The sequence below is a fragment of the Palaemon carinicauda genome, chromosome 7, assembly GCF_036898095.1.
Source record: "Palaemon carinicauda isolate YSFRI2023 chromosome 7, ASM3689809v2, whole genome shotgun sequence".
Lineage (NCBI taxonomy): Eukaryota > Metazoa > Arthropoda > Malacostraca > Decapoda > Palaemonidae > Palaemon > Palaemon carinicauda.
The window spans coordinates 61,431,917-61,502,810 of NC_090731.1; the positions used below are offsets into that span (position 1 = coordinate 61,431,917).

General features: G+C 41.7%; 3 protein-coding genes and 1 pseudogene across 4 annotated transcripts in view; 2 read left to right on the forward strand and 2 right to left on the reverse strand.

Annotated features, from left to right (window-relative positions):
• The window catches only part of LOC137643933 (pre-mRNA-splicing factor 38B-like), a 53,095-nt gene extending 52,615 nt beyond the window's left edge, over positions 1–480 (reverse strand). For both annotated transcript variants that reach the window (XM_068376701.1, XM_068376699.1), the window contains exon 1: positions 329–480. In XM_068376701.1, the coding sequence (XP_068232802.1) occupies positions 329–334 (6 nt within the window). In that variant the 5' untranslated portion in view covers positions 335–480. The remainder of the gene's footprint in view (positions 1–328) is intronic.
• A 5,214-nt stretch (positions 481–5,694) lies between these two features.
• On the forward strand, positions 5,695–25,334 carry Polr1H (RNA polymerase I subunit RpI12). Its single transcript, XM_068376702.1, has 4 exons — positions 5,695–5,805; positions 6,334–6,469; positions 23,595–23,805; positions 25,244–25,334. The coding sequence occupies exons 2-4, from the start codon at positions 6,340–6,342 to the stop codon at positions 25,266–25,268; spliced, it is 366 nt and encodes a 121-aa protein (XP_068232803.1). The 5' UTR covers positions 5,695–5,805; positions 6,334–6,339; the 3' UTR covers positions 25,269–25,334.
• A 4,467-nt stretch (positions 25,335–29,801) lies between these two features.
• On the forward strand, positions 29,802–60,658 carry Lamtor1 (Late endosomal/lysosomal adaptor, MAPK and MTOR activator 1). Its single transcript, XM_068376703.1, has 6 exons — positions 29,802–29,987; positions 33,344–33,414; positions 42,449–42,541; positions 57,665–57,773; positions 57,932–58,033; positions 58,700–60,658. Exons 1-6 carry the CDS (start codon positions 29,946–29,948, stop codon positions 58,790–58,792), a joined length of 510 nt encoding a protein of 169 aa, XP_068232804.1. The 5' UTR covers positions 29,802–29,945; the 3' UTR covers positions 58,793–60,658.
• An 8,285-nt stretch (positions 60,659–68,943) lies between these two features.
• The window catches only part of LOC137643588 (carbohydrate sulfotransferase 11-like), a 16,304-nt pseudogene continuing 14,353 nt past the window's right edge, over positions 68,944–70,894 (reverse strand).

A 70,894-nucleotide genomic window follows, 5' to 3' on the forward strand; every position in this document is an offset into this window, starting at 1 on the left:
GCCCAATGTCAAAACTATATTTGAAATAACGAGGGACGCTGACTAGCCAGTGTGGGGTGGTCTACCGTAAGCATTGTTAAAACTTTAGAAATATAGCGTTAGAGAACAATAAACTATCTTATTTCTTAAACTTTCAGTAAATAAAGATTATTATTGGCCAAGTGAGGTTTAGCATTCGGAGTCTAACGGTGAATGTCTAAAATTTTCGGCCATATCGAATCAAAATCCTGACTAAGCTGCCATCAGTCACCGATTAAACTCAAGCTCGTATCTCCTTTATTTAAGAACAAAATAACAAAAGAACGAAAATTTTCAGTAACTATCTTACCTTCATGTCGCAAAAAACTAGCTTTTCCAAACGAAATAAAAGTTATAATAATATAAATGCCGACGTCATATAAGAGAATTGGGTCGACGAGTGTCTTCTCTACCGAGAACACAACAAACAGGGTTGCCAGATTATTTCGACTGAATTATCGTACATGAGCCTTAAAATTGTCGTTTTTCAACCAAAATTATCGTACACAGTTTCAATATAATTATTAGGGTGTTACATGATTGACTTATTTCAAAAGATTTTAGTATAATTGTTTAATTAAACCCACACACACCTACATTGTTTATACCTTAGGTATGTATCGTACATCGTACCGGACCCAAAATAATCGTACACGTACTATAATTATCGTACGATTGGCAACCCTGACAACAAAGCAAATTGCCACCTTTTCTGGTCCATACCAGGAAGCACGACGTTTCTCTTTATTATTCCACCTTTTAAGGTGAAATGTTGATTCTATTTTTTTTTTTCAATATATAATTATTACTGAATGTTAATTAACGTAATAATAAAATAAAGATGAGAAATAAAGATTAAAACAATCTGAATGTCTTGGAATAGTATACAGTATACCACCTTTAGAAATGAAATGGTGCTGATTCATTTTTTTTTCCTTCAGTAATATATATTTTTTTACTGAATGTTAAGAAAACGTAATAATAAAATAAAGATGAGACATAAAGATTAAAACAATCTAAATTTATTGGAATAGTATACAGTATACCACCTTTAGAAATGAAATGGTGATGATTCGGTTTATATTTTTTTATATATAATTTTGTACAGATTGTGGTGAAAACGTGATCATAATTATAAAATGAAAGTACAAAATTAGAATAAACCGAATCTCTAAACATATGATATTTTCTCACAAGGAAATGGTCCTTTTTAATTATTAAAGATATTAATATATGATAAGAATATAAAAAAAATCACGAATTTATCTACCGGGCTGAATATTTTTTCATTATTTTTACGTAATCCTTTAATTACCCCATATTTCAAAAAATTAAATGAACGATTTTGAAGATAACGAATTATTATATAAAGATTGTATCCAAATATATAAAAAAAAAAACCAAATGATTGGCCTTCCCTATACTATTCTTTTAAGGAAAGAGTTTGAGAAATTCGACAAGAAAAAATAAAAGAGTTGAAAATTTATACAGATATTTTGGAACTTAAAAATGGATTCTCAGAAATTAATGTTTAGTCTCTGGTATCAATACAATATCTCTAAACGCAAGCAGACCTTTTAGTAAATTAGTGCTTTCTCTTTCTCTCTCTCTCTCTCTCTCTCTCTCTCTCTCTCTCTCTCTCTCTCTCTCTCTCTCTCTCTCTCTCTCTCTCTCTCTCTCTCTCTCTCTCTTTTTTTTTTTGGGGGGGGGAACAAGCTTAAATAGAAGATTATGCCTAGAGTTTATAGATACATATTAGGATTTTTATTCTGCGTTTGCAGCTTGACTTGTAATAATAATAATAATAATAATAATAATAATAATAATAATAATAATAATAATAATAATTAAAAGGATGAAAAATCATTGAAGCAGTGAACAGTGTAGGCATTGTTCATCTTGTTCCCCTTTCTTATACCATATATTACATTTTATAACTATGAATATTATTCAACAATGTTATAATAGAAAAATCAAAATCCTGTTTCCAGCTTATCATTTACTGAGTGAATTCTATCTCACACATATTTTCAAAATACAATTTGTAACGTTCGTCATCATCATTATCTCCTCCTACGCCTATTGACGCAAAGGGCCTCAGTTAGATTTCGATAGTCATCTCTATCTTGAGCTTTTAAATCAACACTTCGCCATTCATCATCTACTACTTCACGCTTCATATTCCTCAGCCATGTAGAGCTGGGTCTTCTAACTCTTCTAATACCTTGTAGAGTCCAGTTGAAAGTTTGGTGAACTAATCTCTCTTGGGGAATGTGAAGAGCATGCCCAAACCATCTCCATCTGCCTCTCACCATGACCTCATCCACACAAGGCACTCCTCACAGAAACTAATATCATTCTTGGATGTGACAAATATATAGTTCATAAAGAAGACATAGGATTTCATGTGACTGATTTTTTAATAATATGGTTATCGTAAAGTTATGTCTTGATGTGATAATCATATGATTTTTTAAACACGCTCATGCTCTTCTAATACGGCTAAATATATTCTATGACCTCGTCAATTGGTAAATCAGTAATGTTTCATATCATAGATGCAAGAAAATAAATATAATCAAGATATTCTCCCCATTTCTAGTAATTTGGAAAGTTTAGTAATGACTTCATTAATCAAGAACAAATTTGCATCATTGTCTCTTTGGGATCAAAATTTCATAAACTAAGTTCTAAATAATATGAAACATGCATAGATTTACTTGTTTTTTTTTTTTTCTTTTCTTTTCTTTTTCCCAATCCCCGGTCTTCTGTTTCGATGATGGAAGATTTTCTTAGATAAATAAATAATCCAATAACACTATGTTTGACCTAGGCAAATATATTGCTATTAAATTTAGTAATTATGATATATTTAGGCTATTGTTTTATTGTACTACAATTCTAGTGTTACCTAAAATCTATGTAGACAGGGATATAGTGATGGAACTAAATTTATAAAATGTACTAGTCACCCTAAAATGCGTTTTCTGTACTTGATGTTCAGTTTTCCTTGGTGTTTCGTACTGATTACGTAAGTGTGCGTCTTGGGAGAGTCGGGAGACGCTATCTACAAGATTAAACGTGACCAGATCAACGGTATAATTGCTTTGTGATGATTTTCCCCATTGACATTTAACATAAGCTTATTTATATGTACTATTTTACATATGCTAATTTACCTCTATGAAGAGAAAATATCCCAGTATGTAGATTATGAATATCCTCTTAAGTTCTTTCCTACCGTTATCCCTACATTAAGGGGGGTCGGTTGTCTGATGTACCCTCTCCCCTCTCAAATGACATCTATCAAAGGCATCCTCTTCCACCAAAACTCTTTTCTCCATATCATCCTTCATCTTATCTCGTCATCTATAATTCTCTTCCTACCTCTCTCCCACCTAAACAGGAACCACCCAAGCCATGCATGCTCCCTTCCCACCATCCATCCTTAACACGTGTCCACACCATCTCAGTCGTGACGCTCTTATCACTTCTGTAATCATTATTACACCTACCGTTCATCTTATTTGATCATTCCCAATCTTTCAAGTAATGAAATGCACATTTTTTCCGATCCATGCATTAACACTAGTCTTATTACTGAGCTATATATCTTGACTTTCAGCTCCATTGTCCCATATTATTATCACATACCACCCTTGCTACTTCCCTCCACTTACCCCAGGCTGAATTTATCCCATTCTCAACTTCTGTCTCACATCCTCCTTTCTGTCTTGTAATAGATCCAAAGTATCTTTGTTTCTCCTGTCAACCGAGCCATATTTTCATGCATGGCTATCCTGTCCCTACGTTCCTTTGCCTACAGTTACCCTCAAGGCTTAAACCACCCTCTGCCTCTGCAGAGTCTCTTTGCCACGGTGAAACCATTCTGTGTACTGTAAGGGTCCCTCATTTTCAGCGGTAATCACCAAATGATCTTCATAAAGTAACTCCAACTCTTTATTTATAATCTCAATGACACATCCAAGACCGGGACAAATAAAATCGGGTTTAATGCTGACCTCTGGTGTAATTCAATACTAATTTTAGAGGTTTCCGTTTCCCAACAGCTTTTTATTTTTATTATTATTATTATTATTATTATTATTATTATTATTATTATTATTATTATTATTATTATTATTATTATTATTATTATTATTATTATTATTATTATTATTATTATTATTATTATTATTATTATTATTATTATTAATTGCTAAGCTACAACCCTAGTTGGAAAAGCAGAATACTATAAGCCCAGGGGCTGTCATTACTTTAGTCCTTGTTCTTTTTTACTTCATCTCTACCGTTCTAACCTTTTCCAAGACTTTCCTCTACTTCAAGCATCAAAACATTAATTCTCTTGGTATTCTATCATACAAAAGTATCTAAGAGCTGGTTTCCCACTAGCCTCTTTTCCTGTAGCTGCCTCACTATAAAGATGGCACCCACAGTCCCTCTCCTCATGAATCCATACTGCTGTTTCCAAATCTCCACAATCTCTCATCTAGTACTATCTCAAAAACTTTTAAACCCTGCTCTATTGGTTTAATTCCCCTATTGGCCTAGTTACTGCACTCCATGACATCATCTTTCTGCTTAAATATAGATACCACAAGACTCTCCTCCCAGTCTTTAGGCATTATTTCCTCTTTCCATGTTGCTCTTATTAAATTCGGTATCTATTTTCCCCTTTATAGCTAGTGGAGAGTTAGCTTAGGTTGATGAAAATAAGAGATTGAATATGTTACTAGTGAAATAACATAAAGAAGTGCAGAAGGAAATAATTGTGTTGGAGGAGGAAGTTGAGCTACAAGATAGGTGCATTGGTCAATGCAATGCTAGTGTTTATAAGATTTGTAATGCAGCGGACTTGGCCTAGGATATTGATCTGAAATATACAGTATGTAAACCCTGGGGAAAAAATATTATCAAAAGCTGCCTTTGCGAATTGACAATAACATGGTAATTTCTAAGAGGAGAATGTATTTTCCCACGTAGAGAAGCTAACTTTATCTGATAAAGACAAGAAAAAGCTACCATTAATTAGGCCTTCCCAGGCTTCAAGTAAAATAACCGAAAAAGTGAAATTCCTAATACACTTAAAGATTCCCCAGTTAGTCATGAGAAATCTAGCCACAATTTCATCCTGTAAAAGATTGGGAACGTGGAACCAAAGTTTATTATGAGAATGACAGTGTGACTGACGAGTTAAATGACAGATATAAAGAGGATAGTAATGGAATGTTTTTACTAGTGAATATTTGCTTGTATAGAAAATGAATGTATATTAAAAAATGATAATAGTGTTTGTGGACATTGTGCTAGTTAAATGTATTAGTTGTATGAGGTTTGAGTGTGGAAACAAGGAATAAATACATAAAAAATTATGTTCTAAACTGTACTAGTTGGATGTAAACCACTGCAAATTTAACATAAAAATTAAATCTCTCTTTATATTACCACTGTGCGTGTATATTAAATTAGGATTACTTGTCAAGTGTTTTGATTACTTAATGACATTAAAATGAAAATAATATTCTTGCGTTATTATCACTTTGACGATTTATATGAATTATTCAGTGCCATTTAATAAATTTCAATACAAACATATATATAAGAAAATAAAAAGAAAATAAATTATCTGAAAGGAACCTTGAGTGAACAAACCAAAATAAAGGGAGCCGTTCCAAATTTCATATGTGCTATTACTACTACTATTGCTAACGTGATTCTAAATTTTATCCTGTTGCAAGCATTTTGAACAATTCACTTATTATACAGGTAAGAACATTTTTAATTATTAAGATAAATTTGTTTCTCGTCCTTGCAGGACAATTTACACATCCCTGATAACAAAAATAGGGTGATATAGTCTCAAAGCAGCCAGGTTAGGTTCAATTTTTCTTGTCTTTTTACACCATATCAAAAGGGGACGGGACAGCCTAATGGAACTGTCCTATATCAAGACAAATCGTCCGTCTTATATTATTATTTTTTTTATGCAAACATTCAGTGCACAGCAACTGACTTTAAAACATTTATTCACAGGATAAATCGGAATGATTTAGAAAGGGGAAATGAGAATTCACAATTTCACATACAAGAAGTGTTAAAAATTTGAAACTAGAATCAATCTATATGCAAATATAATCAGGGGGTCTATTTACAATGACATTTGTAGACTTTTTAACGTTATTTCTACAAAATTAAGCATATTTTCTTTCTCTAGAGGGTAAACTTGTTTTTCTTGTATTTGTCTTTTTCTAGTTTTTATTCAAACTTATCCTTATTATCTTATTTTTATTTCAGATTATCATGGAAAATATCAGGAAGGTTTGGGAAGCCGACTCGGATTTCTGCCCATGCTGCGGAGCAATACTAGACTTGACTGATGCAGATATGAAAATTACCTGTATTGTTTGCAAGAATGGAGTTAGTTTAAAAGGTAATTGTTCCCACATGGAAATAAATCTTCATCATTTAATAAAAGTACATGATTTCAGCAAAGTTGGAAACTTACCTATTTGTTTTCAGCCTCCATCACATACTGGCGTACTTTCGTCACCTTATCCCAAGCTTGGCTGAATTAATTTTCTTTGCTTTTTTTTCTCAAAGTTTCAGTGAAGTGTGAGTCATGGTAGAACAAAAAATAGATATGTGGACCTTCCCCCCCTGGAGTAATCGACTGTAGCTACAAAGCCTCATTTGGCAGGCATTTAGTTGATTCCTTGTATCCATCCTGCAGGGGGAATAATTGCTCATATGCTTTTCCCTGTGAGGAATGTAGGGAGTCGCCATTCTCCCAGTAATTGGTGTACAACTGGAAAAGGAAGGAGAAATCTGAGTGTGACTAATCCCCTTTGGGGTCTTTCTTCAAGTCTAGGAAGTCGGCTGGACCTCTTCTTATACCCTTGGTATTCTACCGTTGGGACCTTCCCTATAGGCCTCCTCAGGTGACAGTGCGAGGAGGGCTGATGATCTTTATCAAATTTAAGAACAAGCTCCTAAGGAGGAGGAAGTCCAACCCATTTTCCTTGGAGAATCTGGTGGAACTCCTTCTCAGAGTGAGTCCTTTAAATCCTTTCCAGATATTGATCGTGGTGATAATGCCAGGGTGGCGATATGGCTGTCTTTCCAAACAGAGATTGATGTCGGTTCTTGCCGGCTTGCATAAATATGTGGCCACTCTAGTTTCACCTGCATATGCTGCCCTTGTGTGTGGGGACCTTGATGCCCGTACACGACCATTCTTTGGAGCTTTTTGTCCTTTAGGACGTGAAAAGTATGTCCATCCTTCTGGCCAAAGTTCCAAGGAACTTAAAAAATAACATTGTTCTCCACTAGATCATTTGTCACCTGAGTGGATATGATGTAAATTGATGTCTTCTGATGACAAACATGATCGTCATTCAGCTCCTGTTGAGCATACCACCGTGCATACTCACGCTTCTTTTGGGGATTCCCTCCTCTGTGTGTGCGTACTAGTATTCACGAGAATTCACTTTTAGCAAATATTCACAAAACTTTGGTCTTTTTTCCTGGTACCGCTTGGAAATAACTCCCGTATTATCTAAAGTTTTTTAATATATTTTGGAAAAATTTCTAAATGGGTATGCTGAAGGTAATAATATTATCATTATTACTAGCTATGCTACAATCCTAGTTGGATAAACAAGATGCTATAAGCCCAAGGGCTCCAACAGGGAAAAATAGTCCAGTGAGGAAAGGAAATAAGGAAATAAATATGTTCCTTAGTTTGCATTTTGGCTTTCACAAAGGCCTTGGAGCATGTGGTGGCTTTCTTACAAGCTCCAGTGCTGTACAAAAATCCCTTGATTGTTGTCAGGAAGTTCATATGGTGGCCTTGATTTTAGTGCTGCCTTTGTTTTCAAACTTGTATGGTTGGAAGTAGATGGGTCTTTTCTTAACATCATTATTGAAATTTTAGGAGTGCCGCCTCACCTGTTCGCATCTGCCCACGCTCGTTGAAGCTTATGAACTCTTCAGTTGACCTGGTAGCTGTTGATGTTGAGTATTCATTTACTTGCATGCGAGCCACTGAAGGCATGTCTGTCTTCATTCTTATGAGCAATCACCTGTATGTACCTACACTCCTATGATAGTGTGAGATTTAAATTTTCCACACTTTCTTCAGACTCTTCTCTTGTTCCTGATTGTGCGCTCTCTTGCTGTTGATGTTTAGCATACACCTGTTTACATGCGTTCTTCGATGAGGGCATACTTTTTGGATACATGCGTTCTCCTCTTAGCACATTCATTGGTCATATTGGAGCAGTCATACGCTTACACGCGCCCAAAGAGGACACACACTCATTTGTTGGCTTGTGATCAACTAATCGCACACATCACGTTCACCTGAGGGCGATCAAGCAAGTACTACCCTTTTTTGCAGATGCCCCACATAGCGCACACTTATCAGATCTACAGCTGGCGTTAGATCTCCAAATTACGAGCGTATTACTGTACACGCTTGCTTCACATTTAGAGGGAATTCATCTGAGCTGGAAGACTATTATATACTATACTGTAGATAAACACCTTTCATATGTTTGTTTGTGCACTCTCCTATGGCTTCACTCTTGTCTTTTCAGGTACAATCTTTGGGGAAAAGTGCATTCTGATGTTTGATTGCTCCCATGTTCGAACACATTTGCCATTTAGTGCATACACTTCTATGTATGTAACCATGAAGAACAGTAAACATTGGGAACATATCTGTATGTACAGGGAACACAGAGTTATTTCGATACGTAATTGTTTCTAGTATGGTTCAGTCCTCTGTTCCTTACAAGACCAAATGCTTTCTCCTCTATCTAGACAGAGGGTGCCGCTCTCTTTCTGTTCTGTCGGTAAACTTCCAGGAAGCTTGTGGATAGACAACACCATAGATGACACCCAGTGAATAGCGAGCAAGACATTCTCGCCTCCTAGTTCTAGTCAACTAGTCTTTTGAGACTGTTCGATGGCTATACCACATCGAAAAAATTAACTTCTTGTCTGTACAGTGATGTTAGGCCTGGTTTTTACTGAGATCAGATGCTGCTTGAACTCCTAATGCCTCAGGGAATGAAATGTTCAAGTCGTGAGGTTCCTACCACATACTTCCGTTCAATGCTGTGCTGACATAGTGAATATTTTTCTAAGTGCTCAGTGCTATCCGGAGCTCCAGGGCCAATGTTTGGCATGAAAGTCTCACACTTTTCAGGACCGTGTTGTGACAAAACACCTTCCCACTTGTCCTTAGTTTTCAGTCAAAGCAGTTAACTTCTCTTGACTGCTCTGCATATGTTGAAGCTCATTTGACTGCTCTGAATGCGCCTTCAGTCATTTGACCGCTCTACATGGGCCCACAGTTATTGATACTTCCCCTTTGGGAAGAAGTTTTGCCTCTTCCTGTTTTTCCTAGACCGATCATTCCTACGGGCTATGGTGAGGAAGGGTAACGCCCTTTTTTTAAATATTTAACTTAGCCGGTGAATATATAATAGCTGCAACTCTGCGGCTCGACAGAAAACATACTAAAAAACTCGCGAGCGATCGCTATGAAGGTTGCGGGTGTGCCCACCAGCGCCAACTGTCGGCCAGATACCACTCTTGTATGTAAACAAAACCTTCAATTCTTCTCTGTCGACGTTGACGACAAGACGTATCAATACTCGCTGTAGAACCTGGAGTTTTCTCAACATTTTTGGTGAAGTACTTCATTTTGGTTTGAGCTTTCGCAGTGCAGGTGTTTTATCTTCATCTTAAATCTTGAACTCGTTTTTGGATAGATTTAATTTTTGATGACAAAGAGAGTATGGACTTTCTTTGACTTTTAAATGGCCGACCCTTCCCTTAGACGGAAGTGTGTTTAGGCTTTTAGCAATTATCTTATCACGTTATAAATTAATTATAGATTTTCCTCTATATATTTTATATCTCACCGCCTTTATTAGGCCTCTTCGATTAACTTTCCATTTATAATAAACATAAAAATAAATTTTAATGATTTGTTTATATGCGACCTTTCCTGAGAGTAGGCGGTCCTAACTTGGAAACCGAAGTTAAACAACGTTGAGCCCTTTCAATCGTAAATAGCTTTTAAAGAGCTAATGATTTAAAACTTTTTAAATGAATATGTTTTAATAGATATTTTATGAAAGATTTTCTTTGAATAGTCTTCGTACTGTTTCAAAGATGAACTAACGTTTAGTTTATTTATGCTACGCAGTTTGCGCTCTATCGTTACGATAGAGAGAGAGAGTATCACGGTTTCACTTTGCAGAAAGAGTAAATCGATTCTGACGTTTTGTTCATTCTTCTTTCAAAGCTTAAATGTTTTAAATTCTATTTTAAAGGAACTTTTTAATTTAAAAACCTTTCAGTTTTTTTCCTTTGGTCAAATAACATGTTTTTTTTGACGAAACGTAAGTGGGCTCTTCTCTTAGGTGCGTAATCAAGAGAGAGAGAGAGAGAGAGATAGAGATGGAGGGAGAGAGAGGGGAGAAAACGTTCCGTTCAAGCGGGTAACGTTGTTCTCGAGTTACTCTCGACCCTAGTCTCTGTACGGGGAGAAAGGATAAAACGTTTTTAGTTTTTTATTCTCGTCCCCAGGCAATGTACGGTGAGAGATTGAAAACGTAGTTTTGAATGAACTAGTGTTTAGTCTCTTCCCCAGCCACTGAATTTTTTTATCTTAAAATATGTTTACTGTTTTTTGCTGGTATTAATGTGCTTGCATTATACGACTGATTTCGCAATTACTACCTTTTGTTGAGGGTAGAATTGCGTGCTTCAGGTAGAAATCAGTAAAAGTTTCGATTTCAGTGAAATAAGTGCAAAACAGAAAATCATAGTGATAAAGTGATATTGCGCAAAGTGTTATCAGTGTTGCGACCGAGGGTTCGTCTGTTCGTGCCTGTCGTTCGCCTAGTCCGGGACCTCTTGCAAGCTCCCAAGCCCAGGGGAGAAGTAATGTCGTACGACTTATGGGTTCGAGAGGCCTTGATCAGCGAACAGACGTTCCCTCTATGGTATCGGGTGTATCTTACCAAGATCACCCCTACCATAAGGCGAGAGAGATGATTTTCTCCTCGTCATCCGAAGGCTTTTCGCATAAGAAACCTGAAACAAGGTTTCGAGGCCCTTAAGCGAAAGTCAGTCCTTTCAGGACAGGTCCAGCGTCCTGGTTGTAGCCATTAGGACAGCTCTGACCCTATGCAGTCATCGGAAGACTGCTCGCCGCCTAACAAAAGCGTAACACAGACTCCGAGAGTCTTTTTGTTGGCAAGGTTTTGCGGTCACAGACGTTACCCTCGTCTCTTACCGCAACCATTTCCGTTGATCCTAAATGGGTTGTACGGCAAGACTTGCAGAATAAGCTTGCCTCCCTTATGGAAGACTATTCTGCCGATAAGTCCGTTGAGCCTAGCCGTTTATCTCATCAAGATCCTGGCTTTCAGCCACCCTAACGTTCTTTTGTGCGTCCTGTTGACGTTGGCGTAGCTAAGTCACGTCAGTCAGGTTGTTTAGAACCACACTCGATGCGGTCTCGTGTGGATTTTCAGCCACATTTGGACGTTAGGCACTGATGCTCCTGTTGACGTTCAGGACGTTCGCTAACAATCGGAGTTGACTTGTTTTGACGCTGAGCGTCAACCTCCGCATTCTAGAGTTGTTTTGACTGCTCAGTCTAGGCGGTCAAAGCAGTCTCGAGTGGACGCTGTGCGTCCTCACGCACCTGTTGTTGTTGACAGTTCACAGACTGTCAACCAGTTACATGACGTTGCGTCCTGGTCTCTCGCACCTGTTGTTGTTGACAGTTCACAGACTGTCAAGCAGTTACATGACGTTGCGTCCTGGTCCGCTACTAATGCACCAGTGCGTGTGGACTCTGCTTGTAAAGCATTGCCACCATGGTAGGTCTCTCCCTTGCTTGAGACTCAGCTATTATCGGACAAGGTTCCTTCAGATGAGGAAGTTGCTGTTCCCCCTCCTACTGATATTCCCTTGAGGAATCTGTCAGACGGAGAGGAGCCTAAAGCTGCTTAGCCCTCTATGGACTTTAAATAAATCATGCTGATTTTTAAGGATCTTTGTCCGGATCTTTTTGTAAATGCTGCTCCTCGTTCTCCTAAACGTCAGAGCTTACACTAGGCCTAGCTACTTCGAAGCCGTTGTTTTATAAGCTAGTGCTCTCTCGCTCTCCTAGAGAGCTTTACGTTTGCTAGGCGACTGGTTTATCACCAGGAGTAGTTTGGGGGATACAGCCTTTGCTTTCCCTTCTTTTAAACTGGCTTATAGAGCGAGAGTCTGATATGACACGAGAGAAGTTCTCGGCTTGGGAGTTCCTGCCTCTGCCCAGATAGACTTCTCAAACCTCATAGACTCTCCCTGGCGCCTGGCCAGGAGACGCTCCAAGATTTTACAGGTCAACTTCACAGCTGTTTTTGAGCCTTTGAAGTTGTGCTGTACAATTATGTCATGCATAAACAAGGCTTTCAGGGATGGCTCCAATGATCTGACAGCCACGTTCTCTGCAGGAACAAGTCCCTCAGGGATGGCTCCATGATTTGGCAGCCATGTTCACTGCAGGAGTACGTAAGAGGCAAGTGCGCTCTATGTGTTCATTGTCAAGACAAACTTCACGATGAAGTCTACCAGGCTGTCTTGACAGCATTTATGGAAGGCGACTGGATGGTCTCTCTCGACCTTCAGGAGGCATACTTCCACATTCCTATACACCCGGATTCCCAACCGTTTCTGAGGTTTGTTTACAGGAATGTGGGGTACCAGTTTCGAGTTATCGGGGATCCGAGCCTCCCTGTACTTGGACGACTGGCTTCTCAGAGAATCGTCCAGCCTTCGCTGTCTGCAGGATCTACATTGGACGTTGAGTCTGGCCAGGGAGTTGGGACTTGTGGTCAACCTAATAGTCCCAACTGATCCTATCCCAGATTATTCTATTTTTGGGGATGGAGATTCGCAGTCAAGCCCTGCTCGAAGTCCAACTAATGCTGAAAAGAAACGTTTTTCAGTCAGGAGTTGGAACAGTCTCGTAGGGACTCTCTCATCCCTGGAGCAGTTTGTCTCACTAGGGAGACTACCCCTTCTGCCTCTCCGGTTCCATCTAGCCTCTCACTGGAACTAGGACAAGACATTAGAGACGGTATCATTCCCAGTCTCCGAACCAATAAAGGCATGCCTGAAATGGTGGGACAGCAATATCAGTCTGAGAGAGGGACTATCCCTAGCAGTCAAGAACCCAAACCACGTGTTGTCCTCAGACGCGTCGGGTTTGGGTTGGGTGCGACCCTGGACGGTCGGGAATGCGCGGGTCTGTGGACCTCAAGTCAGAAGAGCATGCACATCAACGGCAAGGAGCTATTAGCAGTCCACTTGGCCTTGATGATATTAGGAAGCGTCTTCGAAACTAAGTGGTAGAGGTCAACTCAGACAATACCACAACTTTGGCGTACATCTCCAAGCAAGGAGGCACACACTCCTTCACGCTGCTCGAGATCGCAAGGGACCTTCTCTTATGGTCTAGAATTCGAGGCATCTCCCTGTTGACGAGATTCATCCAGGGGGACTTGAACGTCTTGGCAGACTGTCTCAGTCGGAGGGGTCAGGTGATACCCACGGAATGGACCCTCCACAAGGACGTGGGCAAGAGTCTTTGGGCTTTTTGGGGTCTACCAACCATAGACCTCTTTGCCTCCTCGTTGACCAAAAGGTTACCAATCTATTGCTCTCCAGTCCTAGATACAGAAGCAATCTACATAGACGCGTTTCTACTGGATTGGTCTTTTATGGACTTATATGCATTCCCACCATTCAAGATAGTCAACAAGGTACTGCAGAAATTCGCCTCTCACGGAGGGACAAGGTTGACGTTTGGTTGCTACCCTCTGGCCCGCGAGAGAGTGGTTCACCGAGGTACTTCAATGGCTGGTAGACTTTCCAAGAAGTCTTCCTCTAAGGGTAGATCTGTTACGTCAGCCCCACGTAAAGAATGTCCATCAAAACCTCCCCGCTCTTCGTCTGACTTCCTTCACACTATCGAAAGACTCAAGAGCTAGAGGTTTTTCGAAGGAGGCAGTCAGTGCGATTGCAAGAGCTAGGAGAGCTTCTACCATTAGAGTATACCAGTCGAAGTGGGAAGTCTTACGAGACTGGTGCAAGTCAGCATCTGTGTCCTCGTCCAGTACCTCTGTAGCCCAAATCGCAGATTTTCTTTTACATCTGAGAAAGGTTCGCTCCCTTTCAGCTCCCACGATTAAGGGCTACAGGAACATGTTGGCTTCGGTCTTTCGACATAGAGGCTTAGATCTTTCCAACAATAAAGATCTCCAAGATCTCCTTAAGTCTTTTGAGACCTCTAAGGAACGTCGTTTGGCAACTCCTGGATGGAACTTAGACGTGGTCCTAAGGTTCCTCATGTCAGACAGGTTTGAGCCATTACATTCAGCCTCCCTGAAGGATCTCACCCTCAAGACACTTTTCCTAGTGTGCTTGGCTTCGGCTAAAAGGGTCAGTGAACTTCATGCCTTCAGTAAGAACATCGGCTTTTCTACAAAAAAAAAAAAAAAAAAAAGCCACTTGTTCACTTCAACTTGGTTTCCTGACCAAGAATGAACTGCCTTCTCATCCTTGGCCTAAATCTTTTGATATTCCCTGCTTATCAGAGATCGTAGGCAACGAACTGGAAAGAGTATTATGTCCTGTTAGAGCTCTTAAGTTCGATTTAGCTCGTACTAAGTCATTACGAGGGAAATCTGAGGCATTATGGTACTTAGTTAAGAAACCTTCATTGCCTATGTCAAAGAATTCTTTGTCATATTTTATCAGATTTTTTTAATACGAGAAGCTCATTCTCACTTGAAAGAGAAAGACCGATGTTTGCTTAAGGTTAAGACGCACGAAGTTAGAGATATAGCAACCTCCGTGGCCTTCAAGCAAAATAAATCTCTGCAAAGTATTATGGACGCGACTTTTTTGAGAAACAAGTCAGTGTTCGCGTCATTTTACTTAAAAGATGTCCAGACTCTTTACGAGGACTGCTACACACTGGGTCCATTCGTTGCAGCGAGTGCAGTAGTGGGTGAGGGTTCTACCACTACACTTCCCTAATTCCAATATCCTTTTAATCTGTCTCTTGAAATGTTTTTAATATTGTTTTATGGGTTGTTCGGAAGGCTAAGAAGCCTTTCGCATCCTGATTGATTTGGCGGGTGGTCAAAGTCATTTCTTGAGAGCGCCCAGATTAGGGGTTTGATGAGGTCCTGTTGTATGGGTTGCAGCCCTTGATACTTCAGCTCCTGGGAGTCTGTCAGCATCCTAAGAGGATCGCTGGGCTCCGTGAGGAAGACAGACTTACAAGGCAGAGTAATCGTCTTAAGTCAACTTCCTCACCAGGTACCTATTTATTTTGGTTTTGTTATATTGATAACTGCCAAAATGAAAAAACTCTTAGCTTATACGCTGTAAACATAATTAACTCTGGTCTCTACCCACCTCCTTGGGTGTGAATCAGCTATTATATATTCACCGGCTAAGTTAAATATTTAAAAATGATATTTTGATTATAAAATAAATTTTTGAATATACTTACCCGGTGAATATATAAATTAAATGACCCTCCCTTCCTCCCCAATAGAGACACAGCGGGACGAGAAGAATTGAAGGTTTTGTTTACATACAAGAGTGGTATCTGGCCGACAGTTGGCGCTGGTGGGCACACCCGCAACCTTCATAGCGATCGCTTGCGAGTTTTTTAGTATGTTTTCTGTCGAGCCGCAGAGTTGCAGCTATTATATATTCACCGGGTATGTACTGTATATTCAAAAATTTATTTTATAATTAAAATATCATTTTTCCCATTTCCCAGACAAAATACATGAGGAACGAAGGCATAAATACTTCCTTTACCCTGCCTTTTCAGTTGTTTCTATTTTTTATTGCTCACCTAAAGCTGTGCATTCCGATGTACTGCCTCAAAGAGGGAGAGCTATTAGTTACCAAAGGACTTATCAGACTAAGACTCAAGACATTGAGGTTGACAGGAGTCATCACCTTCACTCCTGTATAGGACCAGAGGGATTTGAAATTTCCCTGGATAGTATACCAGCCAATTTGGTTATAAGGACATCCTCTATCTTTAGGATAAATTTCTTATTAAAAGATGAAATTGTATTCGTGTGGGAACGAATCACAAAATTTTAAGCAATTTGTATTTTTCATAACTATACAAACCTTAGTCCTTTAAGTTTCACTTCCCATCTCAACTTCAACCTCTATTGCAAGTCCTATTATTACTATTATTATTATTATTATTATTAGCTAAGCTACAACCCTAGTTGGAAAAGCAGGATGCTATAAGCCTAAGGGCTCCAACAGAGAAAATAACCCAATGAGGAAAGGAAATAAATAAACTACAAGAGAAGTAATAAACAATTAAAGTAAAATATTTTAAGAACAATAACATCAAAATAAATTGTTCATATATAAACTAGGCTGAAGGCCAAAATGAGAGCTCAGTGGCCTGTTGGGTGGGTGGGACTTACCCGCCACTCAGCAGTAACTACCGCCACCTCTTCAAAGTTTTAAGAGTCATATCCAGCTTCGCTGAAAGAACATTTCTATTAAAGGACTCAGCTTTGCATAATTAGGAAAAATGTTATTTTCATTAGTAAAATAAATTTTTGAATATACTTACCCGATAATCATGTAGCTGTCAACTCTGTTGCCCGACAGAATTCTATGGAGGGATACGCCAGCTATCACAATACTAGAAGGGGGTGTTCTTACCAGCGCCACCTGTGGCCAGGTACTCAAGTACTTCTTGTTGACACCTCCTCAATTATTCCTCGGTCCCACTGGTTCTCTATGGGGAGGAAGGGAGGGTCAATTAAATCATGATTATCGGGTAAGTATATTCAAAAATTTATTTTACTAATGAAAATAACATTTTTCAATATTAAACTTACCCGATAATCATGTAGCTGATTCACACCCAGGGGGGTGGGTGAAAACCAGTGTACAAGATTAAAGGATAGCTAAGTATCCCATATTTCATATAACAGTTATCTCAAATAACAATGAAATAATAAGTACCTGGTAAGGAAGTCGAATTGAACCGTTACTCTGTCTCTTTTTTAAGTTCGTCTTCCTTACTGAGCGCAGCGTTCCTCTTGGAGGCTGAATCAACCCAAAGGTGCTAAAGTATACAGGGCTGCAACCCATACTAAAGGACCTCATCACAACCTTTAACCTCGGCGCTTCTCAAGAAAGAATTGACCACCCGCCAAATCAACAAGGATGTGGAAGGCTTCTTAGCCGACCGAACAACCCATAAAAAGTATTCAAGAGAAAGGTTAAAAAGTTATGGAATTATGGGAATGTAGTGGCTGAGCCCTCGCCTACTACTGCATTCGTTGCTACGAATGGACCCAGGGTGTAGCAGTACTCGTAAAGAGACTGGACATCTTTGAGATAGAATGATGCGAACACTGACTTGCTTCTCCAATAGGTTGCATCCATAACACTCTGCAGAGAACGGTTCTGTTTGAAGGCCACTGAAGTAGCCACAGCTCTCACTTCATGTGTCCTTACCTTCAGCAAAGCAAGGTCTTCTTCCTTCAGATGAGAATTTGCTTCTCTAATCAGAAGCCTGATGTAGTAAGAAACTGAGTTCTTAGACATTGGTAGAGAAGGCTTCTTGATAGCACACCATAAGGCTTCTGATTGTCCTCGTAATGGTTTTGACCTTCTTAAATAGTACTTAAGAGCTCTAACAGGGCAAAGTACTCTCTCTAGTTCGTTCCCCACCATGTTGGACAGGCTTGGGATCTCGAACGACTTAGGGCAAGGACGGGAAGGAAGCTCGTTTTAGCCAAAAAAAACCGAGCCGCAAGGAACATGTAGCCGTTTCAGATGTGAAACCTATGTTCCTGCTGAAGGCGTGGATCTCACTTACTCTTTTACCTGTTGCTAAGCACACGAGGAAAAGAGTTTCTAATGTGAGGTCCTTAAAAGAGGCTGATTGGAACGGTTCAAATCCTGATGACATTAGGAACCTTAGGACCACGTCTAGATTCCAGCCTGGAGTGGACAACCGACGTTCCTTTGAGGTCTCAAAAGACCTAAGGAGGTCCTGTAGATCTTTGTTGGAGGAAAGATCCAAGCCTCTGTGGCAGAAAACCGCTGCCAACATACTTCTGTAACCCTTGATCGTAGGAGCTGATAGGGATTTTACGTTCCTTAGATGTAACAGGAAGTCAGCAATCTGGGTTACAGTGGTACTGGTTGAGGAAAACTGCATTGGCCTTGCACCAGCTTCGGAAGACTTCCCATTAAGACTGATAGACTCTGAGAGTGGATGTCGTCCTTGCTCTGGCAATCGTTCTGGCTGCCTCCTTCGAAAAGCCTCTAGTTCTTGAGAGACTTTCGATAGTCTGAAGGCAGTCAGACGAAGAGCGTGGAGGTTTGGGTGTACCTTCTTTACGTGAGGTTGACGCAGAAGGTCCACTCTAGGAGGAAGAGTCCTGGGAAACGTCGACCAGCCATTGCAGTACCTCGGTGAACCCTTCTCTCGCGGGTCAGAGGGGAGCAACCAACGTCAACCGTGTCCCTTTGTGAGAGGCGAACTTCTGAAGTACCCTGTTGACAATCTTGAACGGCGGGAATGCATACAGGTTGAGATGGGACCAATCCAGCAGAAAGGCATCCACGCGAACTGCTGTTGGGTCTGGAATCGGAGAACAATACAAGAGGAGCTTCTTGGTCATCGAGGTAGCGAATAGAACTATGGTTGGCAGACCCCACAGGGCCCAAAGTCTGCTGCAAACATTCTTGTGAAGGGTCCACTCTGTGGGGAAGACCTGACCCTTACGGCTGAGGCGATCTGCCATGACATTCATATCGCCCTGAATGAGCCTCGTTACCAGCGTGAGCTTTCGATCTTTGACCAAATGAAGAGGTCCCTTGCGATCTTGAACAACTTCCTCGAATGAGTCCCTCTCTGCTTGGAGATGTAAGCCAAGGCTGTGGTGTAGTCGGAGTTCACCTCCACCACCTTGTAAGCTGGAGGGACTTGAAGTTTATCAAGGCCAGATGAACTGCCAACAACTCCTTGCAATAGATGTGAAGTGTCCTTTGCTCCTGATTCCATGTTCCCGAGCATTCCTGTCCGTCCAGTGTCGCACCCCAGCCCGTGTCCGATGCGTCCGAGAAGAGACGGTGGTCGGGGGTCTGAACAGCCAAAGGTAGACCTTCCTTGAGAAGAATGCTGTTCTTCCACCACGTTAGAGTAGACCTCATCTCTTCGGAAACAGGAACTGAGCCCGTCTCTAGAGTCATGTCCTTTATCCAGTGAGCAGCTAGATGATACTGAAGGGGGCGGAGGTGGAGTCTCCCTAACTCGATGAACAGGGCCAGCGATGAAAGTGTCCCTGTTAGACTCATCCCCTGCCTGACTAAGCATCGGTTCCTTCTCAGCATGCTCTGGATGCATTCTAGGGCTTGGAAGATCCTTGGGGCCGACGGACAAGTCCAAAAAGCTCGACTCTGAAGATCCATACCCAAGGAAACAATGGTCTGGGATGGAACGAGCTGAGACTCCTCAAAATTGACCAGGAGGCCCAGTTCCTTGGTCAGATCCATAGTCCATTTGAAAATCTCCAGACAGCGACGACTTGTGGGAGCTCTTAAAAGCCAGTCGTCTGACGGAGCCGGACACAAGATCATGATACTGCTGCACAGTCTGTAAACTGACAATCATGGGCAAGCGAGGAAGTACAGTGACAACCCGAATCTGTCTAGACTATCTGGGTCGTACAGACAACTCCTTAACGGGTTGCTGAGGTTGCCGCACTGCGTCACAACAAGTCCCTTCTGTTGGTTGTTGAACGTCTTCCCCGTGACACATTGACTCCGTAAACAAAAATCCTCTAACAAGGACTAAGCTTGGACTGCATGTCATGCAACACAGCTCAAGGTCTATGGGAGCAGGTGTGGTAACAGACGGGATTAGCGGCTGAAGTGAAACCATTACCTTCCCTGTAAGCATGTTATGCTTAAATAAAAGTCCATAAGAGGTTATGCAGCTAAAGGCTCCCTCCAAATGACAGAGTCCTCAAGGGAATATCAGAAGGAGGGAGAAAAGAACTTTCTCATCTACAGGGACCTTATCCTAGAAAAGCTAAGTTCTCTGAGTGAGGGTTCACTGGTGCAAAAGCAGCAGACTAGAAGGCAATGTTATGAAACTGCTTGACAGTCTAGTGAGTTGGCAACAACCCAAGATATGTTGAGAAGCATGCGGTAAGGTATGCAGAGCATGATGAATGCAGAGTATGCTGTATGCAGAGCATGCTGTATGTAGAGCATGTTGTATGCATAGCATGCTGAAAGCAGAGCATGCTGTATGCAGAGCATGTTGTATGCAGAGCATGCTGAATGCAGAGCATGCTGAATGCTGAGCATGTAGTAAGCAGAGCCTGCTGTAAGCAGAGCCTGCTGTAAGGAAAGCAGAGCGTGTGCATGGCGTTTAACATTTCTCAGATATTCCATGACCAGTGCTAGAGTGCTTTATGCATGCTTGCATGGGGTTTAAAAATCAACATAATGTTTACCTTACATTCATAACTCATGATTCATATTGTTGCCATGGTTAGAAAATGGAGGTAAGGTATGCTGAACAGCAGAGTCAGAACGAGCTGGAACAACAACAGTGGAAGGTGCAGAAAGTTCCTGTTCCTGAGGTATGAGTGGAGCGTGAAGAGACCTGGAAGAGGTTGTACCTCCACCGAGAGTTGCACCACCGGTGGAGCAGCCAGGGGGGGAGGAGGAAGAGTGGGGTAATCCTCCTGATCCCAAACCGAAGGTTGCCTTAAAGAAGGCTGAGGCTGAACAACACTGGGAACAGCGAACACAGAAAGAGGTTCAACATCGTACGCCTGGCAGATGGTGCTGCGACTGGGTGCAGCGAGTGCAGGCGGGTTGAGCACAGGCTGAAAGGGTGCAGGGGAGGTGCAACACTCTCAGCCCGACACTCACACAACAGGTCCGAAAGCTGTGCTTGCATGGACTGTAGTAGAGTCTACAACATCGTACGCCTGGCAGATGGTGCTGCGACTGGGTGCAGCGAGTGCAGGCGGGTTGAGCACAGGCTGAACGGGTGCAGGGGAGGTGCAACACTCTCAGCCCGACACTCACACAACAGGTCCGAAAGCTATGCTTGCATGGACTGTAGTAGAGTCTACAACATCGTACGCCTGGCAGATGGTGCTGCGACTGGGTGCAGCGAGTGCAGGCGGGTGCAGCACAGGCTGAACGGGTGCAGCCGGTTGGTGCACCACCGGTGCAGGCGGGTGCAGCACAGGCTGAACGGGTGCAGGCGGTTGGTGCACCACCGGTGCAGGAGGAGGAGGAGGTGCAACACTCTCAGCACGACACTCACGCATCAGGTCCGAAAGCTGTGCTTGCATGGACTGTAGTAGAGTCCACAACATCGTACGCCTGGCAGGTGTACTGCGATCAGGCGGAGCGAGCATAGGGGGGGGGGGGGGAGTGTAGGCGCACTCTCAGCCCGACAAACTGATGACTGAGGAGAGACAGAGCTAACCCAATGACTGCATCCGGGTTTGTTGAACTTTACTTCGTACGTCTGGCATAGGTCTGGACTTTACGTTTAAGAGGTCTTGAGACCTGAGACCAGCGTAACTCTGCCTTTATTTTCTCCTCTAAATCTCTTCTGCAGACGAGCAAAATAAGGGCTCAATCGTCTGCGGGTGGGAGTGACGGTCTCGGTAAGACACGCCCACAACCACCGAGGATACTTCTGTGCGCCGATCAAGGCCTGCCGAACCCTTATGCCCTTCGACATTGCTTCTCCCCTGGGCTTGGGAGCTTGCAAGAGGTCCCGGACTGGGAGGACGACTGGCGCGCACAAAAGTACCCTCACGCATAACACTGACATACTTTGCACTAATCACTTATCACTTTGATTTCTGTTTGCACTTATTTCACTGAACTCGAAACTTTAAGTGGTTTGTACCTGAAACACGCAATTCTATCCTTCTCAAAAGTTAGTAATTGCGAAAACAGAATTACAATGTAACAGAAAAATCTAATGAAAGAAAATTCAGTGGCTGGAAAGAGACTAAACACTAGATCACTCTAGAAACGTTTAGTTTCTTCCCCTAAAGAGACTAGGGATAAGAGCAAAACGATAACGACGTTACTCGTACGCCTGGCAGGCTTGAGGGAAACGTTTATCCTCTTTCTCCCTCCGTCTCTATCTCTCTCTCTCTCTCTCTCTCTCTCTCTCTCTCTTGACTTAGAACCTGAGAGAAGAGCCCAATCATATATATCGTTAAAACATATTATTGTTAAAGAAAAAAACTGAAATATTTCCCAAAAAGAAAAGTTCCTTATTAGGATCAAAACCATTAAGTTAAGAAAGAATGAACAAAACGCTAGACACGGTTACTCTTACTGCAACGTGAAACCGTGAACATTCTTTCTCTATCGTAACGATAGAGTGCAAGTTGAAACGTTCTGAACGTCAACAACTGCCGAGACAAACAAAACGTTAGTTCAACTTTGAAAAAGTACGAGACTATCAAAGAAATTCTTTCAAAGACCTTAAAATAGCATAATATGTTAACAGGTAAAACCGAAATGACGGGCTCACGATAATTAACTTCGGTACCAAGAAAAGACCGCCTACTATTAGGAAGGTCGAATATAAACAAATATAAAAATTAATTTTAATAAGTTTATAATAAAAGGAAGTTAATCGAAGAGGCCTATAAGAGGCGGAGAGATATAAAATAAATCTATAACTTTTGTTAAGCAAAATTAAGAAAGAGAGTCTATACTCTCTTTGACACCAACACTTCCGTCTAAGGGAAGGGTCGGCCATTGAAAGGTGAACGAGAGTTCATACTCTCTTCGTCACCAAAAATAATCAAATTAATTCCAAAAGCTAACTAAGCTAAAATAGAAGTTTCCAGTAAAGCGACAGCCGAAATCAAAGAGAAATACTTCACCAAAGTCGTGAAAATACTCCAAGAACATAAGCGTATCCCAGAACGTCTTGTCAGAAGCACGACAGAGGAATAATTGAGGAGGTGTCAACAAGAAGTACTTGAGTACCTGGCCACAGGTGGCGCTGGTAAGAACACCCCCTTCTAGTATTGTGATAGCTGGCGTATCCCTCCATAGAATTCTGTCGGGCAACAGAGTTGACAGCTACATGATTATCGGGTAAGTTTAATATTGAAAAATATAAATTACTGTATGTGTACCTAAGAAATTTTTTATTTCATGTTCTAGATTATGACTTTACGAGACGTACTGCATTATCATACAGCAGTTGGATAACTTTAGTACTGTGTTTAAAATGTCTTCCGAATATCAAATTTGACTTCCACTACGGTGTAGGAACAGACCTCTGTGGTAACCCGAGAATCACCTATACATACTCTATTAATTTAGAGCAAGTCTAACAGTAATCTTGTAATTATAATTTCTTCCATACTTATTTTTCTTTCATTATTTTGCAGAGCTTCTCAACCGCGAGAAGGAGTACACAGTGACATTCAATTCCATTAAGAAGTATCAGACAAAATTTATTGACGATGATGGAGCTTTAGGACAAATGGACGAAAGCAGGCAATGCAGTAAATGTGGTAATATGGGCATGTCATACACCACCATGCAACTACGTTCGGCTGATGAAGGCCAGACAGTATTTTACATTTGCCCTAATTGCAGGTATGTTTTTTCTCTCTTACTCCATTTAGATGTAATGAGTCAAATAGTGTCTCTTGTCTCTCTCACTTCATTTACCTGCTGAAATTAAAACAGTGTTTTGATCTTGTCACAGTTTCAGGATGGGCTCTCTCTCTCTCTCTCTCTCTCTCTCTCTCTCTCTCTCTCTCTCTCTCTCTCTCTCTCTCTCTCTCTCTCTCTCTCTCTCTCTCTCTCTCTCTCTCGATTGATTGATTGAATAAATTTTTAACATTAATTTGAAATTTTCTTAGGTCTTTAGTAAATTTTGAAAAATAATATACTTTAGATTAGTAAATATATGGGGTCTTGATGAGAACTATTAAAATAGTACCTTGAGAAAGAAAGAATCATTTGATTATATTAATTCTCTTCATGAAAGTATATCTTGTAATAGACTTATATTAAATGTGTTTAACATATATTTATAATAATGGAGAAAGTATAGCATAATGAATTCCAAAAGTGAGTTGGGGTTGAGTGACTTTGAAGAATCTATAATGTGTAGCAAGGATTACTAAGGAAATTTATAGAAGAAAGATGCTGAATGTCATTGATGCTAGGTAAAAGCAAGGGATTACTTAAGAGAGGGAAATGGTAGCTCTTATATTGCATCTCACAGCGACAATCAAAGAATTTCTCCCTCCTATACTAGATGTTATGAAAAATATATTTCAGTAGAAATTTCATTTTAGAAAATGCAGAAGCTAAAATTGCCTCATCTCTTAATTGTTTTGAAGGTTTTATTAATTTTCTTTAAATGACTTTTTTTTTTTTTTTTTTTTTTTTTTTTTTTTTTTTTTTTTTTTTTTTTTTTCTCAGCACATTTGTTAATAAATCTGTATGGCTGGTAATTAGTTTGCAAATGGAAAATCTACATTTTTACATATTCATGAAGAACACAGTAGAGCCTCTCTTTGAGAAATAAAAAAAAAAATTAAAGGCATTTTCAAAATTGAGCTTTTGGTGCATATAACGCATGAATACAGCTGTAATACATAACTCATTTATTTACCTTATCTACTTATACATAATGTTATGTATAATGCAGCTACTGGTTGGTATACTATGTCAGCATAGAAATTAATTCTTTAGAAATTATTTGACAACACATTTTCATGGTTACAAGTATTATTATCGAAGAATTTGTTGTGAAAGCTTTATTTTTTTGTAATTTTAATGCAAAAACTGATGGTATTGACATGTGAGAAACAAGAAAATGAGAAAGGAAAACTGGTGGATTATCTGAAGGAGAAAATATAAGAGATCTAAAGAATGTAAAATTGTGAGAGAAGAAAAAAGAGAAGTAGGTAGATAGTTTGATACTTGGGACAATTGTTTTTTTACATGGATTGTTGTTTCTAATTTCACAAGAAGTTTTCGTTCTGTTGCTGTGTTCAACTTGCTGTTTCTTTATTTTCAGACACAGGGAAGTGGAGAATTCGTGAAGCAAGGATATCTTATGTCTCAGCGTACTATATTTATATTAAAAATCAATAAAATATGACATTGAATGTAGTTTTCATATCTGTACCAATACTTTTATGACTTTAATCTGTAAGTGTTCTGTTTTCCCGGTACACATACTTTGTATGGTACAGTAGTTGTAAATGTCAAGTCCTTAGACCAGAAATACCTTTCATTATTATCTTATCATTTCCCATAAAGCTTTTAACTAATATTGTGATCCTCAGTGTTCATGAGATGACATTCTATTTTTTTTCAGTGTTAAAGAAAAGAAAAAGATGATTTTACCAACATACCAACCACCTCTTTTGGTCAGGTATTCAATACTGGGGACTGGTACTATGCAAAAAAGGCCAAACTACTTCCTCCCATTTTCAAAATACAACATATTTTGGGATTCCATCAACGTCAACTGAAGCAGTGAATGATGAAGGTGCTGTCCTATACATAGTTGAATTGTATGGACAGATCTAAAGAAGACCAAGTTTCTTCTAAAGATTGGTGCATGTGTTGTTGGCTACCAATACATAAAATCTAAAGTCTTAAAAATTGCCATGTGCTTCAGGCTGAGACTGACAATCCTAAAAGAAGTTGAGGAAAAAATAAGAAAAATTTGGTAGCAATTGAACAGCCAAGTGAAAAGGGACTAATGGAAAGGAATAAGAGGCAAAAGTTGCACCTCATAATTCAATTGCCTTCCCAAATCCAGCTCAAATTCTATGAATTTATTCTAAAAGACAAGACACCAAGTCAGAAACAGTAGGAACACTAAAGAAAATTGATAGTACTAAACATCAATGTTACATCCTGTACTCCACGTTGGGAAGTATTAGAGAGAACTTAAAGTTGTATTAACGAAAAGTTTTATAGAGAAGAAACTCAATCGGTAAAACTTTCTATTTTAAAGCATCACATTAAGTTTACGCTAATACATCAGGATGTTTCATCTTTTTATGTCGTAAGAGCATGTTTTATAGATGGAAAATTCAAGAAAAGAAAGTGCTCCAACACGTTATTTAAAAGAAAATTAATCGAGTGCCGAAATAAAGATATCTTATTAAACGCCAGGTACGAGAAAACTGAAAAGCATTAAGTAGTAGGTCTTATCATGATATCTACTAATTAGTTGCAATCATCCACCTGTTGGTTTAGTGGTTCCTAGAGAGGGAGGCATTTTTTACTAGGGGAAAGAACAGGAAACGTTTATTTTGGGATAGAGTCGACACAGCCTTTGAATAAAAACAATATGAGCATCAGGTTAGTATGAAAATGCTGTAACAAAAGTTTATCATTAAAATAATTTTTTCCTAATATTTCTATATCTTATTATGAACATATGAAAACTACAGTATAATACATCAAAAATACAATAGGAAACTTTGTCTAAAAGTAATAAATGACCGTAAACATCTACTATCATGACAATTACAGGAAAAATCAAGGTATTATCAGATGACAAAACTAGCACGAGCATGTCTGTCCTTGTTCAGTCTAAAGATAGCTTTCTTAATCACCATACTGATACATTATTATGCTGGGGTAAAAGAAAAAAACTACTTTAAATAATTTCCAAAATCATGCTGGAGAAACCACATAAGTCGATATAAAATTCTACATTCCACAGGTAAAGGGTATGATTTTTTTTTTTATCAGGCATTACTAAGAAAGATCTTTGCAGCATCCATTTGACTTGTGGCTCCACCTACTTGTTAGCCTTTGCTAACCCTTCATAAAAAATTGTTTTATAAAGGACTGAACTAATTCTTTGGTCCTCCATATCACTACTTTCACATTGTAATATCTATGGTAAGGGTACCACATTATTATATACTAGCATAAGCTGCAACCCTAGTTGGAGAAGTAGGATGCAATCACAGGGAAAATAGCCCAGTGAGGAAACAGATAGAACAGTGTACCCTCAAGCAAAACAACTCTAACCCAAGACCATATCATAGAGGCTATAGCACTACCCAAGACTAAAGAACAAGGATTTGATTTTAGAGTGTCCTTCTCTTAGAAGAGCTGCTAATAACAGCTAAAGAGTCTTCTAGCCTTACCAAGAGGAAAGTAGCCACTGAACAGTTACAGTGCAATAGTTAACCCCCTGAGTGAGGGACATTATTTTCAGTCATCTTGGCGTTTTCAGGTGTATGAGGAAAGAGGAGAAAGTGTAAAGAATAGACCAGAATATTCGGTGTAGGTTATGTGTGGGCAAAAGAAAAATGAGCCGTAACCACATTAGATTATAGTGATTATAATATCAAGAATCTCCATCTTTTACAGTTAAAACTGATAACAATAAAATATAAAACACGAATATCCAAACTAGAATTAATATAATCATTGCATTTAAAATTAATTATCTAACCTCTTCAAAACTTAGTTTTAAAAGTTTGCTGCCAATAAAGCATTAATCATTTTATGATATTTATAGTGATTAAATCAAAGTTAACATATGGTTTCCCTTGGCTTCTTGTAACTTTGCTAACTTCTTCAACTGTCATGTTAAAATCTAGCCTGAATTCTCGAAAAATTAGGTTACAATAAAGAAAATTACTGCTATGATAATTGGTATGGATATATTTACCTAATCAAGCTTGGTAAAACTGGGAATAATATTTCGGTCTAATATTTTACTCGCAGTATGTGCTCTCTCTCTCTCTCTCTCTCTCTCTCTCTCTCTCTCTCTCTCTCTCTCTCTCTCTCTCTCTCTCTCTCTCTCTCTCTCAATATATATATATATATATATATATATATATATATATATATATATATATATATATATATATATATATATATATATTATATATATATATGTATATATATATATATATATATATATATATATATATATATATATATATATATATGTATATATATATATATATATATATATATATATATATATATATATATATATACACACACACATATATATATATATATATATATATATATATATATATATATATATATATATATATATATATATATATATCCACTGCGGGACGAAGGCCTCAGACATTTCCTTCTACCCCAGTCTGTTTATGTCCTCTCTATATCAGTGTATGCCCGCAAATATGTAAGTACTGCATATATTAATTTATACACCAGCATATATAATCATTAAATCTAACTAATTGTATTAAATGATGAACATAAGAAAGATATTCAGTGTAAATACCACCAACGAGATAAGGAAGCAAGGAAAATGTGATGATGAATCACACAGTGACTCATTTCCTCTCCATGACCCCATCTCTCTCTCTCTCTCTCTCTCTCTCTCTCTCTCTCTCTCTCTCTCTCTCTCTCTCTCTCTCTCTCTCTCTCTCTCTCTATAATATGCGCATATTTCTATCTACATACGATACATTTGGGTATCATATATCTTAATCCTTCCCCTAAGACAAAATTGCCACGGAAATAAATAAACATGGAACTGATTCTTCTTTAAAATTCACTCATTGCTTAATTACTTTTATTTTATAAGACTGATTGAAGTCTTGCACTGCTATTTCGTGCAAAATACATTTTCAGCATTTTTCATGAATGTATGTAAACTTTAGCTTGACAATTACGTTGTTATACATTCCATTCTAATTCATTTTATATCATCATCATCAGCTGTTACTAATCCACTGCAGAACAAAGGTCTCAGACTGTCTTTCCACTTGTTACTGTTTATGGTCTTCCTATGCCAGTTCACACCAGTTAACTTTCTTAGTTCACCAATCCATCGTCTTCTTTTTTCTTTCTCTGCTTCTTTTACAATCTCTAGTGACCCATTGTGTTATTCTAATGACCATCAATTATCTTCCATTCTCATTCTATGTCCACTTCCTTTTCTTAGAAATATGTAAACAGTATCAAATATGAGTCTTTATGCAGTATCTAATTAATATAAAATCCAACTATCAATTGAAATTAATTATCTGAACGCCAATTAATTAATATGAATTTATTTAATCTCTTTTATACAGTCTTTAGTCTATATAAAATCCATTTTTTTTTTTAAATCTAATTGATCAAAATTAATAGGAAAATTCATTTGATCTCTTAGCAAGATGGCTTCCACAACCACCATAATAGCAAAGGTCGCCCATCTATTACACTTTGATTTCTTTCTCTGCTCCTTTTACAATCTCTAGTGACCCATTGTGTTATTGTAATGTCCATCTATTATCCGTCATTCTTATTCCATGTCCTGCCAACGTCCACTTCCTTTTCTTAGAAATATGTAACCAGTATCAAATATGCCTTTATACAGTATGTGATTTATAAGAAATCCAATTATTAAATCTAATTAATTGAAATTACTTCTCTAAACACCAATTAATTTAATATGAATTGATTTCATCTCTTTTATACAGTCTTTAGTTTATATGAAATCCATTTTTTAAAAATATAATTGATCAAAATTAATAGGAAAATTCATTTCATCTCTTAGCAAGATGGCTTCCACAACCACCATAATGGCAAAGCTCGCCTATCTATTACACTTTGATTTCAGTTGATCTGTTCCCTCAATGTGTCCTGGAACATTTTGAGTACTACTCCAATAACAGTATTACGTCTATCAGTCATATGACTCTAGTGACATTTTGACACGCCTGCCCAATTTCCCCTTTATCTTTTCGGCCCCCTTTTTCCATCACCAAATGGGATGTTGTTGCAGTACAGAACAAGAGAGGCTTTCTCAGGTAGGTCTAAATAAGTCGAAATAAGCTGCCTGTGTTTATCTATGTCACGGTAGGCCTATTGGGGATCTGGGAGAAGGGAAGTAAGTTAGGCTATGTATTTTATTTCATGTAATTTTTGTATTACTTAACGTAAAATAGGCGTAAAATTCATTTGTTTTCTAACATGGGTGGGTAGTGACGTTTAAGCTTAGGCTGGCTCGGTACCGTAAAGTAGCCTACTTATTAAGTGATATATTTTATTAGATTACTTTTAATAGAAGTGATAGGCCTCTCATGATAATAGCCTTGATAATATTTCACGTTTAAGATTTTCTTTGAATTATGTCTGTTAGGCTGTCTGTATTACGTCCTCAGGTGCTACAATACACCCCCATTACCGTAGGTTATATTAGGGTATATCTCATTAAACATTTATTTGTAACGGAAAAAAAGATCATTTTCGAAGAAATCGGTCGTTATTTTACATATAGCAACATTTTGTTAATAATTTTTTCTCGTGTTTTTTTATAATAAGTAGTCAACCTATTAAGTGATATGTCATTTGTTACTTCTTTGTCTACTTTTATTTTAAATAATAGCGTTTAAGAATAGCATTGTTATGATTTTACTAAGATGCATTAAGTTAGGTTGAATTGATTTATTAATATTTTGCAAAGGTGTGTAGGTTTTATTTCCATTAGTTATTTTGGGAAAAGCATATAGACCACATCTAGCTGTTAAATGAGCCGTTAACTTACATGATAAATGTCATGGCTCGTAAGCTGTATTTATCGCATAAATTATAGGTTAGTCAGTTGGTCGCTTTTAGCGGTATTGAAAATGAGTTTCATCCCGTTTTCTTTGTTAATGGTAACTGTTTGCCATAGTGTTCGAGTTGAGCGGAAATTGATTTACCAGGAAATCGAAGGCATATGTCCTAGCCTAAGCACCTGGAGCCTTTGTATATTAGCGGCCAGTTCCTCACGCGTTCATTAAAAATGGACATCAACTAACCTAAACTTTCCCCCCTAACCTAACCTACAAGCCCTGTCCTTACCTACTTACCTAAAAAGGGGGCTGACGCCCCTGTGCGACCCCCTTTACACTGCCGTATTCTAAGATAGACATAATAATACATACAGGTGCCCGCTATCATACATACACCCCCCACCTAACCCAAATTACATCAGTGCCTGCTTACATACCGGGGTGTCTATGGGCATCCATGCAAGCCCCTTTTGCTTATATAGTTACATTTTAACCCTTTTACCCCCAGGCTATTTGGAAATTTCCAGCCCTTAACCCCCAAGGGGTTATTTTTTTTCTCAGCACATTTTGCAGTATATATTTTTTTAAATTGCTCTGACAGCCTTAATTTTTGTCATAGAGAGGTCAGGTTGGTCTCATTCTCTTGGAAAATGCCTGAATTTTCTAAAAAATATTATCAAAAATATGAAAAAAAAAAAATTTATACCATTTTTTTGCAAGGACGTACCGGTACGTCCATGGGGGTAAAGGGATGGCTTTGGTGAAACGTACCAGTACGTCCTTTTGGGGTAAAAGGGTTAATGTGACATTTATCCTATAATGTGTCTGTTTGGCAGATTCTAAATAATCAGTCAGGTAGTGTAAATACTAAAGGTTTTGAGATACACCGTGCAAACTTTATTCTAGAAACCGTTTTGGAATAAGATAATTTTGAAGCATTTCTCTTAGGAATCCTTATTTCTGTCATATCAGTAAAAATATAAGTTTACCATAGTTCCCAGCTGCCCTTTATGGAAAGTCAAGCGTCAAAATAATGCCAAGAATTACCAATTCAAAGTGATGCATGCTAGCCTAACGTACTCGAACCTAACCTGACATTGGAGTCGGTGCCCTTACTTGGCTACTCCATAGTGCCTTTAGTGTGCCACTTGTTGTTTACTTTATGCGTAACTTGAGGGCCTATGCAAGGTTCCTTTTGCCCCGAGCTGCTCTTGCGCTAAATCATACTTCTTTACCTCAGTGCCCGCTTCTTTTCTTCCATTTTGTCTACTTTTACTTGATAGTGGAACTGCAGGGTTTTCACCTAGTTGTTCCTTAGTGCTGAATGGTCTCACAGGTCCCCATACTTGGCTATATAGCCTGAATTTGTAAGTATAACCCTTACTTGGTTAGGGAATTTAACCTAACCGTCATAAATTCCACTAGTAAATAGCGCACACATGCCCAATAGCCTCAAAGTGATAGGAATTGAAAGAATTTAGCTTGAATTGCCTACTATATTAAGTAAACATCTCAGAGATCTATATTTCTTACTGAAATTTTCAAAATCTTGATTCCCCAAACTATTCTCTACTTGAAAACTCTCATCTTAAATTCAAGTAGTTTGACATGTTTATCCAGTGCAACTATTGTAACCATATACCAATCTTGGACAGGCCAGGCCCTATCATTCTATTCATCCCTATGATACACAGATTGGAGGTTGCTGGAGTTATCTTTCACGCCCATATGGGATAGAATAGATTGACACTTCGAGGGAAGAGAAAAAACCACCCAGTTAGGTTCTAGGTGAACTTCCGACCCACCAATCAGTGAGTTGCCCTATTTTAAAGGACGAAAGGTTTGTTTACGCTGAGGAACAATAGCAAATTTTAAAAGTATTTTGTGTTATTCCTAGCTATACAAACTTGAATCCTTTTTAAAGGTAAACTTCCCACACTTTTCAGTCCAGAGTTAGGTCAATAGTGAAATGCTTCCTAAAGATGAAGAGGCATGGCTTCTTGCCCGTGGTCATCGCCTGTCGTTAACCACCTCGTTGAAGAATTCAATGACTGGTTCAGCTCCGCCAAAAACATTAATTATTTTAAAGGACGTGGGTCCTCAACTTGCAAGCTTAATAGGTTCCAAGAAGCTGTTTGTAAGTTTAATATTGTTAAATTTTGGCCTAGCCGCTTTACGTGAATCCCATGCTTAGAATTCCAGCTACATAAGTCGACAAATAGTTGGGTTTTATATGAAATAGATATCAGGTTCTTTCAAATGTCATTTTGCTTACTGCATTAAATGACATAACATTGTTTTATTAAAGCATTTCTTTCATCATCATCATCTCCTCCTACGGCTATTGGCGCAAAGGGTCTCGGTTAGAATTCACCAGTTGTCTTGTCTTGAGCTTTTAAATCAATACTTCTCCATTCGTCATTTCCTACTTTTACGCTTCATAGTCATCAGCCATTAGGTCTGGGTCTTCCACCTCTTCTAATGCCATGAGGATCCCAGTTGAAAGTCTTTATTATTATCAGTTGGATTTGTGTGTGTATCTCCAAATTTTTGTATCTTGGGGACCGTCCATAGCTAGGAAATATACAATTTTTTTTTATTTATTTCAGGATGGGGAAGTGAACGAGAGAACACATCTGTTAAGTGACCCTGTAAGCAATAATTACCAAGTAAATGCCAGGTAAGCTGATGGTTCACAAATTCACTTTCACTGATTTTAATTTCCATTTGTTCCGTAACCGAAATACAAACCACGCTATTTACATAGGGTTTACTTTCGGCGTAGCTGAAAGGACGAGCCATTAGAATTTAACGAGGGTGTATTACCCCCGCGCTAGTTAGCGTGGGGGGTAGGGGATTGGTAGCTAGCTACCCCTCCCCCTCACACACCGGTGAACTGCTTCACTTTACTTTTGGCTCGGACAATGAACAGATGTCTCTGTCCCGTCCTCGCATGGCAGCCATTAATGCTTTGTCTTACTAATTACGTACTTACTTTCCTTATACTTAATATATATGTAAACATTCTTATGTTTATGTATATATTTGAGTATAGAAATACAGTAAGTTTCCTTTTCAGTGCTTGTGCTGTGTGTGTGTGTAGGAAGTCCACTCATTGTACGACAACTTCTCCGTGTGGTCTCAGGCCACTACGGTGACTTTTCATGGGTCGCGATCTCTCCCTTGGTCCTTTGGTCTCCCTTCGGCGGGCGCCGTGGGGAATCGTCATCGCTGGACTCTACTTACTAATATGTTTCTCCGCTGTTCCTCCTTCCCTACGGGGAACTTGGTCTGTCAGCGTGGGGAACTTGGGAGTTTTGTTTGACTACAGTCTCTCTCTCCCTCCTTGAGTTCGTTCACCCTTTTGTTATTATTACGTATTACGGTAGCTTCCTTCCCATTGCGGGTTGAATTGCTTCCATTTATTTTGTCTCAATTATTTTTTTATTTAATCTAATTGCGTTTGTTAACTTTTCAGCTTCTGTGTAGAACGCTTCCCTTTGGGGTTCATTCGTTCTTATGATTAGTAACATTCTTAGTTGAATTACATATTTATAATTGTTTTAATTCTGTTTTGTTACAGTTCTCCGCCTTCCCTCCCCCTTCCCGTGAGTGGCAGTGGGGAAGGAGGGCGCATTCCTGTGTGTAATTCTTATTATTCTTTTCCCGCGGGGGTTCCTCTTCGGAGTTCCCCCGGGGGAATTGATGTTAACTAATTGTTTTATTTTCACAGTTAACTATCTAGTTTTTTCGTTTGCCTAATGTGCCTACGAAGCAGAGCTGTCCTGTTGGGTCTTGGGGAGTCTGCCGTCATGGGCGTGTTCCTTCTCTTAGAAGTTGTTCTCCCGTGACAACTGTCAGCTCCTTAGTTCATATAGAATGCTCAGGAGGTTCGCCTACTTGGGTGAGTTCTTCCCTTCCGAGGGAGGTTCCCTTCTCAGGTATGAGTTTTTTCCCCTTCAGGGGGGTTTCTTCTCCTACCTTAATTTTTTTCTGGTCCTCGGGCGGTTATGCTCTTGGTGCTGAGCTACCGCTTTTGTAACCATGCTCAAGGGGCTGAGCGGTTGCAAGGCCGGACCATGGTGATCGTGCGATTTTGCTCTTGGTGCTGAGCGATCGCACTTGCAGCTACCCTCAAGGGGCTGAGCAACTGCAGGAGCCCCTCTTCGGAGGGTTACTCTTTATGGTCAGCTTGCTGATCCAATGGCCCTAAGGGCCGCCTTCATCAGTCTCTTCTACGAAGTGTTCTTCTTTCTCGTTCACGAGAGAGGACACTCATAGAGACTCCTCTTCGGAGGACTCCCTACTGCTGTTGTTGCTGAAGGCTCAGTTCCCCCCCTCCAAACATCTTCGAGGGTGCAGCTGAATCCAACGGTCTCTCCTGCGAGAGTGTCTCCCCCTCGGGGGAGTTCACTAACAGAGACTCCTCTTCAGAGGATTGATTATGGTGCTCCTGTCCGTGGTCATCCTCATCTTCAGACGCAGAGGATCCTCCTCGACGAGAACAGACTGTTGCTGCTGCTTCTCTAGACCTGCGATCTTCGACATTTGCCAGATCTTCTTGTCTTCCTTCTCCGTTCCTGGATGCAGTAGCGCTGTGGGCGCCTCCACCCCGTTTTCCCAATGGGCGCCGGTCCCTTCGGGGCTAAGGGCTTATCTCTCATGGGAGTAAGCCCTTTGGTGCCAGGTTTATTTACCTGTGCAACCTCGTTCTACTGCGCGCGAGCGCACAGTAGTTCGCAAATGTTCCTGATATGCGCAATGCGCTCCAACGCACCCTCGCACCCACGATCTCCGGATCTGGGCGCAAGTCTCCTGCTGTGGACCAGACTTCTGCTGAATCAACCTGATTGCCAACTCTTCTGCTCTTCTGAGTCCTTCTGTGTGGCTACGCGCCATGCGCGCCTACGGTCTCCTGAACGCCCATGATCGCCTGCTCGCCAGCGCACATCTGGTCACCCTTTCCTGATGTGCGCATTGGGCGCCAACGTTCGCCCTCGATCCCACGATCTCCGGATCTGGGCACAAGCAGGGAGGTTGTTCTTCACTGAACTCCACGTACACCTGCTCCCCAGCTTGCATCTGCGCTACCTTCCTGTTATGCGCATGCGTGCCATTATTCGCCCACGAGCCCATGATCTTCGGATCTGGGCGCAGGCAAGGACATTTTCCTGAAATGCGCATACGCGCCATCGTTCGCCCACCCGCCCATGATCTTCAGATCTGGGCGCAGGCAAGGAGTTATTCCTTCGCCTCCTCGCCGACGATCTCTCATACGTCTGGCCGCACTTTTCTCAGCTGGCCACACAACTACGCTTCTACGATCTCCTAGTTCCTGCCTCGTCACGCAGTTCAAGAAGTTCCTTCGCTAGCTCACAGGCGCTCACAGGTTCTTCTAGACTTACAGCGCCTCTACTTCACCGCCGCCCAAGATATACCTAAGTTAGCGCACAGGCGCTCATAGGCATCCCTGGGCGCTCCTTACACACTCCTTACGCACCAGCGATCCTCTACGCGCCTGCGCGATTCGTCGCCTGCGCACAAGTGTTTTTCAACGCCAACGCTTCAATCGTCGTAGGTTTCTTACGCGCCCATGCGTTAACTCTCCTGTACGCGAGTGGTCGCTATGCGCCATTGCTTGACCACGCGCCAACGCTTGCCAATGCGCCTTCGCCCGCATACGAGCCGTCGCTCACCAGGTCGCACCATCGCTCGCTTACGCGCCATCGGTCTCTCGGCCGCCTGCGCTCGCCCTTACGCCCACGCGAACCTGTGTTCGCCCGCGCGTGAACCAGCGATTTTCCATCGCTCGAGCGCCAGCGAGCCGTCGCTCGCCAACGTGCCATCCCTAGCCAACGAGCCATTGCTCGCCTACACGCCATCGGTCTCCCGACCTCCAGTGCTCGTCCTTTCAACCGCGCTTGCCCTCACCTGCGTGCCCACGCGCACTTTCGCTGGCCCGCCCTCGCACCCACGCGCTTGCGAGCCCGCGCGCGAACCAACGATTTGCCATCGCGCGAGTGCCAGGGTGATTTCGACCGCTATTCCCGTAGGGCGGGAAGCGTGTTATCGTAACACGGGCAACCTGGCGAGTCATCTGGGGCGCGTACTTCCAGTTCACGACCTTCTAGGGTGGGAAGCCCCGTAAACACAGAGCATGGCACATACAAGAGCAGGAAGGATCTTCAGAGAGGTCTGGGCAACATCCTTCTTCCTTTCGGGCAGTCCCCATCATCTTTACTCCTCAGGACCGTTTGATTCCCTTTCCCCTAGCGGGAGTCGCTGACACTGCGTCTGTCAGCCGTCAGCAGAGGAGGTACTTCGAGATCATGGGAAACCTGGTTTTAGCCCTTCCTCTCCTCCATTCCGTGGAAGGGCCTCCCCAGGGAGTTCTTCTCTCGAGAAGTTCTCCACCCGGCTGGGGACTTTCTCGGCTTCGGAGATCTTAAAACCAGAAGAGAGCCGCAAAGTGTGCCATGCGGGCCACTTCGTGGCTGGTTGTCTGGCTTGGATCTCTGGGCATCCTGCTGCGATCCAAAATTTTGTCCAGGGAGAGCTCCAGGAAGGTCATGGAAACTTTCCTCCTCTCGGGCACGAGCATCTCGTTTCCCTGCTCACCAAGTTTCGAACTCGTGGGCAAACTCGATGTTGAAGCATTGAGATATAGTGACCGAGATGTTCCTCTCGGAAGTCCCAAATGGATGTCGGCAAGCTCAGACACACTTCCACTCTTGGAAAGACGTTGTTTTGAGCCTAAGGACAGGTAACGAAGAACTGAGAGATGGAGAAAGCGAATCACGGTTCACTCCTCCATAGGCACTTGCATCCAGACCCTACAACCTCCAGCGCCTCAACAACAACAACAGCCTCGTCAGCCTAGGACATCGGAACCAGCCCCGGCAGCTAAGACAAGGTGTCTAAACAGCAGCCCCCTCCTGTCAGAGGCAAGAAGGGCGGGAAGTCCTTCTGGGGAAGCAATAATCCTGAGAGAGCGCCCAAGGCCGCAAACGCTAGGATTGGCAACCCCCCTGCAGAGTCCCCGGTGGGGGGGATGCCCAAGGTTGCGTGCTCAAGTGGCAGCAGCCCGGGGCCGATTCCTGCACGATCTCCGTGATCAGCCAAGGAATCGTGTCCCGTTCTTTACATCTTTACCTCCGCTGACAGCAAATCCAGTGTCGCCGAGCTCCTATGCCATGGGATCGGCAAAGGGGCTAGCACTTCGGGCAGGAATCGAGACCATGCTCTAGAGGAGGCTCTCTAAAAGGTCATCGACGCCTCCCCCCAGGGCTTCTTCAGTCAACTCTTTCTTGTAAGAAAGCGTCCGAAGTCTGGAGACCTGTCTCGACCTCTCTACCCTGATCAAGTTTGTCAAACAAACTTCGTTCATCGTGGAACAGCAGAGCCAATCAGGCTTGTAGTGTGACCACAACTCTTTATGTGCACACTTGAGCTGAAGGACGGGTACTTCCAGATCCCGATCCATCCGTCTTCCAGGAAGTACTTGGAATTCAGCCTAGACAACAGTTACACCAGTTCAAGGTTCGGTGTTTTTCTACCTCCCCGCAGCACCTCAGGTGTCCTCCAGAATGTTTACCCTGTTATCTTCATGGCCACACAAGAGCGGCTTCCGTCTCCTTCACTTTCTGGAGGACTGGCTATCCCCGGCAGTCTCGGAATCGACCCTTCCTCAACACCGAGACAAGCTTCTGGGACTTTGCCAAGATCTAGGGATCATGGTAATTCTCGGGAAGTCTTCTCTGCCCCCATCTCAACAACTGGAATATCTAGGCATGATTTTGGACTCCAATCTCCAAGCCTTCCCATCAGATGGCAGGATAGCAAGGCTGAGGAGAATCGCAGAACCTTTCCTCAGACGAGGAGAGCTTCCAGCCCAATCTTGGTTACGCCTCCCAGGTCACCTATCCTCCTGGCCAATCTAGTTTCAACGGCCGCCTCAGGATGAAATCCCTGCGTTGGCGGACCAAGTCCCGGTGGAATCAAGACAACGATTCCCCGGACATTCGGGTCCCTTTAGGACTTGCGGAACGAATGGACCTGCAGTGATAGCTGACCTATGGAACCTTTGCAGGGGAATGGATCTTCTCGCCCTTCCCCCTCATTTGATGCTGTTTTCGGACGCTTCAAAACAAGGGGGGGGGGGTGTCCACGTTCTGAATCAGGCTCATGGTCAGAACCAGAAGGGTACCTCCACATCAATCTGCTAGGAATGAAGGCCGTAGTCTGGCCCCTCAACACTTCCAACAGACCCTGACGAGTCACTCCGTGGACGACAACTCCACGGTAGTGACTTTCATTTCAGCAAGCAGGGAGGTATCTCTTCATATCAACTCTCTCATCTTACAGTGGAGATACTGAGATGAACCGAAGTCCACTCATCCCCTATCGGCTCGTTTCATTCCGGACAAGAAATGTGCTCTCCGACAGTCTGAGCAGGACTTCACAGATAGAGAGTACCGAGTGGTCTTCGGCCCCCTTGGTAGCCAACAGGTCCTGACCTTGTGAACCTGTTTACGACAACCTTGAATTTCAAGCTGCCGCTGTACTACTCCCAGTCCCAGACCCCGAGGCACTCTAGTAAGATGCCTTTCTACACGGTGGGACAACATCGATGTCTACATCTTCCCACCGTTCTGTCTGTTGAGAAGGGGGCTCAAGAAGACCAGACTATCGGTCAACCTGTCGATGACTCTGATAGCCCCTCTGCGGCATCATGCAGAGTGGTTCCCGGAACTTCTACAACTCCTGAGAGAGCTTCCCCCATGACACGAGCTACTCAAACAACCACACTACGACATCTACCACAAGCCGTAGCATCGCTTCGGCTTCACGCCTGGAGACCATCCAGCATCCCCTCACAGAGAGAGGCGTTCCGCAACAAGTTGCGGAGTGGATGTCTTGACACCTGCGAAAGTCTTCCGCAGGGGTTTGCCAGGCGAAGGGTAGAATCCTCTGTGGTTGGTGTGGTGGGAGAGGTACCTCTCCCCTTGATGCCACTTCCAGCAATAGCGGAGTCATTGTCTATCAGCGGGAGGAGATGCTCCTGTCGCTCTCGGCGGTGGAAACCTATCGCCCAGCCCTTAGCCTCGCCTTCAGGCTGAAAGGAATAGACATTTCCTCCTCGCTGGATCTTTCTTCGCTCATACGTAACTACGAATTTACCTGCCCCAGTCGGAAATGAGGCCTTCTCCTGGAACATGGTTCGGGCTCTTAAGAGATCTCCTTGCGAACCATTACACCAGGCTTCTGATCGTCACCGGTCTTGGAAGACGGTGCTCCTGCTCGCTCTGGCCTCGGCCAAGCATGTCAGCGAACGTCATGGTCTCTCGTACGGCGTCGCCTACTCAAGAGGGTAGGTGGGGGTAATGTTCAGGTTCGTCCCTGAGTTGGTTCCTAGACTCAAAATCTGGGAGTCCCGGACCTTCGGTCGACTCCTTCAGGATTTCGAGTCTCCGTTCTGTAACATGATGACCCAGACCTTCTCCTACTAGGCCCAGTAAGGAGTCGGAAGGGTTATCTTAAAGAACAGCTGCAGTTCGTCCTCGCGTGCAAGAACTTTTTGGGAGCACAGGGAGGACGGAGAGGAGGGTCTTCAAGAAGGCCTTTTCAGCCTGGATGCAAAGGATCATCCATCACGCCCTGAATCCAGATTCTCCTCCGTCACGTCGCCTTAGGGCACACGATGTCAGAAACATCGCAACGTCCCTGGCCTTCAAGAGAAACTACTCTGTGACGCAGATTCTACAAACTGGAGTCTGGAAGCGTCTAACGACCTTCACAGCCCACTACCTGCAGGACGTGACCCACTGGAGCCTCGATACGTCTATCGGCCCTGTGGTGGCTACACAACAGCTGGTCTAACTTCAGGCTCCTTATTGGACAGGTAGCAGAAGGTTGAGGGCATTGTTATCCGGTTTTAGTCTGCATGAATGAAAGTATGTCTGGCCCTTACTTCTTTCTTCATCCTCCCCTCTCTTGGGGAAAGCAGCATCCTGGGTTCTCTGCATAGCTGACCTCAAACCTCTGCAGGTAAACCATGCTTCCTTGTGTTCCTAGTATTGAGTAAATACTGTCGCGTCCCCCATACCCTGACGAGCTGGTATTGGGAACGTTCTAGCCTAGAATTCCAGCTAAAGGATTTCAGGTCGACTTCCTAGGACAAGTCACACTTCTTCCCTCTACACACAGCTTATGTAGGCCACACGTTTCTTGCGTAGCAAGAACTTGCGAGGTGCAGGGACTCTTTTTCTCGAGTGCTGCTCACTCGGATTCTGAGTCCCTGGGTAAGCCAAAGCCAGTAAGGTTGGGGACTTTCCACCCTTCCTAAGGGTAAGTCACCCTATGTAAATAGCGTGGTTTGTATTTCGGTTACGGAACAAATGACAAATTCGGAGATAATTTGTATTTTTCCTAACCGTACAAACCTTAGCTATTTACACACATTTGCCCACCAGCCCTGTCCCCCAAGGCAAGTCCTACCTCTAAGTGAAGTGAAGCAGTTCACCGGTGTGTGAGGGGGGAGGGGTAGCTAGCTACCACTCCCCTACCCCCCCACTAACTAGCGCGGGGGTAATACACCCTCGTTAAATTCTAATGGCTCGTCCTTTCAGCTATGCCGAAAGTAAACCCTATGTAAATAGCTAAGGTTTGTATGGTTAGGAAAAATACAAATTATCTCCGAATTTGTCATATTTAATACTTTAGTTATTTTAAGCTTTTACAAATAAATTATCTTTAAATACTGTACTGCATTGTATTCCATTTCATTGCAATAATGAAAGAATTACAATACTGTACTAATGTTATTTTCTTTTGATAATAGAGGAATATTTCAATGAAATGTGTGAAACTTACACATTTATAAATAAAAAAAAATTGTCAATACTATACTGTATTGTATTATAGTTCATTGCAATAATAAAAAGATTACAGTACCATAGCTATTTTCTTTTAATAATGAGGAATATTTCAAGAATCTGTGAATTTCACTTTTGATTGTTTAAAAAGGCTTTACCTACGTCGCCTTGTTTGTAAATGCTGCTACTGTGAAATGGTAATTTATTACTCTACAGTCTCATGTTCTTTCAATCTGAGTTTCCATAGGATATGAGTCTTCATTAAGCCTCTTTTCCTTAAATTCCTGTGCACCTCTGGCAGGTCTTCATCCTGCTACTTTCACTGCTTTTCTGCCTTATAGTTCTACATCCCTTTTGGATCTCTGTAATTTCCCAGCCTTCAGACATAACTCATTGCTATTTCCTCATTCAGAATTCATTTTTCCAACCATGCTTTTTCAATATCTTTTCCTTTTCATTGTTAGTGCCAATGTAAGGATGCTTTTAATGAAAAGTTTAGTATAATTCTATCTAAATTGTGTTCTTCACATCAGAAAAGTCATACCATTATTTTATTATTTGAATAGGCTACAATATACATATTTGTGCAGTATTTGCAATGGCTTTATTAGGATAACTTGAAGTTTTTTAGAATCTGATAAAAAAAGTCTGTATGGCAAATAACCTCTTGGTAACAAAATACCCTACCAGATTGCTCTCATACATTATACCTTATTATTGACAGTGTTTAGTAAGTACGTTTAATTTAGTTATATTTTCGACCTATATTTTAATGGCCTTTACAATCTTGCCATTTCTGTCCCTTTTGATGTTTGTACTCTTTTTGTTTTTTCTTTGTAGCTCGAGTGACTATGGCAACCATTACTCCAGTTCCGTCACTCAAAAGTCAGATGAACAGTCTGCACTGAACAGAATTTTACAGTTAACGACAAGGTTAGTATTTTGTGTTGTTAAGAATTTAGTAATGTGTTGAAATGTGAGGATATATCGCTTGCTCTTCTGAGTGTCTTGTTAAAAGTATATGATGAAATATTCAATTATACTCGTTGTTATGAGTTCCTCAGTGACATGGACTGTATCATAAAGATTACTGAATTGTTGTGTGATTTTTGTGGATACTAGTTGCAAATCTTCATTGCTATGTCCCATATATTTAGATATGTTAATTATGTGCAACTGTGGAATAATGTTTTTAATCAGTAGATGATGCTTCAGTAATTGATAAGGAAAATGTTTGTAATCTTTAAATAGGGGTCGCTAAAGGGTTACAGCCCATTTAGCTCCCAACTGCATTGCTCTTTATTTCATGTACGTAAATTTCATCCCCTCCATTTGTTTTACCTCTTTCTTGGTGGCTCATCATATTCTGGTAACAATTTTATGTCTCATATTTTGGCAACGATTTTATGCCTATATAATGCAGAATTCTTTAGCTTTTAGGGGTGTTTTAAAAGGTGATGCGCTGAAATTATTAATCTATTTCATGATAATGTGTACTGTATGATCAAAAATTTTGAAGGAAGTTTTTGAAAGATTTGACCAAGTAAATGATTTATGAAGTCCATTGTTGATCTCTCTCATGTTTTTCAAGGCTACTTCATAAGGTTTTGTAATTTTTTTTTTTTTTAATAACTATGTAAGAGACATATCAGTTAAAGACATTTCCAGTTAAATTATGACTACTGTATACAATATAGTAGAGTATCATTGTTCAATTATTTCACAATATTTTCATGAAGTAGTTTGAACTTCTGAAGTTCCACCAATTTAGCTACTTGATTAGGAAGATCATTCTATAATCTGGTCATAGCTAGAATAAAATTTATAGAATACTTTGTAGTGTTGAACCTTATGATGAAGACATGACTGTGAGAATCAACCGGGAAGATTTGAATGCAAATGATCAGAATTATGACAAATCTTATGCAACATGCATAAAGAATTAACTGAACGACAGTACCAAGAGGTTAATTTTTAAATATTTAATTGTTCCGTAACCGAAATACAAACCACGCTATTTACAAAGGGTTATTACTTTTAGCGTAGCTGAAATGGCGAGCCATTAGAATTTAACGAGGGTGTATTACCCCCGCGCTAGTTAGCGGGGGGGTAGGGGAGTGGTAGCTAGCTACCCCTCCTCCCCCTCACACACAGGTGAATACCCACTTTCACTTTTGGCTCGGACTGTGACAGACGTCTCTGTCTTGGTCCTCGCTTGGCAGCCATTGTCTGTTTTGTCTTTACTTAATCGCTTACTTTTCTTTTACTCAATATATATGTAAACATGTTTTCATGTTTGTATATATATTTGAGTATAGAAATAAGTAAGTTTCCTTTTCAGATGTGTGTGTGTAGTGTACGATATCTACGTGGAGGCCTCGGCAGTTAGGCCACCACGGCCTAATTTTATGGGTTGCGATCGAGTTTGACTTCGGTCTTTCTCTCTCTCTCTCTCTTGAGGTCGTTCACCCTTTTACTATGTTTTACTACGCCCTTGTAGCTTCCTTCCCGTGTGGGTGGGGTTGCTACGCCGTACATTTTGTCTCAATTAGTTTATGAATCTAATTGTAGTTGTTAATTTTTCAGCTTGTAGAACGATTCCTTTCGGGGTTTTCGTTTTTTCTTTAGTGTTCATTCATTTTTAAATTACATAATTACATAGTTACATAATTATAATTGTTATAATTCTGTTTTGGTTACAGCTCTCCTTCCGCGAGTGTAAGTGGTCGTGAGGGCACGTGCCTGTTGTGTAATTCTTGTTCCTTTTCCTCGGGATTCCTCTTCGGAGCCTTCCCGGGGGAATGAATGTGTACTAATATTATTTGTTTTATTTTTTTACAGTTACCGATCTAGTTCGTTTCTGTAATATAGCAACGGTGTGAGCTGTCTGGTTGAGTCCTGGGGATTCGGCTGTTGCTGCCTCCCCCCTTGTATTGTCGTTAGGGGCGTGTCTCCTTCTACTGGTAGTACTCCCGTGTCGACGGACAGCTCTCCAGTTCATTTTAGAACAGTCAGGAGGCTTGCCTCCTTGGGCGGATAACTTTCCTTCCGAGGGAAGTTTTTTCCTGTCCAGGCTTGAGCTTTTCCTCTTTTGGGGGGTTCTTCTCTTGCCTTTTTTTCGTGCGACTATGCTCTTGGTGCTGAGCGGTCGCACCTGCAGTTTCGCTCAAGGGGCTGGGCAACTGCAGGAGCTCCTCTTCGGAGGATTGCCCCTTTTAGGTCACTGGCTGACCAGTCTCTTCCACGAAGTGTTTCTCTTTCGTTCGCGAGAGAGTACACTCATAGAGACTCCTCTTCGGAGGTTTCTTCTGTTGCTGTTGCTGTTGGCCTCCCTCGCCGTAAGGCCCTCCGTCCGCCTCGTCGTAAGGGCCTCTCATCTCCCTATAAGGGTGCTTGAGGCGCCTTTTTGAATCTCCGTTTGCAGCCTACAACTTCTTTTTCTCGATCTTCCGTCTTGGTGCAGATGGACAGCAGTCTAATCTCGTCTTCCGACGGGCAACGGTCTTCCCGACGGACAACGGTCTTCCCGACGGACAGCGGTCTTCCGACGGACATCAGTCTCCCGGCGGACAACGATCCCTTCGGGGCAAAGGGTTGCCCCCACGGGGGTTCTTCCCTTGCGTGTCAGGGTTTCCCTGCGCGCCCTTCTGTTCGTCAGCGCTCTCCTGTTCGTCAGCGCTTTCAAGATGATCTTCCCTGCGGTTCCTGTTACGTGCCCTGTGCGCCCACGTTCGCCCTCGCGATCTAGAACTTCGGTTCAGGTCGGGGTCAAGGACTCTTCTTCTTTGCGCAGGCTTCCACGCGTAGCCTTCTGCTCGTCAGCGATCATCGCACCCTTTCACGCGATCATTCACCTGCGCATGCTGCTCGCCATCGCACAACCCTGAACGATTGCCCGCTTACGCATGCTGCTCCTCATCGCACAACCCTGAACGATCGCCCTCTTGCGGATGCTGATCACCATCGCACCCTTTCACGCGATCATTCACCTGCGCATGCTGCTCGCCATCGCACAACCCTGAACGATTGCCCGCTTACGCATGCTGCTCCTCATCGCACAACCCTGAACGATCGCCCTCTTGCGGATGCTGATCACCATCGCACCCTTTCACGCGATCATTCACCTGCGCATGCTGCTCGCCATCGCACAACCCTGAACGATTGCCCGCTTACGCATGCTGCTCCTCATCGCACAACCCTGAACGATCGCCCTCTTGCGGATGCTGATCACCATCGCACCCTTTCACGCGATCATTCACCTGCGCATGCTGCTCGCCATCGCACAACCCTGCACGATTGCCCGCTTACGCATGCTGCTCCTCATCGCACAACCCTGAACGCTCGCCCTCTTGCGGATGCTGATCACCATCGCACCCTATCACGCGATCATTCACCTACACATGCTGCTCGCCATCGCTTACCGCCAGCGATCTTCTTCACCTACGCGGCAGCACGATCCCTCGCCGTCACGCCCATTCGCCTGCGCGCCCGCGCGATCGCTCGCCTGCGCGCCCGCGCGATCGCTCGCCCGCGCGATCGCTCGCCTGCGCGCCCGCGCGATCGCTCGCCTGCGCGCCCTCGCGACCGCTCGCCTGCGCGCCCGCGCGACCACTCGCCTGTGCGCCCGCGCGACCATTCGCCTTTGCGCGACCGTTCGCCCTCGCGCGACCATAGTTCGCGGCGAATTCCACAGCCGGTGGTAGCAGCAGGGACGCGTGCTCCTAGGCGGCACTCGGGATCACCTCCATCCAAGCACAGGTTGGTAGTGCAGGACGAAGACAGGTCAGTACAGCATTCTTCCCACCTTCTTTCAGGCAGGAACCGTCGTGTCCTCTCCAAAGGATCGCCCGATCCCTTTCACCTTAGCGAGGATTTCGGACTCTGTGTCCTTGGAGCAGCAGACATGGTTTGATCCGCTGGCACGGGCATTAATGAGGTTTATGAAACCAGCACTCACCGGCCAGGGTAACAAACCAGCGGCTGTCTCTCCTACGCTGAAGAGAAAGAGAGGAGTGGACTTCGTGGTGACTTCCCCCAGGGCGAATTGGTTCCCAAGAGGTCGGTCTCGAGGGTCCCCTCTCCTGCACGAGTACTCTCTCCTTCTCCCGCCCTGGAAGGATTTTTGGCGGGGGGGCTTTCCGTTGAAGATTTCTCCATCGGACAAGGGGTGACTGCTTACCTCTTCCTCTGGGAGCTTACCAGGTTCTTTCCCTCCTCGGTTACGGCCCGAGGTTTGGTTCAAGGAAGCTACAGGAAGATCAAGGGTACTTTCCTCCTCTCGAGCTCAGGCACCTTGGCCTTTCGTCGTTAAGTATCTACTTGCGGACAAGCTCGATGTTGTACCATCTGGACGCACTGACTGAAGGCTTCCTTCGGGTGTCTCATCTGTGGAGGTCAACGACCTCAGACACCCTTCCATCCTTGAGAAGAGTTTTGTCTTTGCCCAAGGACAGAGACTTAAACATCTGCTGTGCGGAGTAAATCGACTTCCGGTTTCACTCCTCCAAGGCGCTTTCTTCCAGACTCTGCAGGGCTCCAGCTCCCTTTTCTTTCAACCACGTCGGCCTAAGTTATCGGCTACGACAACTGGGACAAGGTGTCCAATTGCAGTTTCCTCCTGTCAGGAACAGATGGCACGGGAGACTCCCCCGGGGGGGCATAGTCCTAAAAGGAGTTCACGAACTCTAGGATTGCAGGTTTTTTCGCTGGGAGGATGCTTAAGGTTACTCATCCGAATGACAGCTTCCCGATGCCCATTCCCGCACAATCTCTGTGAGTAGCCAAGGATATCGCGCCTGCCGTCTCTGTCAGCGAATTCAGTGTCTCTGAACCTCTATGCCATAGCATCAGCAGAGTTGCCCGGTTGGGCAGAATGATCCATACCTTAGGCGAAGGTCTTCCTTAGGATCATCGACGGCTTCACCCCCGGCCCCCTCAGTCGATCCTTTCTTGTAAGGAAGGATCTGAGAGGGGATGTCCATAGTCGACCTCTCAGCCCTGATCAAGTTTGTCGAACAAACTTCGGCCAGCGTAGACCAGCAGAATCGATCAGACTGGTAACGAGGCGACAGGACTCCTTTAACCCTGGATCGTAAGGACGGGTACTTTCAGTTTCCATTCCATCCATCTTCCAGGGTGCTCGTCGAATTCAGCCTAAACTGCAAGTATTCCTGCTTACGATGCAGTGTGGCTATCCCGCCGTGGCATAGCAGGTTTGGTTCCCCAGAGAACTCTCCCTGCCTTCCTCTTGGCCGCTCAGGTGCAGACTTCCGCCTCCTCTGCTGTTTGGAGGGCTGGTCAACTCCGGTAGGCTCGGGTTTCGACCTTCTTCAGCGCCGGGAAAAGCTTCCGAATGCTGACCATGAGTGTGGGCTCATGGTATTTTGCTTGGAGCCTTCTCTTCCTCTGCCTCAACATCTGGAGTATCTGGCCATGATATTGAGTCAACCGCCTTACCACGTTGGAAACCCCGCTTCTCGTCCGTCCAGCGAGGTTAAGCAACGTCGGTACTTGGATGGGTGACCACCTGGGGACGCCAGATTCTGTTACCACATCCTCCGAGCCTTCCTTTCGGTTCACCGTGGCAAGACTGAGGAGAGTCGCAGTACCTGTTCTCAGTCAAGCAGAGTTTTCAGCCCTACCTTGGAACGTTTCCTAGTTCTTCTTTCCTCATTGACCCGTTTATAGTCCGAACGGTCGCCTCAGGATAAGTTCCATGTGGGGCGATCCAAGTTCCGGTGGCTTCAGGCAATGTTTAACCGGACTCCCTGGCCCTATGGGACCAGCGGAACTATTAAACCTGCAATGGGTGTTGACCTATGGAGCCTCTTGATGGTAGTGGATATTCTCGTCCTTTCCCCACATTCTTGATGCGGTTCTCGGACTCGTCAAAGGAAAGGGGGGGGGCATGTTCCGGTCCAGGCCTATGGTCAAGACCTGAAGGATACCTCTCCATCATTCAGGCAGGCTTAAGGGCCTTAGTCTGGCCCCTCTTCAGATCCTACCGCTCCTGCCAAGTCGCCCCGTTGCGTGTCGACTTCATGCTAACCAGCAGGGGACGCATTTTCACACCTTCACATCTTGCAGTAGAGATATCGGGATGATTGAGATTCTCTCAATTCCACCATCGGCTCTCTCATTCCAGGCAGGGGAATGTTTCTCTCAGACTATCCGAGCAGAGCCTCATAGAGAGAGTGTACCTAGGGGTCTTTGACCTTGGGTAACCAGCAAGTGCTGGTCTGGGGGACCTGATCGCGACAGCTTGGAACCTCAAGCTTCCGCTAGTTTTCCCCCCAGTCTCAGACCCCGAGACTCTGGCAAGATGCATTCCGGTGATGGTGGGACAACTTCGACGCCTGCGTCTTCCCTCCTTTTTGTCTGCGGACAATGGGTCTCAACAAAACCAGGTTGTCTGTCAACCTTTCAATGGGAGAGCTCCACTGGGACTATGTGCAGAACGGTTTCTGGACCCTCTGCTTCCCCTGACGGAACTCCCGGGAGAGCTTCTCCCACGGCGCAGACTACTCAAGCAACCACACTGCGACATCTCTCCCGAACCGGGGCGTCGCTTCGGCTTCATGCCTGGAGACACTACGCTTCCTCCTCTAGAAGAGACAACCCGCTACAGTCGCGGTACGGAGGTCGCGTCATCTGCGATAGTCATCCACAGGGGTCTCCCAGGCAAAGTGAAGAGTCTAAGGTGGTTGGTGCCGTGGGAGATATACCTCTTCCCGTGAGGCCTCTTCTCCAGCAATAACGGTCTTATTGCCTTTCGGCGGGAGGAAACTCCTTTCCGCTCTCGGCAATGAAGCCTGTCGCTCAGCCTTTCCCTGACCTTCAGGCTTAAAGGAATAACTTTTTCCTGCCCGCTGGATCTATCCTCGCTCATGCGAAGCTACGATCGTCCCTGCCCTAGTCGGAGGAAGACCTCCAACTTGGAGCATGGCTCGGACTTTTAGTCCTTTAAGAGATCTTCTCAAGACCCTTTTACGACAGGCCTCGGATTGTATTCCGCCCTGGGTCTTCTGCTCACTCTGGCCACGGCCAGTGTGTAAGCAATCTTCTTGGTCTCTTACTACTCCCCCCCTTTCTAAGGAAGAGTGGAAGGCAACATTCAGGCTCGCTCCTGAGTTGTTGGCTAGACTCAGAATCTGAGGGTCCCGACCCTTCGGTCCGATTCATTCAAGATTTTGAGTCTCCATTCTGTGTCTGATGTCCCAAGACCTTCTCTTTCTTGCCAGTACAGGAATCGAGAGGTTAGCGCTGGGAACAGCTGCAGTTTGGCCCCAGTTGCAGCCGATTTGGGAACACAAGGAGGACATGGGGGGAGAGTCACCAGTATACCTCTTCAGCCCGGACTCAAGGACATTCATCTCGACCCGTCTTCAGACCCTCCCCCGTCACGTCGCCCTACAGCACGATGTTGGATACATCGCAACGTCCCTCGCCTTCGAGTAATACTACTCTGTGACGCAGGTGCTACAAGCTGGAGTCTGGAAGCGTCTGATGACCTTCGCAGCCCGCTTCCTGCAGGGCGTGACCCACAGGAGTCTCGATACGTTTTCTATCGCTCTGTGGTGGCTACACAACAGCTGGTCTAACCTCAGGCTCCTTTTTGGACAGGTAGCAGAAGGTTGAGGGCATTGTTATCAGGTTTTAGTCTGCATGAACGAAAGAAGTATGTCTGGCCCTTACTTCTTTCTTCATCATCCCCTCTACAGGGAAGCAGCATCCTGGTCTCTGCATAGCTGACCTCGAACCTCTGCAGGTAAACCATGCTTCCTTGTGTTCCGAGTATTGAGTCAATACTGTCGCGTCCCCCATACCCTGACGAGGTGGTATTGGGAACGTCTTAACCCAGAGTTCCTTCTGGAACTCCAGGTCAACTGCCTAAGACGGGTCACACTTCTTCCTTCACACACAAGCTTACGTAGGCCACATGGTTCCTTGCGGTGCAAGGAACTTGTGAGGTGCAGGGACTCCTTTTCTCGAGTGCGACTCACTCGGATTCTGAGTCCCCGGGTAAAGCCAAAGCCAGTATGGCTGGGGACTTTCCACCCTTCCTAAGGGATAAGTCACCCTTTGTAAATAGCGTGGTTTGTATTTCGGTTACGGAACAAATGACAAATTCGAAGATAATTTGTATTTTTCCTAACCATACAAACCTTAGCTATTTACACATATTTGCCCGCCAGCCCTGTCCCCCAAGACAAGTCCTACCTCTAAGTGAAAGTGAGTATTCACCTGTGTGTGAGGGGGAGGAGGGGTAGCTAGCTACCACTCCCCTACCCCCCCGCTAACTAGCGCGGGGGTAATACACCCTCGTTAAATTCTAATGGCTCGCCATTTCAGCTACGCTAAAAGTAATAACCCTTTGTAAATAGCTAAGGTTTGTATGGTTAGGAAAAATACAAATTATCTTCGAATTTGTCATCTTAACCGGTGAATATATAGCTGCAACTCTGTTGCTCGACAGACAAACTCTACGGAAAAAACTCGCCAGCGATCGCTACACAGGTTGCGGGTGTGCCCAACAGCGCCATCTGTCGACCAGATACCCAGCTCTTATGTAAACAAAGACTCAATTTTCTCTCTGTCGAGGTGTCGACAAGACGTACTTTACTCGCTGTTGCTAAACTGGAGTTTTTTCACATCTTATTGGTGAAGTACTATATTCTGGTTTTGAGCTTTCGCTGTGCAGGGTTTTTCTTCAAACAAATCCTTGAACTCTTTTTTGTAACGGATTCATTGTTGATGACTTAGATCGTTTTTGGAATTTTCCCTTGACCAATTCAAAATGGCTGACCCTTCACAAGTTCCCAAATTTAGGAAATGCAATGCTAGGGACTGTTCTAGGCATCTTCCGAAGGCTTCTATCGACCCTCACACTGTTTGTTCCAATTGTAGGGGTAAAACCTGTCAATTGGAAGATCGGTGTGAGGAGTGCGTGGGCCTTTCGGAATTCGATTTTATCGAATTCGAAAAGTACACACGTAGGCTAGAGAGAGATAGGATTAGGAGAAGTTCTTCTCGATCTATTGATGTATCCTCTCCTCATGCCCCACAACCTATTCCTTCCCCTGTAGTGGTTGTTCCTAACCCCCCTACTAGCACTCAGGAACCATCGATGGCTGACATGATGCGTGCCATCCAGGCTCTGGGTGAGAGAGTTGAGTCCCTTGCAAGTGACCGCAATCAGCTCATGGCGGATGTTAAGGAGCTTAAGTGCCAAAGTGCAGTGGGAAGTGCTAAAGTGCCAAGTGATAGTGTTGTGAACAGTGTTGCGCTTGAGGGTTCGTCTGTTCATGCCTGTCGTCCTCCTAGTCCGGGACCTCTTGCAAGCTCCCAAGTCCAGGGGAGAAGCAATGTCGTACGACGAATGGATTCGAGAGGCTTTAATCAGCGAACAGACGTTCCCTCCATGGTATCGGGCGTATCTACCCAAGATCGCCCCTACCTACCTAAGACGAGAGAGCCCATTTATACCTCGTCGTCTGAAGGTGTTTCTCGCAAGAAACCTTGGACCAAGGTCTCACGACCTTTAAAACGTAAATCGGTCCCTTCAGCACAAGTCCAACGTCCCGGTTGTAGTCACTGGGTCAGTTCGGACTCGTTGCCGTCATCTGATGACTGCTCACCGCCTAAGAGAGGCAAAGCGGTACCGCTTCAGACCCTAACACCGTCTGTCGCCGCACCTGCTCCCGTAGACCCTAAATGGGCTTTACTGCAAGACATGCAGTCCAAGCTTACGTCTCTAATGCAGGACTTTCATACGGAGAAGGTTGCTGCCGTACCAGCAGCGAGTGCAGTAACTAGCCTACAACCTTCTAAGCGATCGGTTTTGCGTCCTGTGGACGCTGAGGTAACCTTCTCACGTACACCAGTTGAGGGAGTTCCTCCACCGATGCGTTCCAGTGTGGGCTGCCAGCCGCATGTTGACGTTAAGCGACGCACGGAAGTGGGTGTTGACGTTCTGGACGTTCAACAACCTTCAGAGTTGACTTGTTTTGACGCGGTGCGTCAACCTCCGCAACCCAGTGTGGTTTCCACTGCGCAACCCAGTCAGTCTAGACAGTCTCGGGTAGACGCTGTGCGTCCTCGCGCTACCATGGTTGTTGACAGCTCACAGACTGTGCAGCAGGTCCATGACGTTGCGTCCGGCTCAGTCACGCATGCACCAGTACAACCGGACTCAGCGAACCAGCCGTTACCCACTCCGTTGCCGTTTCCTCATCAGTTCTCGGATGAGGAACTTTCTGATGACGATGTTGCTGCACATCAAGATGAACAACAATCTGAACTGGACGAGCCTAAGTCGACTCAACCCTCTTTGGACTTTAGAAAAGTTTTGGCTATTTTCAAAGAGCTGTTTCCTGACCAGTTTGTTTCTGTGGCTCCTCGTTCTCCGCCTTCAGAGTTTGTCTTAGGCATGCCTTCTACCGCACCTGCCTTTACTAGACTCGTCCTCGCACGCTCGTCCAAGAGAGCTTTGCGGGTGATAGGAGACTGGTTAGAGTCCAAGAAGAGTTTAGGGAAGACAGCATTTGCTTTTCCCCCTGCTAGACTCTCTTCTAGATCGAGCGTCTGGTATGCCACGGGAGAAGTTCTCGGCTTGGGAGTTCCTGCCTCTGCCCAGGGCGACTTCTCAAGTCTTGTAGACTCTCCCCGCCGCCTTGCCATGAGACGCTCAAAGATTTGTTGGTCATCATCGGACCTGGACCATCTTATGAAAGGAATCTTTAGGGCTTTTGAAGTCTTTAACTTCTTAGACTGGTGCCTAGGAGCCCTAAGCAGGAAGATCTCTTCGACAGATAAAGAGACTTCTTTGCTCATTATGTCCTGCATGGACAAGGCCGTCCGTGATGGGTCCAATGAGCTTGCGGCCTCATTTGTGTCCGGAGTCCTGAAAAAGCGAGAATCTCTCTGCTCATTCCTTTCTGCTGGAGTTACACCGTGCCAGAGATCTGAGCTTCTCTTTGCTCCTCTTTCCAAGTGCCTGTTTCCAGAAGTCCTGATAAAGGAAATAGCCGCTTCGTTAGTGCAGAAGGACACTCACGATCTTGTTGCGTCTTCAGCTCGCAAAGCTCCCCCTTTGCCTACATTATCAGCTAGACCGAGGATGGACACTCCAGCGTCTCGCTTTATTCCGCCCTTTCGTGGCAGAGCCTCCAGCAGAGGAGGTGCTCGTGCCGAAGGGAAGCGAGGGAAGAGGAAAGGATCCAAGTCCTCTAAGGGCAGAGTCTGACTGCCCGCAACTTCAGACAGCAGTGGGAGCCAGACTTAAGAACTTCTGGCAAGCCTGGGAGAAGAGAGGCGCAGATGCACAATCTGTGAAGTGGCTCAGAGAGGGGTACAAGATCCCGTTTGTACGAAAACCCCCTCTAGCGACGTCTCCCATCGATCTCTCTCCCAGGTACAGAGAGGAAGAAAAGAGACAAGCCCTAAAACTGGAAGTGTCTCTTTTGCTAAAGAAGGGAGCGATGGTCAAAGTCTCGGATCTTCAATCACCAGGATTCTACAACCGCCTCTTCTTGGTTTCAAAGAAGACAGGAGGATGGAGGCCGGTACTAGACGTCAGTGCTCTGAATGTCTTTGTCACAAAGACGAAGTTCTCCATGGAGACCACAAAGTCAGTCTTAGCAGCGGTCAGAAGGGAAGACTGGATGGTCTCCCTAGACCTAAGGGACGCCTACTTCCACGTCCCCATCCACTCAGACTCCCAACCTTTTCTGAGATTCGTTTTCGAAAAGGTGGTCTACCAGTTTCGGGCCCTGTGCTTTGGCCTAAGCACAGCTCCTCTCGTGTTTACGAGGCTGATGAGGAATGTAGCCAAATTCCTCCATTTATCGGACATCCGAGCCTCCCTTTACTTGGACGACTGGCTTCTCAGAGCCTCTTCCAGTCGTCGCTGTCTGAAGGATCTCAAGTGGACTATAGATCTGACAAAGGAATTGGGACTCCTAGTCAATTTGGAAAAGTCGCAACTGGTCCCATCCCAAACTTTTGTGTATTTAGGGATGGAGATTCACAGTCAAGCTTTTCGGGCTTTTCCGTCGGCCCCCAGAATAAGTCAAGCCCTGCTATTCATCCAGAACATGCTGAAGAAGGAACGCTGCTCAGTCAGGCTGTGGATGAGTCTGGTAGGGACGCTATCATCCCTGGAACAATTTGTGTCATTAGGAAGACTACACCTCCGTCCGCTTCAATACCATCTAGCTTTTCATTGGAAAAAGGACAAGACGCTAGAAGCGGTCTCGATCCCGATTTCCGAAAAGATAAAGTCTTGTCTGACTTGGTGGAAGGACAATATCAACTTGAGAGAGGGTCTTCCCCTGGCTGTTCAGACTCCCAACCACGTTCTCTTCTCGGACGCATCGGACGTGGGCTGGGGCGCGACATTAGACGGTCGGGAATGCTCAGGACTATGGAACTCGAGTCAGAGGAACATGCATATCAACTGCAAGGAGCTGTTGGCAGTACATCTGGCCTTGAAAAGCTTCAAGTCTCTCCTTCGAGGCAAAGTGGTGGAAGTGAACTCAGACAACACCACTGCCTTGGCGTACATCTCCAAGCAAGGAGGGACCCACTCACTGACGTTGTACGAGATCGCAAGGGACCTCCTCATCTGGTCAAAAGGTCAAGACATCTCACTAGTAACGAGGTTCATCCAAGGCAACTTGAATGTCATAGCAGATTGTCTCAGTCGGAAAGGGCAAGTAATTCCAACAGAATGGACCCTCCACAAGGATGTGTGCAAGAGACTTTGGGCCACTTGGGGCCAGCCAACCATAGATCTCTTTGCAACCTCGCTGACCAAGAGGCTTCCAATCTATTGCTCCCCAGTCCCGGACCCAGCAGCAATACATATAGATGCCTTTCTCCTAGATTGGTCACATCTAGATCTCTACGCATTCCCACCGTTCAAGATTGTCAACAAGGTACTGCAGAAGTTCGCCTCTCACGAAGGGACAAGGTTGACGCTAGTTGCTCCCCTCTGGCCCGCGAGAGAATGGTTCACCGAGGTACTTCGATGGCTAGTAGACGTTCCCAGAAGTCTTCCCCTAAGGGTGGACCTTCTACGTCAGCCACACGTAAAGAAGGTACACCAAAGCCTCCTCGCTCTTCGTCTGACTGCCTTCAGACTATCGAAAGACTCTCGAGAGCTAGAGGCTTTTCGAAGGAGGCAGCCAGTGCGATTGCCAGAGCAAGGAGAGCATCCACCATTAGACTCTACCAATCGAAGTGGGAAGTCTTCCGAGACTGGTGCAAGTCAGTTTCTGTATCCTCGACCAGTACCTCTGTAGCTCAAATAGCTGACTTTCTCTTATACCTGAGAAAAGGACGATCCCTTTCAGCTCCCACTATCAAGGGCTACAGAAGCATGTTGGCATCGGTCTTCCGGCATAGAGGCTTAGATCTTTCCAACAATAAAGATCTTCAAGACCTCCTTAAGTCTTTTGAGACCACTAAGGAGCGTCGTTTGGTTACACCTGGTTGGAATTTAGACGTGGTACTAAGATTCCTCATGTCAGACAGGTTTGAGCCGCTACAATCAGCCTCCTTGAAAGATCTCACTCTAAAGACACTTTTCCTAGTATGCTTAGCCTCAGCTAAAAGAGTCAGTGAGATTCATGCCTTCAGCAAGAACATCGGATTTTCATCAGATAAAGCCACATGTTCGCTACAACTTGGTTTTCTAGCCAAAAATGAGCTGCCTTCTCGACCTTGGCCTAAATCGTTCGATATTCCCAGCTTACCGGAGATTGTAGGCAATGAACTAGAAAGAGTCTTATGCCCTGTGAGAGCTCTTAAGTTCTATTTAAAGCGCACTAAACCTTTACGAGGCCAATCTGAAGCTTTATGGTGTTCAGTTAAGAAACCATCTTTGCCTATGTCAAAGAATGCTTTATCCTACTTTATCAGACTGTTAATACGAGAAGCTCATTCACATCTGAGTGAGGAAGACCAAGCTTTGCTTAAGGTGAAGACGCACGAAGTTAGAGCTGTTGCAACTTCCGTGGCCTTTAAGCAAAATAAATCTCTGCGAAGTATAATGGACGCAACCTATTGGAGAAGCAAGTCAGTGTTCGCGTCTTTTTATCTAAAGGATGTCCAGTCTCTTTACGAGGACTGCTACACACTGGGACCATTCGTAGCAGCGAGTGCAGTAGTGGGTGAGGGCTCAACCACTACAATTCCCTAATTCCATACCCTTTTAATCTTTCTCTTGAAATGTTTTTAATGTTGTTTTTATGGGTTGTCCGGAAGGCTAAGAAGCCTTTCGCATCCTGGTTGATTTGGCGGGTGGTCAAAGTCATTTCTTGAGAGCGCCTAGCTTAGGGGTTTGATGAGGTCCTGTTGTATGGGTTGCAACCCTTGATACTTCAGCTCCTAGGGGTCGATCAGCATCCTAAGAGGATCGCGAGGCTCCGTAAGGAAGACGTACTTAAAAGGCAGAGTAATTGTTCAAGTCGACTTCCTTACCAGGTACCTATTTATTTTGTTTTTGTTATTTTGATAACTTCTAAATGAAATAAAAAACTCTTAGCTCATAAAATGTAAACATATATTACTGGTCTCTACCCACCATCCTGGGTGTGAATCAGCTATATATTCACCGGTTAAGTTAAATATTTAAAAATGTTATTTTAATTATAAAATAAATTTTTTAATATACTTACCCGGTGAATATATAAATTAAATGACCCTCCCTTCCTCCACAATAGAGACGCAGTGGGACGAGGAGAAAATTGAGTCTTTGTTTACATAAGAGCTGGGTATCTGGTCGACAGATGGCGCTGTTGGGCACACCCGCAACCTGTGTAGCGATCGCTGGCGAGTTTTTTCCGTAGAGTTTGTCTGTCGAGCAACAGCGTTGCAGCTATATATCCACCGGGTAAGTATATTCAAAAATTTATTTTATAATTAAAATAACATATTTAGATGAGAACAAGTGATTTTAACCAAATCATATAATTTAAATTAGAATGAAGTGGTCCATATTACCTAGTTTTTCATGTTTTTTTTTTCTAACTAAGAAGTTATTCTTCATTCCAGTAACTTCATAGATGTAGGAGCCCTAGAATGTCATTCTCTAGAACAACACGAATATATAGAAAGAGTTAGACTCTACAACCAGCGAATTCATTCATTGTCAGCGAGTAAGGTAAGAATTGCCCCGTTAGCCCGAGAATACAGTAATGATTAATGAATTACTATAATTTTGGAAATTATAACTGAGAAATTTCAGGTAAATACGGCATATTGAGATAGATTATAAGAGTAGTGTTTTAACTGCAAATATTTATTGTGCACATGTTGCAGAATGGAACAAAGAAGAGACTAGAGCTTCAGTTGTTGTGCGATGTTCCGGCTGCGGAACGTATTTTGTCAACGCAACCGATAACCTCTGCTGATCTAAGTTTGGTAAGTTCAGGATTTTACTATTTTAGAATGCTTAAATAAATATTCACATTCTGTGTTAATGTCTCACTTTTTTTTCAAGTCCAGAGCTCTATTTTACATAGTTACTTGTAATAATGTTAAAAAAAATCTGACACTTTAGATGCCTAGATAACAGTATGGCAAGTAGCTGCACACATTGATTAGTCATAAAATGATTTTATTAGCGGATTTCCGACTCAGGACTTCCATGGAAATAAAAGAACAACTTTATTTTAAGTTAATGGCTTCCTGTTGGAATTAAGACAGCATTGTACCAGGTCTTTCATTTTCAGGTCCATTGAGGATAATGTTTTCCATGAAATTATTCATTCACTGCCAGTTTAATATTTTGTCCTATCATGCTTCTAATTTAATGTTGCTACTGCATTATTCAATTCAACCCCCCTCATCTCTCTTCTTGTTCACCCCTTCCTCTGTCCATCCCCTTAAATGGTTATCACTTTTATTGAACTTTTACTCTATTTTTCACCTTTCTTTTAAAAAGAATCCCTTGGGCTAGGTGTTTGAGAATCTAGAATAATGAGTATTTCATATAATTTTAATTTGCCTTTATAGTACAGTACATTTTGTTTTGACTAAATTATATACTAAAAATTTACAAAGGTTCCATTTTTGTTCCCTCGTCAGATGGTTACTTCGAGCCAGAAAATCGTGACTGCTCTGTCCCAAATAAAAGTCGACCACAAGGAGGATTTGGTGGTTCCGTTCGGTATACCCTGACACTGCTCCTTCCAGCCTTCCTACGCTGATCATGCAGTCGTTGCTGTAACATTTTTACGTCGGTTGTTGTACATGTTTTCAACCAGCGAACCTTCTCCTTATACCCCTATTAATGTTAAGTAAGGACCCATTCCCTTTGCTTGGAGTACTGGAATTACAAGGATGGGTTCCTTCGTGTCAATCAGAGGTTTTAGAAAAGATTTATATTTTTCATCGTAGCTAGAGAGGAGTAATAGATTCGAGTAGATTAGATGTACTTTTTTTTCACATTGTTAGAGTATTTAAAAATTTGCTTGCAGCTGAAATGGAATACTGTACGGATTATATGACAGTATGGATTTTAATCATAAATACAGTACTATGGACTTTTTAATTTATGCAGTACAGTATAATTATAAAGGTGTATCAAAGTTATAGATCCCAAGTTATTATAGCGACTTATCTCATGATTTACGGCCATTATTATTTATTTAAGTTAAAACTTGGGTGCCTTATATCAGAATAAGTGTTAAGAATTACTTTCAGCATGGAACCTAACGTGCAAACTGAAGTTATGATGCAAAATAAAGGGACTCCATGGTTTAGTTTTAGTCTGATAGATAGCATTAGATCACCAGCTGATTATCCTCTGGATAAGCCTCATATTTGGAGTTTAGTCTCATCGGACAAGTTACCAAAAATAGCTGTATGTGAAGAAACTTCAGTCAAGGCTGCAACAATCTGGGTTGTCTTTCGGAAAATCTTCCTTTAGGTCTAATTACAGAGAAGCAATAGTGTTAGCTTTTTAAGTTAGGGCAATATTTGATTGTGATTGAAATGTAGATATATTGATTCGTAGCTCTTATGAGAGGGGGGGGGGGGTAACTCTAATGTAATTAAACTCAATTTTTTTTTAATGAGTATTAGAATGTGGAATCTTATACTTTGCATTAAAGGCAGTGATAGATATGATGTTTATTATTCATTAGCCTCGTTGATTTTCTTTTTCGCTTTTAAGTTTGTCTTTATTATTTAATATGTGATAATGTTTGAAATTGCATAGTTTTTTTTAAATAATTATATTTGATATGTTGATGACTGTTCCCATAACTTCTTGTAAACTTGTTGAATAGTAATATAAATGTCTGCACTTTTTTGCACTGGTTTTTCCAAGCCTCAAATAACGCCAGAACTACAATACTTCACGTTTGGAAGAAGATTATCGTTAGCCAGTAATGTCTTCTGGAAAGTTTGAAATTATTTTCTTCTTTTCATACTTGTAATTGATGACATAAATCAATTTGGTTATGGTAGGATCTTCATCAAGCAGTAAATCTGCTATCTAACAGGCTGAAATGGTTAGGTTAGAATATTTATTCTATTAAATGGTTAATCCACATTACTGTATTATAATAGGACTACAGTATGTGTGTGTTTTCCAACAGTATGCACAAGAGCATGTGATAGGCTCTGGGTGTTGAATATCTTTAATTTTACAATTTACAAAGAAATATTTTTCAAGGGGGTCATTTATTGTAAAGAGGCTGATGATACATATACTGGCATGTGCTCTAACTAGAGTCATAATTTTTCCATGCAAGCTTGCTTAATTCTCAATGACTAAATCCTCAAAAACCTCAAAATTTTTTACTGTGTATTATTGATGTACATCAGTTCTGATTAGTATGTCTGCAATTGTTAAAATGCTCTTCGTTCATGCAAGGGTTTTTCTTGTCTGGGGTCTATTAAAAGCAGTTTGTTTCTGACATATCAGGTTGTAATTCGTTCATCCTCCAATAAGAGGTTGTAATTGGTGCTGCTGTTTTGGCAAAGTCATGAGCTGAAATTCTGTAAAGGTAAACCATGCCAATAAACCTATGCACATGTCATTTGTTTACTGGTGTCATCATCTTTATCCCCTAAAGATCTAAAGGGTTGGTGTGAATACTGAGCCAAAGTATATCTCCCATGATTTATGAAATTGCTGATAGCAGGTTTCCCGAGGCAAAAAAAAAAGTATTGAACCCTTGACAATTATTAGTATTTTATGGGTCTTTTACAAGAGGGAATTTCAAGCAGTTTTAGTAGCATTGTATGGAATAACAACAAAGTTCTAAAGTATAGTTTTACATCAAAGACTACTGGTAATTTTATGAGTAATTGAAAGTGATTCTTAGATTTTTTTTTAATGTAATATTAAGAGTAAGAATAAAATTCTATAGGCTTCCCAATAGAGATTTATGAGGCAAAAAGAAAATAAAACATTGTGTATGAGAGGAGGTTATATATAATCTAGTACAACACAGAATAATACATTAGTTAAGGGAATCTTGAAAGCAAGGAGACCTCAACTTTGGACTTGTATATTTTTTTTTTATTCTGGATGTTGATGGTTTAAAGTTTCTTTCACATTTCTCATTTACACACTAGAAAATATACCATAGAGGTAGTAGGTATGTCAGTGCTTTAGGTGTTATTTATGAGTCTTTGCAATGTCTGTTCAGTCCCTAGCTGCACTTACTAATATGATGTCTGTTACTGCATTCTTTCTTTTATGTTCTTGTTCATCCTCTACTACAGAGTGTTCCTTAGAACACATTACGACCATATTCCCCTTATCCCCAGAAGAACATGCTAGAATGTTCCCTGGACTTTCACCCTGTAGCTAGAGACTGCTGTTCTCTCCAACAACCCTCCCTGACAAACTCATGTTCCCACATTTAGAGATCGCCTGAAGGGCTTGCTCCACTCGAGGAAGACTGGAAAGCACAGTCAGTTGTGACATTGACTTCCCCTTTCCCAGCCTGGTTGGAGCAACGTCCATTGTCACTACCATTAACATCTGACGTTGAGATATCGGGAGAGTATGCCTTTACTCCAGACCTGCAATGCATGGGATGGTCTTATACCTGGAACCAATTAAAGCCACCTCAGCTTGAGTCCTTCAGCACAGGGTGAAATGGGAATACTCAGAAAGGCACGAAGGGAACTAGAAAGAGAAGTTGAGGTGCCTAGTTGAGAGGTTATATTCTCAAGAGCTGATGCTAAGGTGTCAAATCTAGAATTTACGGACCCTAATTGAGAGCCCCAACATTCTTCAGTCATGCCAAGCCACTCTCCCTGTGCCACGGACCCTGTTACACAGTATGCTCCACAGGGGAAGGAAAATGAATACGTTTATCACCTGACATGGTGACAACCTCGGAACTTATTGATGCAATCATTCTTCAGGTTACTCTTGACTAAAAATTTGAGGTGGCAGACTGCTCTTGTCATTGACAAGATGGCAACCAAAATAAACGTGGTGGCTGATAACTAGCAAACGGTATGCATAGAGAATTATTAGATATGTTATAGTACTATTATTACTAGCTAAACTACAACCCTAGTTTGAAAAGTGGGATGGTATAAGCCCAAAGGTTCTAACAGGGTAAAATAAGCCAGTGAGGAAAGGAAATAAAAAAAACTTTATGAGAAGTAATGAATAATGAATACAAAATATCTTAAGGTCAGTAATAACCTTAAAATAGATATGTCATTCATAAACTATGAAGAGAGACTTATGTTAAAAAATTTGCTGTAAGTAAGAGCTTCTGAAGTTCCACCGATTCAACCTCCTGATTAGGAAGTTCATTCTACAATCTGTCACAGCTGGAATAAAACTTCTCAACACTAAACAGTATTCTAAAAGTTTTATTCCAGCTGTGACAGATTGTGGAATCATCTTCTTTGTCTACATCTTTTCCCACTTCTATGTGGTGTCGATGTTTCTGGCCAGCGTTTTCCATTTACCTCTGGCCCACACTTCATCACCAGTTAATCTCTCTGATCAAAGGTCATCCTGGATGGACTGCATCAAGGATGACCTTCGATTAAAGGGATTAACCGGCGATGAAGTGTGGAACAGGTAGATGGAGAACGCTGGGCAGAAACATCGACACCACATAGAAGTGGGAAAAGATGTAGACAAAGAAGAAGATGATTCCACAATCTGTCACAGCTGGAATAAAACTTCTAGAATACAGTTTAGTGTTGAGCCTTTAGATGGAGAAAGCTTGACTGTTCAGTCGGAGAAGGCCTGAATGCAAATGATGGTTAGAATTATGTAAAATCTTAAGCAATATATGCAGAGAACTAATTGGACAACAGTGCTAGTAATCAGGAATAAGAAATTTAATAGATCTCAAGTTTTTGTCCAACAAATTAAGATGAGATTCAGCAGCTGATGACCAGACAGGAGAACAATACTCGAAACTAGGTAGAATGGAAGAATTTAAATATTTCTTCATAACAGATTGATCACCAAAATTCGTGAAAGATTTTCCCAATATGCCAATTTTTTGGGCAACTGAAGAAGAAACGGACAAAATGTGCTTCTCAAAATTGAATTTGCAATCAAGAATCACAGCTAAAATTTTAAACAAGTCTTATAGAGCTAAAGAAACATTATCACTAGAGATCTGGATGTTGGGGAACCAGTGTCCTCAACCTACTTACAATCATACTTTGAGTTTTGTTAGGGTTTAACCTCATTCTCAATAGTTTACACCATGTACTAATTTTAGCTTAGATCTCTAAGAAATTCAGCAACCCCAGATCTACATGTAGGAGATGGAATTCGGCCGAGAGTAGCATCATCTTCACATGCAATGAGTTTGATATTTAGGCCAAACCACAAGTGTAAGCTATATAGTATGAAAAATAATGGGCCAAAAATCACTACCCTCAAGAACACCAGATATCACATTCCTATACTCACTCTGATGCTCATCAACAGCTACTCTTTACAATCTATAAAATAAACATTCAATAATAATGCTAAGGAAAGCTCCATCCACTCCCAACTGTTTGAGTTTGAAATTGAAAACAAGTGCCTCGTGATTAACATGGCCAAAGGGAGTACTAGAATTAGTCAATTGGTCTTTTCAATGTTCTTTCAGAGCCTGACTGCACACTCTTTATAGCTTTCTATTTTTACCTCTGTTTACTCTTCCATTTTACTGTCCAACCTCTCTTACTTTCATCTTCATTAAACTAAACTCCATAGGAGAGTAGTGCTAGTAGTACATTGCACACTAAAGGGTCTTTGTTGACAGTGCGCCTCACACTGTGCATTGTAAGCATTACTGAAGGATATTTGCAGTGTATTTCTAGCCTTCTACCTTCCATAGAGCATCAATGAGGATTTCCTCAATGGCCTCCCGGGTCCCAACACAAGACCATGTGGCCCAAATTATATAACTTATAGAATAATGTCGTATACTGTGCCTATGAAAAACCTTAAACCAAATTTTGTCATGCATTGTGAAACCGTTACCTTCTATAGCTACACGCTTTGACATTTAAAAGGCATACAAATAAATATTCAGTAAATTATATTCTTGCTATTCACTGGGGCAAGAAACCTCTTAAGTGAAATACTTTGACTAACCACACCTCCCCATCCACTTCTGACATGAAATCATTGTCTCCAAATCTATAAACTGCTCCTACAGGTAAACCACCCTGGATAATCTAGACCAGTGGTTCTTAAACTGTTTTGCCTTGCGCCCCCCTTCTGCATTAAGCATAGATCCCATGCCCCCCTCCCCTCCCTTGAAATTTCTGCCAAAGTAGAAAGTATTATTTCAATAAAATAAACATTGTTCAAAGAAAATGGGTAAAATAAATATATTATGATGAAACAAAATTTTATCATAATCTTTTTTTCAAACTTTTAGCATTATACAGATTACAGTTATTGCATTGATAGAAAATACTGGAAAAAATACAAATTACTGCAAAAATAAACATAATTTTTACTCTTAATACAATCATTCCTGGATCATGACCACATAAAAAATATTACACATCCTCCTTAGTAATTGATCTATCCATATTTATGTAGTATTGTAAAACAAAAGCCATCATAATTACTAAATTTTTATTTTCATTGTTACTATTTTAACTACTTGCGCCCCCCTTGGAAGCTCCTGGCGCCCCCCCCCCCCAGTTTAAGAATCACTGATCTAGACCAACCAACCAACCAGTCAGTTGGGATTATATATACAAGAGCAATTTATCAGAAGTGCATCTTTGCGTACCAGTGGGAAACTTTGTTTGTCTTACAGGTGTAGCTCACTTATGTAACGGAGATGTTATATTATCTGTAGCCTATTATTAGGTCTTTCCCACGAAATTAATTTTCCTCTTGACAACGTTGAAAAGGCTATACGTCTAATGAAAGTTTCAAATATTAATGCTACAATAATGTAGGCCTATTACTGTACAGCTCAAGGGTATAACCGACGGAGAACATATCAGACTATGTCTATGCTTGAAGAGGTTAAGTAATATAGGAGAAAGAACACCTATTTTTCATTGTTGGATTACATAGGTTTAAAACATCCTGTGTTTCCAACTTAGCTAATAATAATAATAATAATAATAATAATAATAATAATAATAATAATAATAATAATAATAATAATGGCGGTGGTGGCATACTTTTAAATTGCGTGTAGCACTAAAGCAAGATATACACTGCAAAATTCTTCCGATGGTGCCAATAGTCTGCTACGAGAGAGAGAGAGAGAGAGAGAGAGAGAGAGAGAGAGAGAGAGAGAGAGAGAGAGAGAGAGAGAGAGAGAGAGAGAATCTACTGTATATACACTTTACACAGCCGAAGGGTGTAGGCACTGTCTCCCACAACCACTCGTTTTGGGAGTCAATATGTTCGAAATTAACAAACAAATTAACCATCTTTCTTTACGAATCACGGTAAATAAATAAAACACGACTTTGGTAATTACTTCACACGCTTCAGTTCGTTGTTAACCGATCAGTTAAGAAAAAGGTATTCGATAAAAATAGGGTTACGCACCCATTTTTATGTAATTTTATCACTTCTATATTTGGTAATAGTTGTTTAGAGAGAGAGAGAGAGAGAGAGAGAGAGAGAGAGAGAGAGAGAGAGAGAGAGAGAGAGAGAGAGAGAGAGAGAGAGAGAGAGAGAGAGAGAGAGTATATATAAAATCTTTGACAATTTTCTCTTAATGTAGAGTAACAATATTTAGAGTAAGACATAACTCAAAAATATATTGTAAATAATAGTCAATTCATATAATTTTGAATAGTGATTATATATACAGTATATATATATATATATATATATATATATATATATATATATATATATATATATATATATATATATATATATATATATGATATATATATATATATATATATATATATATATATATATATATATATATATATATATATATATATATATATATATATGTATATGAGAGAGAGAGAGAGAGAGAGAGAGAGAGAGAGAGAGAGAGAGAGAGAGAGAGAGAGAGAGAGAGAGCGCTTAGTTATCACACACACGAATATGCACAAACGCAGGGTCGCATTGCTCCATATACATTTGTGTACATAAACAGACATTCATAAACTCCAATAATCGTTAATGTACGCACACTAGTACACAAAATAAAATTCACTTAATTTTCAGTTTATAATATGTAAAGCCAGTAAAGGCTGTTCGAATTAAATCCAAACCAGACAGGCATGTATGACTGTGAAAGGCGTTTCATCATGTTATTTTTACGACTAAGGCAACAAAAATTAGTTTGAATTGAAATGGCAAAATCCCTGTTGTATTTTGTCGTGGGATAACAATGAAACAATATCCAACAGATTTTGTAGATTTGAGAGCAAAGTCCTCGAGAGAATCTTAGGAGTTAAATGGCAGGACAGGATTAGATATGAAACTATAAGAGCGATTACTCGAGTGCCATATGTGGATGAGATCATGGTGAGAGGTATATGAAGATGGTTTGGCCATGCTCTTCGCCCTCACCAAGAGAGATTAGTTTACCAAATGTTTAACTGGGATCCACGAGGCACTATAGGAGTTGGAAGACCCAGTTCTATATGGCTGAGGACTATGAAGCGTGAAGTAGATGATGAATGGAGTATTGAATTTAAAGTTCAAGATAGAGACACCTGGCGAAATCTAACCAAGGCCCTTTGCGCCAATAGGCGTAGGAGGAGATGACAATGATGATTTTGTGAGTTAATTGGTCTATCAGTAGCCTAGAAGCGAAGCTGAAATCTAAGTAAGCTGATCTTTATAAATTAAACCAACAAAGACTATTCAATCATGAATATCTGAATATTCAATGTGTTACATACATCAACATCATTTATGAAATAAACCAAAACCTGTTTTAACTCGTAATGAAAATGTGTAGGCTTATACTTTTACTCTCTTACTTCGAGCCTTAAATATAATAAAATCTGAGCTATAAAACTTTCCGTCTGATTTTTATCGCCATGTCTTTAAAACAATTTAAAAATTGTTAATAATTTCTCAGTTCCTTTATTTATTTCCTTTCCTCATAGGGCTATTTTTCCATGTTGGAGCCCTTGGGCTTATAGCATCTTGCTTTTCCAACTAGGCTTGTAGTTTAGCTAATAATAATAATAATAATAATAATGATAATAATAATAATAATAATAATAATAATAATAATATTTTAATAAGGCGCATTTGCACTGACTCGCAGCGGTGCCCTTTTAGCTCTGTAAAGTTTCCTGCTATCTGATCTTTAGAATTATCTTTTCCAACCAATCAGCGAGCAGGAAACTTTTCCGAGCTAAAAGGGCACCCCTGCGACTTGGTGCAAATCTGCCTCACTAAAAATAATTGACTATAGTGCCTCTCATGGAAAGACGGCTTGTCTTCTTTATAATTCGTGATTCATTCTTTATCTTCACTATGTTTCGCTTACATATTTCGTACTTAGTCTGCTTTTCTGGTCCTATACTGCAGGGGAACCCTGCTATCTACTGGACCATTCATAATTTATTTTATCGATAAGAAAACATACAAAATGTTCATAATTTCACACTGCATATTACTCGTTTAATGGCAAATACACACTATCGAAGCACGTATTCATATGTATTACATTTGTGTATTAAGTAATGGTAGTTTTTCCTTGCTATATATCATTATAACAGGTAATAAATTCTAGTCGCCAATGGCATATTATTTCTGAAGTTACGGGCACATTGATTATCCCAAATTAGAGTAATAATGATAGCACAGACTACAATTAATAAAGGCGGGTTTATACGATCGAACGTGGTTCGACAAACAAGTATTTGAAATGATGTTCGAACGCGTGAACGGGGTACTTGGTTGTCGAACAGGTTCGTCGAACGGTTCGAAGAAAGCCCGTTCTTGCCTGACTTTTGTGGGCGGGGCTTCATTGTCTATAAATCTTATTATGCATTTGTGGCTAAACTCCACCTCTACGAACCGTTTGACAAGCAGGTTCGACAACCGGGTTCGACCTTGTAAACACCGCTTAACTTGTCACATTGGTTGCCTAACCTAAAATTCAAATGTTCTGAGTTTCTATAAAATATAGATAGACTAAGCTCATGTATAGAGTTAGATTAAGCCAAAAGTAGCCTAAATTTAACCTAACTAAATTTCCATAGGTCATATTTGTACTTACCAGCGTATTTAGTAAATATCTTGAGGGTTATACAATTGTTGGTGAAGATTTATGGAGGGATCCAATGTATGGAGAAGGTTAAGAGTTAACTGAACAGTTTAGAAGCATTAACACTTATAAACTTCTAGTTACTTGAAGTCGAGGGTCAGGTTAGATTAATATAATGGATAATTAGCAGAATCGAGAGAAGATCCTACATACGTACACAAAAAATGACAGTACTTGTTAAAAATAATTTCTTTATAGTACTTCCGGTATCCGCATAGGTGCGCCACCTGTGCGAATACCGGAAATTCATTATTATTATTATTATTATTATTATTATTATTATTATTATTATTATTATTATTACTTCCAAGTTAAAACCCCAGTTCGAAAAGCAAGATGCCACAAGCCCAAGGACTTCAATAGGGAAAAATAGCTCAGTGAAGAAAGGAAATACAGCAATAAATAAACTACAAGAAAATGAACACTTAGAATAAAAAATCTTAAAAACAGTACCAACATTGAAATAAATCTTTCATATATAAACCATAAAAAACTTAATAATCGAGGAAGATAAATAACATAAAACCGTAAATTCAGAATTATACTGCATAGGCCTATACATCCCCTTACTTCCAATTCCCAATTTTAAAGGATACAGTAACACAAAACTATTTCTATACAATATTTATTGAGGTAATCAAACAAAGGAAGAAATGAATGAAATATTCTTCGCAGGGAAAAGTTCATCCAAGAGAGGTTGAACGTCGTAACCAAATAGAAAGAAGTCGACCTCGTATCGTCTGTACAGTTGTTCCAGTGTGTGAAGCTTCAGAGTCGAGTAGTACTTCAACATGAGCTTTTTAGTGTCACCTCGGCCTTGGTGGGCATTTTCCTCAAGTATCTGAACAACGAATTTAATTATGTTAAGGATAAGGTTTAGGATAAGGATAGGGAAGTGGGGTATATGGGGGAAAGGAAGAGTACCCCTGGATTATGTTATACAAAAATGAAACTTAAAGGGTTAATATTTCAATACGCTTAGCTAGAAATATTCGAAAACTATATAATTTTATTCTTTATTTAGAAAACTAGAGCAGTTGACAGTTAAAACAAAATTTTTTTTATCAAGGGAAAGGAAAAAATGGTGAAATCTGATGTATGATTTTAACAACTACCCTGAATCTATTTGTAGGTGTACAGTAAATGTAAAAAAGTTTGCAAACTGAAACACTAGCCTACACCGAGGTACATTTAAATTGACACTTCTTTTAAATTATCTTCTCATGATAGAGCATATTAACTTCTTTAAGTTATGTAGGCCTACTACTGACACGTGATTTTAATTAAAATTATTGAGCAAATTACAACAAAAATTGACTATAGTCAATTCTTTTTAGTGAGGCAGATTTGCAATGACATGCAGGGGTGCCCTTCTTGCTCGGAAAAGTTTCCTGCTCGCTGATTGGTTGGACAAGATAATTCTAACCAATCAGAGAGCAGGAAACTTTTCAGAGCTAAAAGGGCACCGCTGCGAGTCAGTACAAATGCGCCTTATTAAAAAAAATTAGTATAGTGCCTTGTACTGATGTAAATGAACATAGGCCTATGCAATTTGTTTCGTAACATTCACAATTAGACCGATACAGCGTCTCTGCACCCACTTTTTATCTTTACTAATGACTTTTGTATTAACATTTGATTAAAAGGTTTTCTTTAGCAGACAAACTTTACTGAGTATTAGACCTATAATCCTGTGTTTATTTGCATCATGTCCTCATAAAATATTTTATATATAATCAAACATCTATTTAAAGTTAAAACAAAATATTAATGATAGAACATTACTAATCTGTTAAGTTCTTTAAATATATTCGTTGTATACCAACCTTCAAATTGGCTTCAGTAGCCAAACCGGACTCTTCCAAAATGAAGCGTCCGTCCAGGGCCTGCGTCTCTCTCTTCCCAATGGCGTCATAGTCAACGACGCAAGGGACGCAGTGCTTCCAAAACGGAGCCCAGTGCGGGTCGTAATGGTTCATGTGCGTCTTTAGCAGGTACTCGACGAATTCCGAAAATGATGGAATCATGCTTGAGTTCCCCGATGTTATTATTTCACTTCTCTGAAGTTGCGGAAAATTGAAGTATGAGAATGAACCCTGTTGTGATTGATATAAAATGCTTATTGATATAGAATTCCTTTATATATATATATATATATATATATATATATATATATATATATATATATATATATATATATATATATATATATATATATATATATATATATATATATATATATATATATAAAGACGTCTTTGAGAAAGTGCAGACTAACACTTAAGATCAACTGTGGCTTAAATATTAAATAAAATTCTGCATGTATTTAACATATATTTAATGAGTCACTTCATGATGATGTGCATATTGTATGCATTTTAAAGTAAACATTAAAAGATCCTTTCTGCTATTTACATGACTTATCCAAGTTATTTATTCCATATTTGGAAACTGCAGGATCAATAGTTTACCTCTTTTTTTTTTTTCAATCTATTCATGAGGTTGCACTACACTAAGCTTTTAATATATACTAAAAGAAATAAATGTATTACAC

Excerpts from the sequence above, each read along its gene's own strand:
- Polr1H (XM_068376702.1), top strand. The coding sequence starts at position 6,340 with ATGGAAAATATCAGGAAGGTTTGGGAAGCCGACTCGGATTTCTGCCCA. Across the intron at positions 6,470-23,594 it reads GAATGGAGTTAGTTTAAAAG|AGCTTCTCAACCGCGAGAAG; the intron begins GTAATTGTTCCC and ends ATTATTTTGCAG. Across the intron at positions 23,806-25,243 it reads TACATTTGCCCTAATTGCAG|ACACAGGGAAGTGGAGAATT; the intron begins GTATGTTTTTTC and ends CTTTATTTTCAG.
- Lamtor1 (XM_068376703.1), top strand. The coding sequence starts at position 29,946 with ATGGGATGTTGTTGCAGTACAGAACAAGAGAGGCTTTCTCAG. Across the intron at positions 29,988-33,343 it reads AACAAGAGAGGCTTTCTCAG|GATGGGGAAGTGAACGAGAG; the intron begins GTAGGTCTAAAT and ends TATTTATTTCAG. Across the intron at positions 57,774-57,931 it reads ATTCATTGTCAGCGAGTAAG|AATGGAACAAAGAAGAGACT; the intron begins GTAAGAATTGCC and ends CACATGTTGCAG.